Raw genomic sequence first — 72,089 nt, 5'->3', positions numbered from 1 at the left:
TATATTCCCTCCTTGGTCCTGCTAGGTATTTGAGTTTGCAATGCCCAGGGCCATGCTGCTGCTCCATTGTTTTTCCTAGCTTCAGAGAGAAAGCCTTCTGCCATATGGAAAAGACGGGAACAAAGGTGATGAAAATCACAGCTATGTCTCTTACACTCAATTCAGCCTTATTATTCCCCTGGAAGAGGGACTCCCAGAAACTCAAGAGGTTCCAAAAAGAACGTGCTTGTCCTACTCAGCTTGTTCCAGGCTCCTCCATTCCCAATACTATGTACTCGCTTTCTGTACTGTGGTTTTTAAACCACAAAGTCTAACAAGGATGTAATTTAAGACCTTAGAACCTCTAAGAACGGGGAAAAGAGTTTGTTCCTATGACCACTTAACAGGGCTCGCAGGCATAACCAAAGCCTATGCTCTCCATGAGTCTCTGGCTAAGCCTGCCATCATGGATGGACACTTCTAACAGAAGATTAAAATCCACCTGGGTGGCTTGGTCCGTTAAGCGTCTGCCTTCAGCTCAGGTCAGGATCTCAGCTGAGGTCCTGGGATCCAGCCACGCATCGGGCTCACTGCTCAGCGGGGAGTCTGCTTCTCCCTCTCCCTCTGCCCCTGTCCCCCAACTCGTTCTTTCTCCCCTTCAAATAAATAAATGAAATCTTAAAATATATAGGTATAGGCTAGAACGACCAGGCAGTGGAGGTAGCTGAGGCTGAGAATCAGGAAACTTGTTTCATAGTCTTGGTTCTCTTACTATTAGGACACCAGTATGTAGGGTATTATAGTAATACAGACCTGAGGAAATAAACTAGGGCTAGTAGCTAAACTAGGGCTGGTAGTTAGAATGAAGAATACAGGGGGAAATCTGAAATCATCTTGAAGAGAGAAATCCATCTATTCATTCAGGTACTTGACACTTATTTACTTTACTATACATCCACCAAATGTCAGACACATTTTAGGCAACGAGGGCTCAGATTTGAACAAGACAGACAAAAATCCCTGCCATGGGAGAAGTTTACATTTTAGTAGGGAAATATAGACCATTAAAAGAAAAAAAAAAACAAGTAAATATACAGAATGACAGTTGGTGATAAGGATGTGGAAAAATCCAAGCAGGGTAAGGGAGTTAGGGAGCTTTGAGACTGGGAAGGGGGCTACTCAAATAGTGTTAATGGGACGCCTCCAGCAGGAAGATGATATTAGAATACAAACCTGAAGGAAGTAAGGAAGCAATCCATGTAGGTATTTGGAGGAGAGTATTCGGGTAGAGGGGAGAGCAAGTGCAGACCCTGAGGTGGGATGATGCCTTGCATGCCCGACATAGGGCAGAGGCCAGCACAGCTCAGGTGGAGAAGGCAAGGAGGAGATCAGTTGGAAATGGCACGTGACAGGCAATGGGACTTCAGACAGGGGAGGCATTTGCAGGCCACTGTAGACACTTTGATTTTTGTTCAGATCATCATGGGAAGCAGGGAAGCGACATGCTCAGCTTCCACTTAACAAGATTACTCTGAGAGTTCTGTTGAGAATAGCGTGTAGGTGCCAAGGCAGAAGCAGGGAGTTAGGAGGCCATTGCATGGTGGCTGGACTAAGGAGGTACTTGGAAGTGGTGGGTTGTGGTTGTATGGCGCACATTCTGTGGAAGGTAAAGAGAGCAGGATTTGCAGAAAGATCAAAATAGAATCTGAGGGAAGAAAGAGGGAGCTGGGATGGGGGGTGGGTGGGTGTGGAGGAGGAAGATTGGGTTCTAAGATTTTAAGCCTCAGCTACCAGAAGGATGCCATTACCTGCAATGGGGGAGGCTGTGAGAAGAGCAGGTTTGGGTATCAAGACCAGGAGTTCAATTTCGGATGCCTTTGGATGCTTATTATACATTCAAATAGAGACTGTGAATGGGCAATTGGACATGTGTATGCACAATTATAAATGTGGGCATCGTGAACATGTTGATTATATTTAAAACCATAGACTGGATGAGGTCATTAAGGGAGAGAGAGTAATTAGAAAGAGGTCCAGGGATGCCCTGGGCCTTCAAATAGTAAGAAGGACTAAGGTGGAATCAACAAAGGAGACTGAAAAGGAGTATCCAGGAGGGAAGAAGGAAAATCCGAAGAGGGTGGCTTCCCAGAAGCCAAGGGAAAAGAGTATATTAAAGGATGGAGCGATCGACTCAGTCAAACGCTGCTGGGGGGTCTGGCACAACGAGGACTTGGGATGACCACAGACTGCAGTGGTGAGGTGATTATTGGTGATTTCCATACGAACAGTTTTGGCAGTGGCAGACTGTGTGGGAGGGCACGGGAGGGTAGGGTGCCGTGAGATCCTCATGAGACTGAGTTCAATGGAGAATATGGGAGAAGACTGGAGACTGTGAGTATAAACAACTATTGAAAGGAGTTTTGCTGTGTAAAGAAGAGAAATGGGATGGCAGCTGTAGGAGGAAGTGGGGTTAGGGGAGGTTTCTTGTAGGTGTGTGTGTGTGTGTGTGTGTGTGTGTGTGTGTGTGTGGTTGTTTTTAAGATGGTGCCATGTCCGAATGCTCATGGGACAGACCCAGCAGAGAGCGGAAATGTGATGCTTCAGGACAGAGGGGAGAGTTGCTACGGGGTATGTGGGACATTACTCAGACAATGTTGAGTAAATGTGTGGGTTGGGATCTGGTGTGCACATGGAGAAGGTGGCCTTTGCAAGGCGCAGGGCCAGCCCTTCCATGGCGGCGGTATAAAGGCAAGATACAGATAGGTGACAGAAGCGTGTGGCTATAGCTGGCCTTGTCACCATGCTGGAATGTGCAGGAGGGGAAGACCTCAGAAAGTCAGGCCCAAAGGCCCACAGAGAGGTTGGTAAGGGATAGATGTGTTTAATTCCAGGAACTGAATCTGAGAAGACACTGAGCAGAGGCACCTCTAGACCATGAGACAGAGTACGCCTGAGGGTCACAATTAGAAATGAAGACTGTGGGCGCTGCCATCTGAGCTGATGGCCACAAGATGGGATGAACTCACTGAGAAAGAAAAGGGATTTGAAAACGGACCAAGGAGTGAGATTTGCAGGACACCTGCACTTAAGGAGTTGTGTGTGCCTGTGCGTGTGTGTGTGTTGGGGTGGAGGAGGCTGCAAAGACAGGAAAAGAACGTTGCTGGCTTTGTCAGTTCATACCTACTTTCTTGCCCAAGCGAGTGAAGACAACTGAGCATGCCAGAGAGGGTGGAATGAAGAGTATTTCCTGAAGGAGGGAGTCTTTAGCTGGGTGACCAGCCTCAGGGAGGCCCCAAGGCTGAGGAAGGTGGTGGGGAGGATGGCTTAGGAAAGTCACCCGATTTGAGAAGAAGAAGGTCACTGGCTCTCAAGGGAACCGGGGAGGAAGTTAGGGCAGATGCCCAGTCTCAGGGGCTTCAGATGTAATTAAGAAAGAAGTGGAGACAGTAGGTGGGCGTAAGGTTATACATGTTGAAACAGTGTTCCCATGAAATGAACAAACATCTATATGAAAAACCTCATAATGTCTCTAAAAACCAAGCAAAACACTTTACGGGAGATCCGGGATGACATCAGGAAAGGGACCCGTGGACAGGGCCTGAGAACCCGGGACGCGGTGGACTGCCCCCACGGTTCTGAGTGTTTCCGGGTGGGCCTTCCTTGTAGCTTAGCCTGAGGCGCCACAGGGCAGGTGGAAGGATGCAGCCTCCTGGCAAGATTGTACACAACAAGGAAATGGGAAAGCAAAATGTTCTGTGTCTTAAAATCCCCAAATCTGTCTTTCATTGTTTGAAGAAGACAATATGAAGTCCGCTTGTAGGTATTAAGTCTTATGTTGCTTTTCTTCTTTGCTTTCTTAAATACTTTTCCCACATGCCTCTAAGTCTGGCTGCAAGTGTATGTCTCCGAGGGGTGTTCTAACAGGCTTCTAGTCAACATGAGAAGCCCAAGAGTTTATTCTTGGGGACGGACCCTACGACATTTGGGGAATAACAAATATTGTGTTTGGGTCCTAAAACATCTTGCTAGTACCTTCTTAAGAAGGCCTTTATGGATGCTGAGAGCCAAAAATTTCAGCCACAGTAGAATAAAACGTGCTCCCTTGCCTCCTGTTTGCTCTCTTATACTCTTACCTAAGGTCTCATTAAGGCTTTAGGGCTGAAGCATCGGTGAAAATTTTTACTTTGGAAAGAACTTGTGCTTTTCTTATATTTTAAAGATCCACATATTTATTTATTAATACATTAATAAATTTCTTAATAAATACATTCGGGTGCAGAAAATCAAGTTTAAGAAATCACCTCTCCATTTAAGGCAAAAGTCATTTTCATGAAATAAAACAGATATTGCTAAGGACCTGAAATTTGATAGTCACCAGGCCACGTGCTTGACATGTATTACCGGATTTCACCTTCATAACAAGTTGATGAGGTAGGTGTTTACTGTCCCTATCTTCTAGATGCTGAAAGGGAGCCTCAGAGACATTCATGGGCCCAAGACCAAGAGCTGGCAAATGGCAGAGCCAGAGTCCCTTTCCCAGTTGGCTACACTGACCGTGTTTCTAAACCATTGGAATCTCCTGATGGTACTTAGTGAGCCTTTTTTGTACACGCCTGCCTAGCCTTCACAGCTGTGGTGATGAGGGGTTTCCCTGTAGGAGGAAGACATCTGGGAAATCCAATCTATCCCTCTTCCTCCTGCCCCAACGATGCCACACTTCCCAAAGCTTGGAAGACCTTGGCATCCCTCAGCCACACTGAGAACCTCTGTGGGGAGAAGGAAGCTGAGGCAGAAAGGGAGCCTCCTGCCGGTGGAGGGGAAGAGGTACAGACAGCTCAAAGGCTCCCAGGGCAGGCCAGGTCACACTGCCGGCTGGCCGTGGTGGGGGGGTGCTTCTAGAAGTGTGACCTTAGACATGTGACGAGACTCCCTGGGCCTCGGTTTTCTCAGGTGAAAAAAGGAAGTGATCTCACCTTCCTCTCTAGGGAGGTAGAGTGGGGAGCAGAATAGGTTGGGAGGGCGTGCGGAAGGAGCCCTGCCCAAGTCATGGGGACCAGGCTGGCGGAGAGCAGATGATGTGGGGAAAGTAAGGTCCAGGCAATGGGCTGGCTTGGAATTTGCACCCGGGTGAAGGCTGGGGGGATGGGGTCAGGGGTTCAGGCATGTGAGAGATAAGGTTGGTTTCACAGGGATGGGATTTGCCAGGGAAAGTACTTTCCTTTATTTGAAGTGACAAGTGCTCTTGACAGTGCTCTTTAAGGGAAGGAGGAGATGTGGCTTAGGTGGTGTAGTTTCTGGATGACTGTTACTGGAGAGCAGGAGTTTATGTTCCCACGCCTGATGATGCATTCAGCAATGCATGTGGCTGGGTTGTTTCTTCACACACTTTTACTTTTGCTTTCCCGTAAAGAGTTCCAGTGTTATCATTCTGTTTAACAGTTATAAACACTCCCATTTATTAGGAGCTTACTAAGCACCGGCTTTACTTGTATTTGCCTGGGAAATTTGTGCTTATCACCCCCAAGCTGGGCAATGAGTGATCTGTACAAACACTGCTTTATAAGCCTTGGACTGACTTGTTAGTATGCAGCCCTCACTATAATAGGACATGGCTCAGCCTCTCAGTTCCCGATTCCCAACCCCCCTCCACCCCCCGCCACAGGGCAGAGGTCATGACTGCCAGTTAGTGAGCCTGCTTTCAGGTGTGTGGGGAGGTTGGGGAGTTTGTGAGTGCTGCATGGGGCATGCCCCGGTGGAACAAAGATGTTTGCTTCCTTTTACATTCTAGGCTGGCTCCCAGCCCCAGAGAACTCACAAATCAGTGTCATAGCGCTTCTCATATCACACAGTCCTTATCTGTTTCTTTAGTGGTCTCTCCCCCAAGACTGTGAAATTCTCATGAGCAAGATCTAGATGTCTTTCCTATATCTCCTCGTCCCGAACACCGATGTCCCCAACAGGGTCTGGTACAGAGTAGATGGTCAGCGTGTGTTGAGCAAAGGAATGACTTCTTTTCTCAGCTCTGTTTCTGACATGCTTTGTGAGCAGCTCATTTTTGGAAGGACTTTCTTTTCTTTCCGTTTTTTTTTTTAAGATTTTATTTATTTATTTGTCAGAGAGAGAGAGAGAGAGAGCGAGCGCACAAGCAGGGGGAGCAGCAGGCAGAGGGAGAAGCAGGCTCCCCAGTGAGCAGGGAGCCCGGTGCGGGGCTCGATCCCAGGACCCTGGGATCATGACCTGAGCCGAAGGCACAAGCTTAACCGACTGAGCCCCCCAGGTGTCCCAGAAAGACTTTATTTTCCCTCTGTCACAATCTCATCACAAGTCTTTCTCCACAACTATAGGACAGTTGACCCTTGAACAATATGGGTTTGAACTGCACAGCTCCAGATACATGTAGATTTTTTAGGGTACATTCTTATATTCTCTTTCCTGTGGTTTTCTTAACATTTTCTTTTCTCTAGCTTCCCTTATTGTAAGAATACATGCGTGTAATACATTTAACATATAAAATATGTGTAAATCAACTGTAAGGCTCCCAGTCAACAGTAGGTGATGAGTAGCTGAGGTTTGGGGGAGCCAAAAGTTATGCACAAATTTTTTTCTATGCAAGAGGTTGGCATCCCTAACTCCCGAATTGTTCAAAGGTCAACTATACTTTTGTGACTGTGGTGTGTGATTCTGAAGTGTTCTGTTAAGATTATTCATCACAGCTTACGACGTACCACAAAGAGTATTTCACAAATGTTGAGGGGAGAAGCCAATCCTCCCTTCCCATGTGCTAACTTAATTACACAATCCATGTTTGCTGGGATGCTCATCTGAAATTATGTAGGACACACAAAAGTAGTTTCTCCATTATTAAGAAAGATAGCTATGCCATTTATTAGATGAAATATACAACTGACCTCCAACCCAAAGCTTTAGGCTGTTGGCTAATAGAGGAAAGGTTGGAATAGAATAGGGTGGGCACCGAAGAGGTAGATTTGACCCCGAACCAGTTATTTGTCCATTAGACAACTTTCCTCAAATCCCTTTTCTGTGGTAGCACAGGGTTTCTCTTCAGATCACATTATCAATTGTATACTAAAATCCTTTTCTTGTCTTGAAATGTGTTCTAGTATTAAACTACCTGGGCTCACCTTTCTGTGACTCCTAAGATAAAAAAAGAAATTTCTGTGTATTAGATGATTATCTAAATGTTCTGATTAGGGAAAACTGGTAATGGCTTGGAATGCCTTCAATATCCCACCAAACTTTTTGGAGTATCCCCTGGATAGTGCTCAACAGGGAAGAGGGGAAGAGGGCAGGAGGGAGTGAGCCGGTACATGCAGATCAAAAACAATACAGTCCCACAACACACCCACCCCCAAATGCCACCAGGATGATTATGATTAAGTGTCAGACGATCTACACTGAATGCATCAGAGATTTCGAGAGAGGAAAGCACTGAGCCTGTGGGTGGTTAGGAAACACTTCCCAGGAGAACGGGTAACTATGCTGGGCTTTCAAGGGTGGGCGAAAGCTGCTGGAGAGGTGGCTAGGGATCACATTTTACCTTAGGGAATGGCCTGAGCAAAAGGATGGGGAGGCCCTGGCAGGGGGAAGAGTGACATGGTCCATCTGAATGGAGAGAAGGCTTGCACCTGGGAGAAGGAAAAGACACAGCTGGAATGAAATGTTGGGGCCAGACATGGTGGACTCTGAGCACCACACTAAAGAATTTGGATTCTAAACCAAAATATAGCTTTGAAATTAAAAAAAAAAAAAAAAAGCAGCGGGCGGGGTAGAACAGATTTTATTGAGAGGAAACTGAAAGCCAAGATGAAGGAGAAAAGTTAGTAAGAAAATGTCTGATTATTTGTGACATAGAACAGAGACCATCCGACCTTGAAGGGCCCTTCCACATCATCTGGTCCAAATGCCCTATTTCACAGATGGGGAAATTTCAGCTGAAATGAAATCAAAACCTGCCCACGCTCACTCAGCTAGTGAAGGGCAAAGCCAGAGCTAGAAACTAGCGTGGTGTTCTTTTCACCCCCCTTAATAAATTCAAATCTCCAGACTTAGACAAATCGCATCCCAGGTTGCTCAAAGGACTCCCAGAACCATTGTCGATAATCTTTGAAAAAGCATGGAGAATAGGAGAACTGTTAACAGACAAGAGAAGAACAAAGTTGTCCCAATTCTCAAAAAGGGGGAAGGGGGCATATTATAAAAACTATAAGCCAGTCAGCTTGACAATTATCCCTGGCAGAATTCTAGAACAGAATTTTAAAAAGCTATTTACTCCACAAACATTATTATAATAATAGAAACGAAGGGGGAAATAACCCACAATTTCACCACTTTAACCCATCAACTGAACAGATTATTAAGTAGACTCTTTGTAAGTCTTTAGAAAAGCAGAGATCACTCAGAGCCAACCCGAAATCTCAGAAAACAAAACATGTCTTCATTTATTCCTTTTTTGATAGGGATATTAGACTGGTAGAAAGAAGAGGCATCAAAACCATACTTGCTTTCAGCATGGCAGTTGACAAAATCTATCATAATCACCTTGTGGATAAGACATGACCTGGCTGATAGCCAATGGGTACAACCACGGCTGGTGTAAGAATTATACCTAAAGACTGCTGATTAGTGCATATGTCAGCCTGCCGGGAAACCATGGCGGCGAGCCTGGAGGTCTCTCTTTTACACGTCTCTGACAGGATTTTTGTCTGTGTCTTAGAGGGGATGCCTATCAGATTTTCATATGACATGAACAAGGAGAGAGAGCTAATATGAAGGAAGATAGGATAATATTAATTATAATAGCAAACACTGAACACGTGAACACATGAATTGTGTGAAATATACTTCTTCCACAAAACTGTCACATTTAATTTGCACTACTTTCTGAGGCAGGTGACAACGTTATATCTCCATTTCAGAGATGAAAAAACTGATGTTTTAAGAGATCAAGTCATTAGCCTCAGAGGACACAGTTCATGAGGAGGGGAACAAAATTTTGAACCCCGGTATGCCTAGCCCCTGAGTCTGAATTAAATGAGTCTGTGTAATTTTGACAGAGCACAGCCATGAGCTGAAATCTATGCTACATCACAGAGCTAAACATCTGAATTATAATTTTAAAAATGAATTTCATAGACAAGGTTTGGGCTGGTCTGACCCACCATGGACACGTGAGTGACCTGGGAGCTGGCCACAGGCTTCAAAAAGAAAACAGTGGAGAGAGTTCACCATATGTGGGTCCCCTTCCTAGAAACACAGCGTTTGAACCAAGGCAGCTGACAGTTCTGTTGGCTATGTGATCAGAACACGTGTTAAGATAAATCAGAAAAAGGCAACCAAAAATCGATCCAGAACCATGTTATATAAAAAAGGGTTGAAGAAACGGATACTATTTTAGGCTGAGAAGGCTTAAACCATCACATATTTTAAAAGAAGTCATAGAAAAAAGGCCGTTTATTCTGCATTCCTTTAAAAGGAAGAATGTAGATCTATGGGTAGAAGTTATAAAGAGCCACACTTGGGCTCAACCTAAAGGACTCTGTTGGAATTTTCTGGAAATATAACAGGCCACTTCTCTGAGTGGTCAGTTTGCCGTTACTGTAAGAGTTTAAACAGATGGACCGAGCCCTTGTTAATGTGGAAGAGATTAGTGTGGGAGCTGGGAGGAAGACAGAGGCCATATAAGCTCCTTTCTAAATCCAAAATTCTAAGACTCAACTTAGATGTTACCTCATCAGAACTTGGTCAGTGGTTATAGTTCAAATGGTGAATAGTTTATCAAATAGTCCATCAACTAATCCTGAAACAGATCCAAATATGTTAAAACAATACGGCTTGTTGGGAAATGGAAGGGTTTCTACTTTAATCCCTAATTTAATTTGTAGCTACCTGAATTTATGTCAGCGTTATTTAACAGGCAAAGCCCTATCCATATCAGAACAAGAATCTAAAACCTCTCACTTTTGATTATGGTGCACAGTTAAGCCTCCTGACCACCTATCTCTTTTTGACACTATGTAGTTAAGAGATCTATAGTTCTTTATAAATGCCTTTACTCCTAAGTACATATTATACTGCTTGCATTCAGTCTTGACCATTTGGTTGATTTAGGGTAAAGCAGTACAATTAGATTATTGCTACTCCAGACAGCTATTCTGAAATGTGCTTGACAAAAGCTGATCTTGCCCACCCAGAAACAAAGGAATTCTCTGGCTTATTAGAGAGTTTGTGCTCGCCCTTTTTTTTTTTTTTTTTTTTTTGTTTTCAATTAGAGCCCTTCTTGCCTGTGTGCTAGCGCCATCTAGTGAGGAAATAATGAAGTGAGCACATTTTCCAGCCAGGGAGCAAAAACCCAGTTTCAGACAATCTATGAGGGACCACCATTCCTTTCTGCACCCCGGGCTATTTGGATTGGAAGAAATCTCCAGGGGCCAAATATTTAATATCCCTGTATCATCCAGGCAGCTCTTCTCCAAGATCCTACCCAGAGATATTGATTTGTAGTCTAGTCCCAGAGTAAGCATTCATCCAGGAGGGCCCCGGCTGAAAGAAATCCTCCCAGGACAAGTGAAAATGAATGGATCGAATGGTAGAGATCACGGTGATTTTTCTTTTCTATTTCCTTTTAGTCCCTCCGCCCCCCGCCTTTTTTTTTTTTAAGAACTCATGGCAGGTGAAGACATATAAAGGCATGTGACTGGAGACCTGTGGAAATGATCAATATAGCCTCAGGGAGAGGAAACAGACCTGAAATGAAAGCATGAGATAGGAAAATGCACCAGCACCCTGCAATAGAGGGGAAGAACTTAAGATTCTTCAGGGCAGTGATTTTTGAGAAGTGGTTGCCAGGCAAATCTTGTTCAACTCTATGGCAATAATGAGCCTCGTCTTAAAACTACTCCACATTTAGCCCCCCGGACTTTGAAGAAAAGGATATTATATGCATTCCTGTTCCAGTTTTAGGATCATTCAGGATTGTGGATAGTGTTAGGAATATTCTATCAGGTAAAAGTATAAGCACAAGAGAAGCATCATCCCAAATGCTAAATGCTGATGGAGGGATTTGGATTACCTGTTTGCTAAGATTCCTTTTCTACTCTGAGAGTTTCTTATTCTGTGATGTGAGGCCATCCACAAGATCTACAAGGAGTGCTTTTGCATCAGGGGTACTTGTCCCAAAAGGCCCACGGTTTGGCAGAGTAGGAGCCCTCTTGTTTCTTCAGTTGCACAGGTGAGTCAAAGCAAGGTGATCTGGACTGGAGAGCTGATAGTCATTCTCAGCGGCTTCCTGTTCCTTGCATTCTTTGGATGGTTTGTGTATTTACTCTATATCTTTATCAAGTCTTATATCTGGCTCTCTTTTTAGTTTCCTCCAGTAAATGAAAAGTTCCTCAAAGGCAGAGAGTTTATCTTTTGCTTCCTGTGTGTCTGGGCATCATGGTACTGACATCCCTTAGCCCAGTATCTGATTTGTCTCATTATGACACCAAATCATGGACTGTGAGATCTGGCAGCAACATTAGAGATCACCTGGTCCAATTATCTCATCTTTTAGATGTGAAATTGAGGCCCCAAAATGGGATGTGACTTGTTCAGTATCACCCAGCAAGTTAGAACCAGAGCTCGGATCAGCCGCTGAGGCTCCTGACTGTTCTAGACTTTAACATGGCATCTTAAGCTTCTCTCTGATAACGGCAGCAGGCATGTGCCTCCCCATCCTCAGCTGGAAACAGCCAGCCACAAGCAAGAAACTGCTTCAAACAGTGTGTGAATATTGCCTTCTCATGTATGCAAATTTTGCCTTCTACTCCATAATATGTATGTGTTTGTTTCAACATACCCATGTTAGAATTATTTTTTCTAATAAGAAAAATTGGTACTGAAGGTATAATGGGAAAGAGCCATTTATTCCTTGGCATAATGCTGTAAGCCTTGGAGTCAAAACAAAGGTGTAATTTTGGGTTGAGTGCTTGGGGTTTAAGAATGGTAGACATTTTTCTGACTGTGGTTCTGGGCCCCCTGAAACTATGTGAAGGAGGACAGAGGAGGGTTAACAAAGGATGTGAAAGCCAAGGTCCTGTATTTTTTAAAAATGAATTGTTTTAACAGGTTTTTTGAGACATAATTCACATACCATATATAATTCCTCCATTTAAAGTGCGTAATTCAGGGTGCCTGGGTGCCTCAGTCCGTTAAGCATCTGCCTTTGGCTTGGGTCATGATTCTGGGGTCCTGGGATCGAGTCCCATGTTGGGGAGCCTGCTTTTCCCTCTCCCTCTGCTCTCTCTCGCTCTCATGCTCTCTCAAATAAATAAATAAAATCTTAAAAAAATAAAGTACATAATGCAATGGTTTTTAGTACAATAAAGTTGCTGTATCTTGAGAGAACTGAACATAGAAAGCATGAGAATAGCCAGTAATCAGTACGTTACAAACGTACCTCCTCCACACGGTGCCTTTTAAAGTGGAAGAAAAGGCAATATCTAGTTTTTAAATGCAGTGTATGCTCTGTCCTGCCTCCTAGTGATCTGTAGGGCATTGTTAATCTACAGAAGCACCCCAACTCCTCCTCCCACACTGAACGAAAGCTCGATCCATAGACTTGATTTGCTGGGCAAAAGCGATTGACTTCATGGTGAACTTGCAGGAAAGATCAGTCCTTGAGTTGATGGGGGAAGGGAGCAAGGGGTCAGGGAAAAGGATATAGGCAATCAAGGAATGAGCAACGCTGCTTTTTTATAAAGAAGAACGTAAATTTATCCTGGGAGGGTACTTGAATTCCAGTTGCAATTAGGTAATCGGGGCTGATATCAGATATATGTGAGTTAAAACCACATTGAGAAACGGCATAGAGTAGTGATTAGGGGCGCAGGCTCTGCAGCCAGGCACCTACCGAGGTTTGAATGCTTGGTCTTGGGCCACGGTAATTGATCTCTCTGAGCCTTGGTTCCCTTACATATAAAAGGGGTGAGAACACCTACTTTATGGATTTGTTGTGAGCATTATATTTGTTAATATATATAAAGAGCTTATAACAGTGTCAGACACATACTTGGCACCATGTAAGTATTTGCAAATTTTTATACCAGGCCCTGTTCAATCTGCACATCTTCTCTGCTCCCTGCTCACACACACACACTCACACACATACTCCTTAGGAACTTTGCACCCTGTTCCCTCTGTATAGATATCCATCACACTTGCTCCCTTACCTCTTCCAGACTTCCTCAAATGTTACCTTCTCAAGGAGGATCATCCTGATGACTCTCAATATCCCTTACCTTGATCTAGGTTCATTTTTTCTATAGTTCTCATCACCCTATAACATACCACACAATGTACTTATTTATTACATTACATTATCAGTTCCCCCCCAGCCCCAGGCTGAGCCCAGCCCGCCGCCCCCCACCCTTGCATGTAAATTCCCCATGGGCAGGTATTTTTCTCTATTTCGTTCACTGACGTATCCTAAAGGGCTAGAGACAGTGCCTGGGACATGGAGGGTGGTTGGTAAATAGTTGTTGAATGAAGAATTCGAGAGTAATTCATATTAGATAATCTGTTGTAATTTCTTGACCTCCCTGTTCATTAGGAACAGGCATCAGCCCCACATGCCTGGAATGACCTCAGGCAGGCAGGACACCCTCCGGCCGCTCTTTCCACCACCCAAGGCTTTTACTTGCCTCCCTCTCTCCTAATTTTTAAAATTATTTCTTATGGAAGTGTTTTTCTGCTTTCCTCTTTTAACCTCAAAGCTTCTCACACTCTTTTTCTAAGTCATTTCTGTTGCCCCTTTCCGGATCAGTCCTATTAAGTCCTTCTTTACAATGTGATGACCAAAACCCTAATGTGGCATTCCTGGAAGGAAAGCCCACAGCCAGGAATGTCACAGCTCCAGAGCCTTTTCAGACTCTCCATCCTCTAATTAGGATGGCCACACATCTCAGCTACTGCTTTTGACTGTTGCTGTGAGCTGCATGTTGATGCCCATCATTGTGCCTAGATAATTTCCCTGAGCAGCTAAAACTAATAATCAGTGGTATTTTCAATAGAGCCTTGCCATTTAGTGGGTGAGTTATTTAGCACTTCATTTTTTTTCAGTTGAATTTAATTTCTGGTCATGTTTCCTAATTAGGAAGATTTACAGAATTCATTTTGATTTTTTGAAAAATTCCTTCCCAGGAATGCTTATCTCGGCTTCAGCAAACGTTTCATCTGCTTATTTCACCTCTTAATTCCTGCTGGGGTTGTTAACGCGTCAGACTTCAACAGCAGGGCTGATTCTGGGGCTGCCTCATTGTTGGCTCTTTTTCAGACGGAGCCTGGGTCTTTATATTCAAGGCTGATGGGCACAAATGCAGCTTTTTCTCCCTTAGTCCCGGACCCTCTTGTGGCCCCTCAGCTCTCCTTTTGCACCTTCTTCCGGTCTCTGGCTCCTCCTTTCTGTCAAATCCAGCCTGTCTTCCATATGCATTTCTAGGGCTCCCCTATTTCCAGCCCTGAATGTGGCTTTTAAAAATAAAAACAGTTATAGAAAATTTCATTAAAATAATAAGTGATGCCATCTCTTGCATCTCGCCACTTACTTGGTTCTCCTTTCTCCTCCTATTGTCTGTATGTGAGATTGATTTTGTTTGCACAAATTTGCCTTCTGCTCAGTTACTATTTTCGCGCTTTCCAGTGATAGGTCTCTACCGCTCCTTTTCTTCTCCTCGCTCCTTGCCCCTCAGGCATTTCCTCCTCCTCTCCTGGTACTCAAAGAGCTAATAAACTCAGCCAGGTGGAACGGGGGCTGCATTCACTCAGGATCCTTGGGCTGGGGTTAGCCAGGCTCTGGACACCTCCGGCCAGAACACACATAGAAAACACCAAAGATAAAGTAAATTGTCTTCTGTTTGTTTGATCTTCCTGAGAAAGCCAGTGACCGTTTCTACTGTACAGTGACCAGTGTTCATAGTTTCTACTGCCGTGGCTCTTTGCCCAGAGCTGTGATGCAGAGGGGAGCATTCCCAGTGCTGGACTTGGTGTGACAGGGAAAATTTCAGGCATTACAGGCAGAGAGTAATCTATGGAAAGACTATGAGAGGTGGAGCCCCAGAGGTCTGGGAGAATACAGTGGAGTTGTTTTCTATGAGGATATTTTAGAAAGTCCTGGATCCATTGGGTTTCCTCAGCAAAATAAGAAGTCGATTATCAGTACAATTTCAAATACCCAGAGGGTCTCGGTAGGCAATTTAAGGATGAGAAATACTAGCCTGGTAACTCAAGTAACACTGAGAGACCATTCCTAATGGGAAAGGGTCAGCGAGACTTTGGCCAGTTGTTGGCATAGGTGAGAATACCGTGACTAAGGGAAGCTGAAAAGCCACAGGATTTCATGTGAAATTTCCCAGTTTTAAGATGGCAGCCACTTACCAAAAAAATTTCAATAGTCTGTGTGTGCCAAAGCTCATTAGCTATGAGTTTAGGATCCCAGGACTAAATGATCATTAAGGTCCCTTCTCACTCTTACTCTTTCAGTGGGGGGGGGGGTCATAACTCAAGAATGATAAGCAAAAAAATTAATACTAAAATTTGCACAGCTATTTTCAGTTTATGAAATATGTTCCCTTCATATTACTTTGAGACATAGCAGTTTATATTTTAAAATCTGATGTATATTCGGGGCACCAGAGTGGCTCAGTTGGTTAAGCGACTGCCTTTGGCTCAGGTCATGATCCCAGGGTCCCGGGATCGAGCCCCTCATTGGGCTCCCTCCTCCTTGGGGAGTCTGCTTCTCCCTCTCCCTCTCCCTCTGCCTGCCACTCCCCCGCTTGTGCTCTCTCTCTCTGTGTCAAATAAATAAATAAAATCTTTAAAAAAAATAAAATAAAATCTGATGTATATTCAAACCCGTTGTGTTCTCACCATTCCATTCTCTGACCACCAGGCCAAGCAACTCTAAGACGTCAAGAAAATGAAGTATAGGGGCCCCTGGGTGAATCAGTTGTTAAGCGTCTGCCTTTGGCTCAGGTCATGATCCCAGGGTCCTGGGTTTGAGCCCCACGTCGGGCTCCCTGCTCAGCAGGAAGCCTGCTTCTCCCTCTCCCACTCCCCCTGCTTGTGTTCCTTCTCTTGCTGTCTCTCTCTCTGTCAAATAAATAAATAAAATCTTCAAAAAAAAATGAAGTATAGTCCCAACCCTACAAACGTTTGAGGAGTTGGTCCTAATCTTTCCAGTTAAACTTGCTTTGTAAAAATCCCCACCTTTGAAGAAGAGCTAAATAACTTAAACTGCTGCTATTCACTTAACAAAATTTGTTAAACACAGACACAAAAAACGCCAGTAACCATGGACCAATTTCATTAATTATAAATAAATTTTAATCCTAAATAAAAGATTAACAAATTGAATCTGGCAGTGTATTCAAAGAATAATGAATATATGGCAAAGCAGAGTTTATTTCAAGAATGTAAGGGTGGGTTGGACATTAGGAAATCTACTATAGTTCATTATATTAATAAGTCAGAGTAAAAAGTCAATCTGGTAATAGACCTTAAGAGACCGTTAATAAAATTTAATCTCCTTTCCTAATTAAAATCTTATAGTAAATTAGGAATAGGAGAAAACTTCTTCAAAGATGACAGTGTGTTTTTTTAAGATTTTATTTTTAAGTTATCTCTACACCCAATGTGGGGCTCAAACACAAACCCGAGATCAAGAGTCACATGCTCTACCAACTGAGTCAGCCAGGCGCCCCAAGACAACAGTGTATTTAAAGGATATCAAGAATCAACTAGGGGCAAATATTTGTCTTACTACATTATAGACTGAATGCCCATTATCTTGTCCTGTGTTCTCCAAAAGTTTTCTGAGGTTTTGGCCAATCCAACAGGAAGAGAGAAAATGCATTATTTGTAAGTGACATGATTGTTGACATAAAAATTCAGAGAGATCAGCTGGCAAATTATTAGAACTAATAAGACATTTTCAGTGTGTTAGGATAAGAGATAAATAAATAAATAATAAAAACAAAGTTTTCCTAATACACAGTAATGATAAATATCTTATTCACGATAATACCAAAAAAAAAAAAATCTAGGAACAAACTTCCCAAAAATTGTGCAAATCTTTGTGAAAATTTTTTCAAGTCTTTGAAATTTAAAATACCTAAATACACGAAGAGATGTATTCCTGAATTTGAAAATTTTGACTCGCGAATTTGAAAATTTTTAAAAAAGAGAATGAGGAGAGGACTTGTTTTATGAAACAGCAAATATATTACAAAGCTACAATGATTATAAGTGTGACATAGCACAAACCATGAGAGACTCTGGACTCGGGGGAACAAACTGAGGGTTTCAAGAGGGGGGGCGGTGGGAGGATGGGGTGGCCGGGTGACGGGTATCAAGGAGGGCACGTGTTGTGATGAGCCCTGGGTGTTATGTGCAACTAATGAATCGTTGAACACCACGTCAAAAACTAATGACATACTGTATGGTGACTAACATAACATAATAAAAAATTTAAAAAAATAAGTATGACATAGCACAGGAATAAGCAGAGAGCTGACAAAATAGACAAGGGTGTTTAGAAACAGAGACACACACACACACACATTTAGTTCATGATTAATGATGCCACTTCAAAGTAGTGGGGAAAGAATAGGTTATTCGACAGATGATACTGGGGCAACTGGTTAACCATTTGCAAAAAGTAAAGTGGAAAAAAATAAGGCGAAGAAACCTATCTCAATCCATTTACAAGAAGAAATTAGAGATTTCAAAATTTACACATTATTCTTGAGTATAGTTTGGCAAAATGTTTTAAAATTTGAGATTTCTATAATCTCTTATTAAATGATCCCATTAATTTTTTAAAAAATTTTTATTTATTTATTTGAGAGAGAGCACATGTTTGAGCGGGGAAGGGGGACAGGAGCAGAGGGGGAGGGAGAGGGACAAGCCCCAAGTAGGGTTCGATCTCAGGACCTGAGACCATGACCTGTACTGAAACCAAGAGTCACATGCTTAAACAACTAATTCCAATGAGATAAATGGACAAATGTACAGAAACGTCTGTACAAGAATGTTTATTGCTGCACTTTTTAGAATAGTAAAAAATTGAAAACCATTTACATGTCTGTCACAATGGATTATTTCAAAAATGTGTGTGAGAGAGATATACATACAAACCTTGGAATGCCATGAGTCTGCTTCAAAATGACGGAATAGATTTATATATATTGGAATGAAGGCTATCCACATGATATTAAGTGAAAGAATCACGTTCCATATCTGTAGGTCGTCTTTGTTTTTTTTTTTTTATGTGTGGAGCTATGGAACAGCCCAGAAGGATATATGACAAGCTGTTTCTTTTTCCTTTTCCCTGGGTAGATTCTATTTTTTTGCCTAGGAGATTCTCCCCATTTCTTAGAGCTCTTTATCCAGGTAACTTCAATAGTACATCCTTGAGGTCTTAGCTTAAACTCTGTTGGGGGGAGAAGGGAAAGCAGAAACCCTATCCCTAGGTAAGCATGATCTCATCGAACCCTGTACTTGCCACACTACCTACAAACCATACTGCACTTTCTTATTTATCATATTACTTACTTTTTGGGTTTTTTCCCCCTAGACTCTAAGCTCCGTGAGGGCATGGACTGCATATGAGTCTAGGGTTCCAGAGCCTAGCACGGTGTCTGGGAAATAACTGTCGCTTTTTGAGCTCTTACAGCATGCCAAATACTGTGGTTGGCGTTTTAAATGATCTCACTACACCCTTAGGTAGATGCTATTATTCTCTCCATTCTGAAGACGGGGAAATTGAAGGAGGGTGAAGTTTGTCCCAAAAGCCGCTGGCCCCGCTGGGATTAATTCCCAGGCCTGACTCTTGGCCACTACACTCACTATATAGTGATCAATAAATACCGGCCGAACTACAGCCAGCCGCGGCTTGAGGGTCACTTGACGGGGACGTTGCGCTGGAGACATATTACTGAAAAGGTGATCGGAGGAGAAGCCCTTTAAACTCGCTCACAAGTTAGATACTCGCAAGCCCCGCCCACTACGACCCGCCCACCAGCCCGGAAGGGAGTGGCAGGGGCGGGGCGAGCTTCCGGGGGCGGGGCGGGGCCAGCGCTGGTTGGCCGGCTTTGGGCGGAAGTCGGGAGGGTCGGTGGTCCGAAGACGCTGGCTTGTGACAGGGCGGGGTAGAAGGAAGGCCTACATAAAGGTTGCCTCTCCATCCCTTCGCTCCTGGGGACCCTCGGAAAAAACCCAACACCCCGGCCCCGCGGCTAGCCCCTTCCCCCAGGCTCTCTCCGCTCGATTTCGCCACCGTTATGTGGGAAGCGAATCCGGTGAGTAGCCGGGCGGGACGGGGCGGACCCAATGGGCGGGGTTGAGCGGAGAGGGGCGGGAGGGGGTTCCCGGGAACTGCTCCCCCTCACCCGCTTCAGGCTGGGTGTTGAGTTCCGGGGCCCCGAAGATCCTGGCCCTTGCAGCTTCTATAGTTTCTGGCTTTTGAGCGGTGGAGATGGCTCCGTGGGTCCTCCAACGCATTACTACTTTCTGTTACAGTTATTTATGTGACTTGCTGTGCTTTCTCCACCTCCACCTCCCCCTCCCCCCACCGTCTTTTTAAAACTTTGTGTTTTGCTTCCTAATCGGAGTTCCGGGGCTTCGGACCTGTTCCTCTGCCTTTGCCTCAGGTGTACCTGCCAGTCCCATCCGTCTAAAGCGAGGGGATTCGACCCCCGTGTGTTGAATGGGCCTAAGAGGAACCATCAGTGCTCCTTTTTCCCTTCTTGGTGGTCAGTCATTTCAAACTTGGGGGCACCGAGTGTATGTTCGAAGCCTCTAGATGGTGAAGTTCTTAGATTTTTTTTTTCCCAGTGGACAGAACTGATGACCTGGAACTTTTCAACTGCAAGTCTTGTCTCCCTCCTTGTTTCGCTCCGGTATTTGCATTGTGTTTGCGTGTATTTTTGTCTGCTTTGCTTTTATACATTTCTTTAATGTGCAGCTCTCAAAGAGTGGAATCCGTCTGCCCAGAGTATTCCATTCATCTCTTGTTAGAGTTGAAATCGCCTAGTAACATGGCAAATGTACACCTTAGGAGCTGACTCGGGAAATGGCAGAATCCCGTTTCAGCAAATTGTTGGGACTGAATGTGTGAAACTACCCCGTGTGCCGAGATAACTGCCCAAATTTACTTACAACCCCGTTTTCATACTTGGAATACTCTTTTGCTGTAATCAACACTTTTTTTTTTTTTCCATTTCTGGAATATATTTCCAGATGAGTTGGAGTGTTTATCAGTTAATTCTGTTATGTTTTTAAGATTTTATCCAGTAGAAACTAGTCTGTTGGTCTGCATTTGTTGGTTGCACGTTGTGGTTGCATCCCAGTCCTTCATGTTACTGGTCGTCATCTAAGATCTTTTTTTTTTTTTTTTGGTTCATACATATAATCCTGCAGTATCAGGCCACATCACAGGAAAGTAATTGCTGGGATTTGATTTTAGCAAAAATAATTTAGAATTATGAGAATGTGCTCTCTGCTTTTGTATTCAGTTTCACTATCTGTCATCAACAGTCTTCATGTTCTACCATTATACATATGTGTGTGTATGTGTATATGAGCATCTGGCGTCTGTGTCTTCAGTTTTTATTAGCAGTCCTTTTCGTCTTGGTTTCTCCATAACCAATTTTTTAGTCACCTAGGTATATCTTACTTGAAGTCACATGTTTCAAATTCTTCATTATATTGTAAGCTCCCTGTGGGCAGGGATTTTTGTCTGTTTTGTTTATTTCGGTATCTTTAGGCTAGAGAACAGAGCCTGGCACTTAGTAGGCACTCAGTAAATATCTGTTGAATTAGCAAAGGTGACTGGATTAGTACTAGAGGGAGTCCTTTGCTCCTGCTGTTCATTCTCCCTCCTCCATCACGTATACTTCCAGCAATTTGTATGTTTGTAAGGATTATAAAGACATTAGTGAATGTCTTATAAATTTGTTTTTTATATAGCATTATCTCATTTCTTTGTAAGGAACGCTGTTTCTTCTGACATCACCCTAACGATTTTGCTTGATTTCACCAGAGCAGACTGACCTTTGTTAATAGTGGCAAACCTTCCACATATAATCCCACATTCTTCTTTCAACCCTTATCGTGCTACCCTAGTATGTCTTAATGCTAGGGAGTGAGTCTAATGGTTTCTGGAGTATCAGAGTACTGGTTTCCTTCCTATGAACATATGAATTCTGCCAATAAGGACAGTTTAGTTTTTAAAAATACAGTCAGCATTCTATATGTGTGTTTCTCTAGTAATTTGTTAGTTTATAGTAATAGAAGCAGCATCTGGACAGTTTGTCCAGCTATGCTCATGGGATGAAAATTAATTTTTTTTAAAGATTTTTATTTATTTATTTAACAGAGATAGAGAGAGAGCACAAGTAGGCAGAGCGGCAGACAGAGGGAGAGGGAGAAGCAGGCTCTCCGCCGAGCAGGGAGCCTGATGCGGGGCTCAATCCCAGAACCCTGGGATCATGACCTGAGCCGAAGGCAGCCGCTTAACCGACTGAGCCACCCAGGCGCCCCTGAAAGTTAATTTTACTGTTACCCTAAGCCAAACACATTGGAAATTAAAAAAAAAATAGTAACAAAAAACTACAGTGTATCCTAAAGATAAATGCAGATGACTTTTGCATTACCCATCAGTTGAAATTACTATTTGCCATTTCTTACCATTGAATGAGATAATAAATTCTACTTTGTGAAGCAAGGCCACTGTGAACTGCTTTAATTGAGGTCTTCTGCCTAATTTCTCCCTGTATATTTTTGATAGCATCTGTGGCCTTAATATACCACCCATGAGCTGCGGATATACCTCCTATTGCAAATATACCTTCTGTATATTGGCTTTGAGAAAATGTTACACTGATGCTGGCCATGGTAATACTCAGAAGCAGCTGCCCCTTCCAAGTGAAAAGTCTCTATGACATGGTTTGAGTGTGGAAAATCAGCACTGAGCTTATAACATTTCCTTGGGGGAGAAACCTAAAACAGAATAACCAAGGAGTTATAAGCTTTTGTCTCAGTACAAAATTTTATTTTATCTTTCAAGACAGTCGTGAGGTCAGTGATATCTACTCAAGCCTTTCACTGACAGGCACCTTGAGGTAAGCATTATGTCCCTGCCAAGGCAGATCTGATTGACAGAAGTAGCAGGCGCACTCAGTTCTGGTATGAGCTCTTGGCAGTTCGCCATCCACCTGGGGGAGGTAGCCCTTGACTAATGTCCCCCAGTTTAGAAAAATGGCAAAGTCTGTAGAAAAGGAATTGAAGGGGTTGCCATCACTGCTTTGACTCTGTGTGCCTTGACTTTATCCTGCCTTTCTCTGCCCTCTGTGTCATTGTCTTTCTTATTCCTCTTGGCTGTGAGTAAGTAATCACTGTTACATATGAGGGAGTTTCAGTTTCCTTTTCTCGCACTGATGAAGGAAACTGAAAAATGACAAACATCTGTAAGATTACACACCCATGTATTACAGTATTAAGACCTTGCTTTCAGTGATAAAGTCTTCCATAATTCCTTCCCACATATGAATTCATATTATTCAAAGAATCTGATGATTAGCTAAGGGAGGGGGAAGTGATTTTCTCAGGACCATGCAGGTGAGTATGCAGCAGAATTATATGAGTACCCGCGTCCTGTTGCTGGGCGACAGCAGTGATAACCTTGTGTATTGGTGCGGTGCTTTACCTGCTGAGCCATCTTTTTCTCTGTTATTTTATATTCACAGCTGCTCCCAGACTCACTTGGCACTATGATTCTTATCTCTCCTTTTTCTGTCACGCTTCTTGAAAGAATAGTCTTATACTTTTTGTCATTCTTATTCATACCTCTACTCCTCCAGCCTCACCTCTGCCCCTAACACCTCACTTGCTAGGAGGTCACCAAGGACTTTTGAATCAACACATCGGTAGTGACTTTTATGCCTCCAACCTCTTCTGTCTTTCTGCAACATTAGTGCACTAGAGGTGTTTTTTAGGACTCTTTTTTATTTTCCTGGGTCTCTACTGCTTTGGATTTCTTCTTTTTATGATTTATCTTTGAATCATAATCTTAACTGCACTTCCTTCTGTCCCTGAAATGTTCTACTGTTAACCTTTGTTTTTTCTCAGCACATCCTTTTTTTGGTGAGCTCCAAGGCTTCAGATACTACTGTAGTGAATATGCCTGCCAAATGTACCTTTTCAGTCCTGACCCTATTCCTGAGCCAGGTGATGGACACTTCTACTGGTTGTCTCTCTGACAGTTCCAAGTTGGTATGTCAAAACTGGACTACCAGAGAACCCAATCATTGATTCATTATTTCACCCACTCAACAAATTTTTACTAAGTATCTACCACATATAAAACGTTCTAGGCACTAGGGAGGGGCATTACAAATATGGATCAAGTCAGAGTCTGCCCCTCAGGGGTCTGGCAACATAGTTTGGGGAGTGGAAGTGCTACCAGAGGATATTGGGGGACTAGGAAGGTTCACTAACATAAGTTACATTTGAGCTAGGTGTCGAAGTTATAGAGGTGGTTCTTTGGGAAGGGCAAAGGAGCAAAATGACCACAGACCCCAAAGGTGAAAGATGGGCAAGTACAGTTTGGATTAAGGAGTGAAATGGAAAAAGTGCATGTCTGATGAGTCAAGTCTCAGGATGGGCATTTTCAGAGAATGAGGATGGAGGGGTTGTGGGTGGTGGTATCTAACATGAGTGTAATATCTCTTCTGAGTCAGGCAGCGTCCCTCAGGCTTGGGGGAGGATGGAGGTAGGATTCATTTCTGGAAATGAAAGTTCTACAGCGAACATAGTGTCTGTGAAGATGTGTTCGTAGATCCACGTACAGTCATGGGTTCATATGATACCTGTGTCTTGGCATTCTTTCTAATTGTGCCAGTAGTGGATTGAATTAAGCTTTGAGTAGTGTGATGTGCCAGGGTTTGGTGGCTGAGGCGGCACTCAACAAGGCATGCCCACCCTGAGGTTATCTGATACCTGTGTGAGGTAGGAATTAATAAATGATTAGCCTCCCCTTTTCAAGGATGATACTAGGTCTCAAAGTTTGGTGACCTTTCGGAATAAGGATAGAGCCGGGTTGTAAATCTAGGACTTTCTGGCTCCAGACCACATACTCTTTCCAGTCTGCCTTAACATACAAGACTTAAAAGTGAGTGGAGAAGGACCTGTGAGGAAAGACACGGAGTCAGAGAATAAGAATGAGCTGCAGAAAATCACGCCCTTTGTGTGACACCAACTCCCATGATGTTAGAACTTTTTTCTAGGGGTGCAGCACATGAACAGCAGTAGGGAAACGCTGCGGCCTCCCCAGGATGGCTACAGCAGATGCAGCACAAGGCCGAGGGAGTGAGTCTAATGGTTTCTGGAGTATCAGAGTTTGTGATACAGGCTGGAGGCAGACTTTTGTTAACAGGTTTGAAGGATGGAGTGAGGTGAAATGCTGAGTATGACCCACCTGGTCTGAAATACGCAAAACGTTGAGGTCTGTGGCTTATACAACTCACCCTCTAAGAGTCGGATCTGCTTTTGAAATAGTATCTGATGGCACTCATCTATATATTGAGCACCTATGATAAGCCAGTCCGTTCTAAGCCTCAGCGTTTACAATGGTGAATGAAACAGACCAGGTCCCAGCCCTTAGGAGCTTGCAGTCTAGTGCAGGGAGGCAGACATTAAGCCAATAATTATACAAATAACATTTAACTGCAATTGCAGCAAAAGCTCTAAAAGAAAATAAGAACAATGACAATGTATAATAGGGGGAGTTAATATTAGACTGGGACATAGGTTAAGTCCACTCTCTGAAAGCCACTTTTACAGCAATCTGAAGGATTGAGCAAGAGTTAGCCAGGTAAAGGTTGGATGGGGGGCAAGGAGGGCTATTTAGACAGCAGAAACAGTGTGGGCGGAGATCCTGAGGCAGAAAGGAGCTTGGTGTTTGAGGCAGAGAGAAGCTGTGTGTGGCTGGAACCCAGTGAACCAGCACATGAGGCCAGGAGGTAGGCAGGAACTAGCCAAGCACGGCTCTGTGGCACATGTTTAGGATTTTGAACATCATCCTTAGAGGAGTGGGAGGCCATCAGAGGATTTTATATAGGAAGGGGAAGGAACATATCTGTGTTTTTAAAAAGATCATTCTGGCTGCTGTGTGGAAAATGAGTTATGTATTAGGAGGCGCAGAATAATGGCCTCCCAAAGATACCCACATCCTAATTCTCGGACACTGTGAATATGTTAGGTTACATAGCAAAGGGGAATTAAGATCCTAATCAGCTGACGTTGTGATTGGGAGATTGATGACTTTGGATTATCCAGGTTGGCCCAGTGTAACCACAAGCATCCTTAAAAGCGGAAGAAGGAGACAAAAGAAGTGAGTCAGAGAAAGGTGTTATTATGGAAGAATAGTTGACATTGCTGGCTTTGGAGATTAAGTAAGGGGGCAACAAGGCAAGAAATGTGGGTAGCTTTTAAAAGCTGGAAAGGCCAACAAAACAGATTCCCCGTTACAGCCTCCAGAAGGGAATCAAGCCCATGGTGATTTTAGCCTAGTGAGTTTCATGTCAGACTTCAACAGAGGTGTAAGATAATAAATTTGTGTTGCTTTAAGCCACTAAGTTTGTGGTAATTTGTTCCAGCAGCAATCGAAAACTAATATCGAGGGCCATCGGAAAGGCCATTGTAAGACCACTTAGGGAGCTATAGTGTAGTCCATGGGGTGGATGAAGGTGATCTGGACTGAATTGGTGATAGCAGGGAGAGAGACACATAGGTGGATCCATTCAGGCTGCGCTTTGGATGGAGAGTGCTAGGTTTCTGGCACAGGCAGCTGGAGGAATGAAATATTTTCACTAAGATGGGGAAATGGGGAGAGGGGAAGATATGGCCGAGACCAAGAGTTTGGCTTTGGGCCTCTTATAGGTTTAATGCGCCTATGAAGCATTCAAGCAATAAAGCCAAAGAGGCAATTGGTAGGTGGGTCTGGAGAGTAGGTTAGAAGTGGCAATTTTGGTCTTAGTCTGTGTGGATGGCTTTTAAAATCATGACAGTAAGTGAGACCCCTAGGACAGTGTTTCTCAAACTTTTAGTACTGTTGCAGATCACCAATCTTAAAGAAGATAGTAGTATTTAAAAAAATTAATGTTTTCATTATAGAAAAAAGATAGTTTTGCAGCCTCTTACAAAGTATGTATCTAACTTACTTATTTTCTTTTACTTTATTTTATTATGTTAGGTCACCATACAGTACATCATTAGTTTTTGATTTAACTTGTTGAAAGATAGCTCGAGATGTAGGTTAGATCCAGACACTGATTTTTTTTTTTTTAAGATTATATATTTATTTATTTGACAGAAAGCGAGAGAGCACAACCAGGGGGAGCGGCAGGCAGAGGGAGAGGGAGAAGCAGGCTCCCCGCTAAGCAAGGAGCCTGATGTGGGGCTTGATCCCAGAACCCCGGGATCATGACCTGAGCTGAAGGCAGACGCTTAACTGACTGAGCCACCCAGGCGTCCCTGACTTTTTTTTTTTTTATCCTGTATTTGTACTAAATTAGGAAATTCCATGTTACAATTATAGATTGTCAAGATTTGCAACTGGTGTTTGCTGGCTCTGTCAGATGTTTTAGAATGCCAAGATCAAACACATATTGGGAAAGTATGAGAAGATTTCTCCCAGAAGACTATTCCTAGTGTCCAATCAGTTGCCAAATTGACACACTTAAAAGATTAAGTAACTGTAGGAGCAAATGTTTCAACCAGCCTGAACATTTGGAAGATAGAAGCAAATGTATTCTTAGTCATTCTTTGATTACTTCAGTCTCTGGAAAGTATCTGTTGGAGTTATGTTGTGACATTTGGATGTGTTCTTTATATATCCACAATAATAAAATCAGTCTCACTCTCTGATGAGTGAAGAAAGCCATCAGAATCTGGGAAGGAATCACACCCTAGCAATTGAACCATTTGTAGCATAGTTTCGTGACTGAAAAATCTGGTATCTTGTTCTCCTCATTAAAAATTGGGAATTTTGGCCTTGAAATAGTAGGCTTAGGTTATTTCAGATGCTGAGTGTATTTTAGCTGTATACTTAAGTAGGCCTCTCGGAATCAAATATGGCTATTAGTGTTAACAGCATCATAAAGAAATATTTTTATCTCATCTGTCCTTTTGGAAACTCTTGTCAGCACTTTTTTTCCTTGATACCCTTTAAACTCAAGTAGAAGGATGATTTTGTAAACACTGCCATTTCCACACATTCGAGAGCACATACTGAGTTGTCAAGATTTGCTGATAGTTAATTTTCATTGTTTTCTTCAACACTCAGTTACAATCAGGAGGCATATTGTTTACGTCTTTCTAATTGTTCCATGTGTTTAAAACGCCTTTTAGTGATGCAGCAATACCTTTTCTTGCTGTTTGTATAGCTCATGGTCTGTCAGTTTTGGTGGGTTGCACCTTTTCCAGCCCATGTCACAGCTCACAGAAGCATCATCATCTAAATGAAAACTGTCTTTGTGCTGTGAGTTTTCACTGATAAGCAGAACAAAAAGTTGTTGAGTACTTCTACCTCATTACAGAGTATATATGCTATAAGAACTGATTTATGTTTTCTCTACAAGTAGTTTGTTCAATTTTAAAACAAAGTATATGCTGAAACACTCATGTGATAATAATTGCTCTCTCATTAACATGTGCCATTGATACTCTGTGACTTCCAATAGAGTCATTTAATAAAGAAATTTTGTCAATAGCTTGTTTCTTTTCACAATTTGGTTGGGCATTAAATTTGGACTGTTTCTCAACGATATCAAGACCTTTACCTGTTTTAGCTGAGGAATGCCTCTCTAGTCTTAGTCTCTTCTCTACCCTATCAACAAAGTAAATTGATTTGAGGCTTTGTTTTAAAATGATGTGACAGTTTACTTGGTTTTACACCACCATATTTGCTGAATGCTAGCTGATATGAACTGATCAGCATAGACTAAACATAATGACATAGTTGGTAACTTTAAAGAAATTAAAGTTTTCATGAAAATCATTATTACTCTTATATTTCAACTTTACAAATATATATGAACAAATTTCTTTAATTTCTCCTCTGAAAATGCCTGTGAACTACTTCATAATTCTTGACCGTGTTTCGAAGATGCTGAGAAAGACAAGAAAAGGGGCTAGGACTGAGCCCACAGAGCCTAAAAGTTACAGGCTGCATAGAAATTAAGGTACAAAGGAGACCAAGAACTTGTGGCCAAAAATTCAAGACAATCTAGAGAGTATGATTTCATGGAAATCAAGAAAAGAGTTATATAGGACAGAGGGTAAACTGTGGAATGTTACTGAGCAGTCAAGTAAGATGAGAACTGATAAAAGAGCATAGGATTTAGCAACATTGAAGCTCATTGGAAGTCCTAGCAAGTGCTGTTTCTTGTTTGTTTGCTTGTTTGTGATGGTGGTGGAAGATATTGGGCCAGAAGCTAGAAAAGCTAAATTAGAGTGGGTTTTAGAGTGAATGGAAAGTGAGGCAATGAAAATGGTGTCTGTAGACAAAGATTTATAGTTAATCCACCAAAGGAGATAAATTGGAATCCTAAAATTACTCAGTCTAAAAGAAGATTGAAAAAGATGAAAAGGGGAACCGAAGAACAGATGGAACAAAAGCAAATAACAAGATGATAAACTTAAACCTAACTATATCAATAATCATACCAAAGTAAATGCTGCAAACATGTCAATTGGAACGCAGATTGTCAGATTAGAGTAAAAAGTTAAGAACTGACTCTTAAGTTGTCTACAAGAAACACACTTTGAATATAAAGACACAAACAGGATAAAACTAAATGGAAAGAGAGCTATGGTGCTGACATCAGTCAAGAGAAAGCTTGAGTGGTATATTAGATTTCAGATTGATATTATCAGGGATAAAGAATGTCATTTCCTATGATAAAGAGTTCAGTTAATCAGTGACAATCCTAAACATTTATATACCTGATAATAGAGCTTCAAAATACATGAAGCAAAATTAATGGAACTGTAAGGGGAAATAGACAAATCAATCCCATTCTAGTTGGAGATTTTAATACTCCTCTCAATAATTGCTAGAATAAGTAGGTACACATGAGCAAGGATACAGAGAACTCAAACAGCACTATCAACCAACTTGACCTAATTCACATTTATAGACCATTACACTTAACAGTTGAGTACAATTTTTTTTTCAACTACAAGGGGAACATTTCATGTGATAGACCATATTCTGGGCTGTAAAACAAGTCTTAGTACATTTAAAAGAATTCAAATCATGTACAGTATGCTATCTGATCAAAATGGAATTAAATTAGAATTCAGTAAAAGAAAGATCTGTAAAACCTGTAAGCATTTGGTAAATAAATATCACTTTAACCCGTTAGTCAAAGAGAGAAAATGTGAAGACAACATATCAAATTTGTGGTATGTTGCTATAACAGTACTTAGAGGGAAAGTTATGGCTACTTTGATGCCTATATTGGAAATGAAATGTCACAAATAGTGGCTACAGCTTCCTCCTTAAGAAACTAGAAAAAGAAGAGCAAGTTAAACTCAAGCAGGGGCAAGGAAATAAAATTTAGAATGGAAATCACTGAAATGAAGACCAAAAAATTAATGAAAGCAGAAGCTGTTTTTTTGTTTGTTTTGAGGAACATCAGTAGAATTGATAAACCTCCAGCCAGACAGATCAGGAGAAAAAGAATACAAATTATTACTGACAATGAGAGAGGTAACATCACTACAGACATTAAAGGGTAATAAGGGAATGTTATGAACAATTTAATGTCAATCAGTATGGCCACTTAGATGAAACGGGCATATCCTAAGACGCAGACTACCAAAGTTCCCTCAAGAAGAAATAACACGAATCATCCCAAATCTGTTAAAGAGTTTAAATTTATGGAAAAGGCCTACCCACAAAGAAAACGCCAGTCACAGATGGTTTCCCTGTAAATTCTAACAATATTTAAGGAAGAAACAATACTAATTCTGCACAAGCTTTCAGAAAATTGAAGAGAAGGTTATACTTCACAACTCATTCTATGAAGCCATCATTACCCTGATACCAAAACCAAAGACATTACAAGGAACTATAGACGAATATCCCTAATGAACATAGATACAAACATTTTAAGCGAAATTTTAGCGAATTGAGTCTAACATATAAGAAGGTTAATTCGTAATTACCAAATGGTGTTTATCCTAAAAATGCAAGGTTGGTTTAATATTTGAACAGCAACAAAGTAATTTACCATATAAACAAACTAAAATGAAAAACCATACGATCATTTCAGTGTATGCAGGAAAGCATTTGACAAAATCTAGTATCCCTGATAAAAACTCTCAGCAACCTAGGAATAGAAGGGAACTTGCTCAGCCTGATAAGGGGTATGCAGAAAAGGGCTAACTCAGCAGGCCTAGAGTGCTCAAACCATGTACATTTTCAAGAAAGGCCTGTTTCCATGACTGTCCTTTCCCTAGCTCCAGAGAACTGAGCTCTTAGAATGGTTTGTCTAATGAGTGTATTTGCATACCTGAGCTATGCTATACCAGTTTATCCAGATAGTTTACACTGGCAGTGTGATTTATGGTGAACACCTGCTTTCTCTCTGGAGGTCTAGAATGTCAGCAGCTGAGGTCAGTCACGTAGGGTGCTATATACTTGTATGACTAACTCCTAGTAAAAAACCCTGGACACCTAGGCTCAGGTGAGCATCCCTGGTTGGCAACATTTTGCATTGGTCACATATGGTTGCTGGGAGAATTAAGTGTGTCCTCTGTGACTCCACTGGGAGGGAACACTTGGAAGCTTATGCGTCGTTTCCTCTGGACGTCACTCCATGCGCTTTTCCCTTTTGCTTATTTCGCTGTGTATGTTTTTACTATAATAAACTGTAATCGTGAGTAGAACAACTTCCGAGTCCTGTGAGTCCTCCTATGAGCCCAAGGGTGATTTTGGAGACCCCTAACATAAGGGGCATCTACAAAATACTTATATCTAATATCAGACTTAAGAGTGAAAGACTGAATACTTTCTCACTAAGACCAGGAAAAATAAATTATGTCCATTCTTTACTTGACATTGTACTTGAGATGATAATCAGTGCAATAAGGCAAGAAAAAGAAGGCATGAAAAAGAAATAACAGGCATCTATATGCTAAAAGAAAGCGAGGCTATCTATATCTATCTATAAAATGCCTATTTTATAGATAGATATATGCCTAGAAAATCTGATGGAATGTCCAAAAATCTAGAACAAATAAGAGGGTTTAGTAAGGTTGCTGAATACTGGATCCATGTACAAAAAATAATGTATCTCTAAATACAAGCAACATTCAATCAGAAATTGAAATTTACATGTAATTCCATTTACAATAATAACAGAAATATGGAATACTTAGGCATGAATCTTGCATAAATGATGTACAAGATCTATACACTGAAAACCAGAAAACGTTACTGAAAAAAGTTAAGACCTAAATAAGTCAAGAGATATGCCTCATTTGTGGGTTGGAATACTCAATATTGTTGAGATGGCAGTGATCTCCAAATAGATCACTATGCCATCCCAATCAAAATTGAAAGGACCTAGTATAGCCAAGCAATTCTGAAAAAGAACAAATTTGGAGCACTAACACTACCTGATTTAAAGATTCAGTGTGAATCTACAGTCATCAAAACAGTGTAGTATTGGCAGCAAGATAGAGAAAATGATTATTAGAACAGAACAGATTCCAGAAATAGACCCACAAACATATGGATAACTGATTTATTTTTATTTTTTTTAATAAAAGTAAGGTTTAGTGGAGAAAGGACAGTTATTCACTGTTTGGTCAGAGGCTGTGTTTAAGCCCCTTGTGCCAGTGAGACTTCCACCCTGTGTTGATCCATCCATGTGCAGCTTAGGAAATGTTTTCAAGTTTGTCCCATGACCTGCTCTGATCATTCCTGGGTGAATACAACCTAGTGCTTGTACACAGCCTTCCTGACTCTCATGGTTAATTGTAATTTCAGGAGGGCTTTTCTTGGTTATCCCTGGTTCTCTGTATTAGATTTCTGTATTCTCTACCATTTGGCTTGTATTAGGGCTTTGGGCTTCTTGGTTGTTTTTCCTCAAGATAACCATTTTTTTTTTTTCAATAATGTTCTTAGGTATGAGGTTCTCTATTTTCTGTTCCAAATAAAGTCAATCCCTTCAGAGAGAGATGTGGAGCTCTTTGTCCTTATGGTGTGCCTTTTCCCTTCAGTAGAACCCCTGTGCCAATACACCTGGGGCTGGAGGTGGGAGCTGACTTTTCCCTCAGGGATACCTGCATTTTGGTTGGAGGGGTATTGGCAGCCCTGGTCTTCAACTAGGTTGGTAGCAATCAGGACTCAGTATTCTTAACCTACTGGGCCTGGAGTAGAGTTTCCACCAAATGAACTGGGACTGGGTGGAGGAGCAAGGAGGTCAGTCTCCTCTGTTGCCTGCTCAGAATAGACCTATACCTCTAGGCTGAAGAAGATGAGAAACACTGGCAGTCTGCCCCTTCCAGGATGAAACTAGCCCAGGACTAGGAGCTGGAGGGAAAGGAAGCTCCTGTCTTCTTTTCTGCACATGACTGAGGTAGATCTTCTGTAACATAGCATTGGTGGAATGGGGGTAATGGACTGTATCTTAGTCAAATGCCAGACTCTTGCCTGTTCTGAGATTTAGTAGATTTTCTTGATTAAATGTTTCTCCATTTGCTGTATGCCCTTAGGACAATTTCTAAAGACTTTATATGTTTTTTGTTTGTTTTTGTTTTTTTAAAATAATGTTCACCAATTAGAATGTGGTTTTGCTGGGGAGAAGGTCCACTGAGCTCCTTACTCTGTCATTCCAAAAGTTCCACCCTGCTTTCAAGCTTTTAATAGCAAGCTTTGGATCTTCTTTCTATAGAGACAAGGAAGTTTTCATTACCAAATATGATTTTCTCAAGATGTTAGATTATACTAACATAATATATTTTGTTAACTACAATAAACTTATTAGAAAGCTTTTAACCAGTCTGGAAGTTGGTTTATTTTTCTCCTATAGACTGGGATTTTGACTTTAAACTCATTTTCCACATAGTCTTTCTACTTGATGATCCAGATTAATTGTTCCCAGGCCCCATAAATACTGTCTTTGGAATAGATGGCATTATAGACAAATACCACCAACATACCCACTGCACTTGAAATTTTACAAAATGCTTTTTCACTTTATACTACCTTTTTTCTTCATAACCTGGTGTGCAGGAAGTATCACTCCTGCCAATTAAAAACTGAAAATTGGCATGGTGTCTAAACTAATTCATTCAGCTAGCATTTATTAATTGTCTACTCCATAATAGACAACTTGCACACATTCCTTTCATTGCCTATAAAAATGTTCTGATCTAGATCCATTGTATTTTAAAGTTACTAATTTAAACTTGACTTACTCTTTGAGCTTAATTACACAGAATAGCCCTTCCTTTGGAGGGGAAACTTATTGTAGAAAACCTAAGACTTAGTCTTATGAACTAAATCTTTGCAAAAAGCCGTAGTATCTCGGAAGCAAAGTAACCAAATTAAGCTTTGGCAACAGGAGAGAAGGAGCAACTGTCCATATGTGAAAATGAGGCCATGGGGGTTGGCAGTTTAATGAAGAAGTGATGCTCAAGAGGCCTTGGGTGTTTCTTTAATCTTTGTACTGCTAACTCTATGATTCTATTTTTTGTTTTGTTTCAAGTTTTTATTTAAATTCTAGTTAGTTAACGTATAGTGTAATATTAGTTTCAGGAGTAAAATTTAGTGATTCATCATTTACATGTAATACCCAGGGCTCATCACAACAAGTGCCTGTTAATACCCATTACCCATTTGTCACATCCCCCCACCCACCTCCCCTCCAGCAACCCTCAGTTTGGTCTCTATAGTTAAGAGTCTGTTTTATGGTTTGCCTCTTTTTTCTGCCTATGTTCATCTGTTTAGTTTCTTAAATTACACATCTGAGTGAAATTACATGGTATTTGTCTTTCTCTGACTGAATTATTTTGCTTATTATAGTACACTCTACCTCCATCCATGTCATTGCAAATGACAAGATTTCATTCTTTTTATGGCTGAATAATATTCCATTGTGCATATATATATATATATATATAATGGACATATGCATGATGATATATATATATATCATCAGTTGATGGACATTTGGGATCCTTCTATAATTTGGCTATTGTTGATAATGCTGCTATAAACATTGGGGTACAGGTGTCTGTCCCTTCAAATCAGTATTTTTGTGTCCTTTGGGTAAATACCTAGTAGTGCAATTGCTGAGTCGTAGGGTGGTTCTATTTTTAACTTTTTGAGGAACCTCCATACTGTTCTCCAGAGTGGCTGCACCCATTTGCATTCCCACTAACAGTGTGAGAGGTTTCCCCTTTCTTCGAATCCTCACCAACATCTGTGTTTCCTGTGTTGTTAATTTTAGCCATTCTAACGGGTGTGAGGTAGTGTTTTATCGTGGTTTTGATTTGTATTTCCCTGCTGATGAGTTATGTTGGGCATCTTTTCATGTGCTGTTAGCCATCTGTATGTCTTTGGAAAAATGTCTATTCATGTTTTCTGCCATTTCTTTTTTTTTTTAAGGTTTTATTTATTTATTTGACAGAGAGAGACACAGCGAGAGAGGGAACACAAGCAGGGGGAGTGGAAGAGGAAGAAGCAGGCTTCCTGCGGAGTAGGGAGCCCGATGCGGGGCTTGATCCCAGGACCCTGGGATCTTGACCCGAGCCGAAGGCAGACGCTTAATGACTGAGCCACCCAGGCGCCCCTCTTCTGCCATTTCCTAACTGATTATTTGTTTTTTTGGGTGTTGAGTTTGATAAATTCTTTATAGATTTTTGGATACTAACCCTTTATCAGATATGTCATTTGCAAATATCTTCTCCCATTCCATAGGTTGCCTTTTAGTTTTGTTGATTATTTCCTTTGCTGTGCAGAAGATGTTTATCTTGATGAAGTCCCAATAGTTCATTTTTGCTTTTGTTTCCCTTGCCTCTGAGGACATGTGTAGTTGAATTTATTTTTGTGTATGGTTTAAGAAAGTGGTCCACTTTCATTCTTCTGAATGTGGCTGTCCAGTTTTCCCAACACTCATTTGTTGAAGAGACTGTCTTTTTTCATTGGATATTCTTTCTTGCTTTGTCAAAGATTAGTTGACCATAGAATTGAGGGTCCATTTGTGGGTTTTCTGTTCTGTTCCATTGATCTATGTGTCTGTTTTTGTGCCAGTACCATACTGTCTTGATGACTAGTTTTGTAATATAACTTGAAGTCCAGAATTGTGATGCCTCCAGTTTTGCTTTTCTTTTTCAAGATAGCTATGGCTATTCAGGGTCTTTGTGGTTCCATACAGATTTTAGAATTAATTGTTCTAGCCCTATGAAAACAGCTGGTGATTTTTTTTTATGATAATATTACACATTTGATTTTATTTGGTATTATTTCTTTTTTTTAATTTTATTTTATTATGTTATGTTAGTCACCATACAATACATCATTAGTTTTTGATGTGGTGATCCACAATTCATTGTTTTCGTATAACACCCAGTGCTCCATGCAGTACGTGCCCTCCTTAATACCCAGCACTGGGCTAACCCATCCCCCCACCCCCCTCTCCTCTAAAACCCTCAGTTTATTTCTCAGAGTCCATAGTCTCTCATGGTTCATCTCTCCCCCCGATTTCCCCCCCTTCATTTTTCCCTTCCTTCCCCTAATGACCTCCATGGTATTCCTTATGTTCCATGAATAAGTGAAACCATATGGTAATTGACTTTCTCTGCTTGACTTATTTTACTTAGCATAATCTCCTCCAGTCCCATCCATGTTGATGCAAAAGTTGGGTATTCATCTTTTCTGATGGCTGAGTAATATTCCATTGTATATATGGACCACATCTTCTTTATCCATTCATCTGTTGAAGGGCATCTCAGCTCTTTCCCACAGTTTGACTATTGCGGACATTGCTGCTGTGAACATTGGGATGCATATGGCTCTTCTTTTCACTACATCTGTGTCTTTGGGGTAAATACCCAGCAGTGCAATTGCTGGATCATAGGGTAGCTCTATTTTCAATTTTTTGAGGAACCTCTACACTGTTTTCCAAAGTGGCTGTACCAACTTGCATTCCCATCAACAGTGTAAGAGGGTTCCCCTTTCTTCACAACCTCTCCAACATTTGTTGTTTCTTGCCCTGTCAATTTTTGCCAGGTGTAAGGTGATATCTCAATGTGGTTTTAATTTGAATTTCCCTGATGGCTAATGATGATGAACATTTTTTCCTGTGTCTGTTAGCCATTTGTATGTCTTCTTCGGAGAAGTGTCTGTTCATGTCTTCTGCCCATTTTTTGACTTGATTCTTTGTTTTTTGGGTGTTGAGTTTGAGAAGTTCTTTATAGATCTTGGATACCAGCCCTTTATCTGTAGTGTCATTTGCAAATGTCTTCTCCCATTCTGTGGATTCCCTCCTTGTTTTGTTGACTGTTGGATCGGAAGAATAAACATTGTTAAAATGTCTATGTTACCCAGAGCAATCTATACCTTCAGTGCCATCCCGATCAAAATTCCAATGACATTTTTCAAAGTGCTGGAACAAACAATCCTAAAATTTGTATGGAATCAGAAAAGACCCCGAATCGCCCAGGAAATGTTGAAAAAGAAAAACAAAGCTGGGGGCATCACAATGCCCGATTTCAAGCTATATTACAAAGCAGTGATCACCAAGACAGCATGGTACTGGCACAAAAACAGACATATAGACCAATGGAAAAGAATAGAGAGACCAGATATGGACCCTCAAATCTATGGTCAAATAATCTTCGACAAAGCAGGAAAAAATATGCAGTGGAAAAAAAAACACACTTCTCTTCAATAAATGGTGCTGGGAAAATTGGACAGCCACATGCAGAAGAATGAAACTCGACCATTCTCTAACACCACACACAAAGATAAACTCAAAATGGATGAAAGACCTCAATGTGAGACAGGAGTCCATCAAAATCCTAGAGGACAACATAGGCCATAACCTCTTTGACATCAGCCACAGCAACTTCTTTCAAGATACATCTCTAAAAGCTACTGAAACAAAAGCAAAAATGAACTTTGGGACTTCATCAAGATAAAAAGCTTCTGCACAGCTGGTGGTACTTTGATAGGGATTGCATTAAATGTGTAGATTGCTTTGTAGCGTAGACATTTTAACACTCCATTTGTTCTTCCCATCCATGAGTATGGAATGTTTTTCTTTTTCTTTGTGTCATCCTCAATGCCTTTTGTAAGTGTTCTATAGTTTTCAGAGTACAGATCTTTCACTCCTTTGGTTAGATTTATTCCTAGGTATCTTATAGTATTTGGTGTAGTTGTAAATGGGATTAATTCCTTGATTTCTTTTTCAACTGCTTCATTATTAATGTATAAAAATTTAACAGATTTCTGTATATTGATTTTGTGTCCTGCGACTTTACTGAATTCGTGTATCTGTTCTAGCAGTTTTTGGTGGGGTCTTTTGGGTTTTCTACATAGAGTATGTTGTCTGTGAATAGTGAAAATTTGACTTCTTCCTTGCTGATTTGGATACCTTTTATTTCTTTTTGTTGTCTGCTCAAGCTAGGACTTACGGTATTATGTTAAATTAACAGTGTTGAGAGTGGACATCCTTGTCTTGTTCCTGATCATAGAGAAAAAGTTCTCAGTTTTTCCCCATTGAGGATGATATAGCTGTGGGTCTTTCATATATGGCCTTTAGGATTTTGAGGTATGTTCCCTCTATTCCTACTTTGTTGAGGGTTTTTATCAAGAATGGATGCTGTACTGTGTCAAATGCTTTTTCTGCATCTATTGAAAGGATCATAATGTTCCTGTCCTTTATTTTATTAATGTGGTGTATCACATTGATTGATTTGTGAATATTGAACCACACTTGCAGCCCAGGAATAAATCCTACTTGATCGTGGTGAATGATTCTTTTAATATACTGTTGGATTTGATTTGCTAGTATTGTATTGAGAATTTTTGTGTCCATGTTCATCAAGGATATTGGCTTGTAATTCTCTTTCTTAGTGTGGTCTTCATCTGGTTTTGGAATCAAGGTAATGCTGGTCTCATAAGAATGAGTTTGGAAGTTTTCCTTCCATTTCCAGTTTTTGGAACAGTTTGAGAAGAATAGGTATTAACTCTTCTTTAAGTGTTTGGTAGAATTCCTCTGGGAGCCATCTGGCCCTGGACTTTTGTTTGTTGGGAGATTTTTGATTAATGATTCAATTTCTTTGCTGGCTATTGGTCGGTTCAAATTTTCTATTTCTTCCTGTTTTGGTTTTGGTAGTTTGTAAGTTTCTAGGAACTTATTTTATTTATTTATTTTTAAAGATTTTATTTATTTGAGGTAGAGTGAGAGTGAAAGAGAGAGAGGGAGAGAAAGAGAGAGCACAAGCAGGGGGAGCAGCAGGCAGAGGGAGAAGCAGGCTCTCCACTGAGCAGGGAGCCTGATGTGGGGCTCGATCCCAGTCTGGGATTATGACCTGAGCCGAAGGCAGACGCTTAACCATATGAGCCACTCAGGTGCCCCTCTAGGAATTTATCCATTTCTTCCAGATTGCCCAGTTTGTTGGCATATAGTTTTTCATAATATTCTCTTATTATCATTTGTATTTCTGTGGTGTTGGTTGGTATCTCTCTTCTCATTCATGATTTTATTTATTTGGGTCCTTTCTCTTTTCCTTTTGATAAGTCCGGCTAGGGGTATATCAATTTTATTGATTCTTTCAAAGAATAGGCTCCTGGTTTCATTGATCTGTTCTACTGGTTTTTGTTTGTTTGTTTGTTTCTATATCATTTATTTTTGCTCAAATCTTTATTATATCCCTTCTCCTAGCTTTAAGCTTTATTTGCTGTTCCTTTTCTAGCTCCTTTGGGTATAAGGTTACGTTGTGTATTTGAGACTTTTCCTGCTTCTTGAGAAAGTCTGTATTGCTACATACTTCCCTCTTATGACCACTTTTGCCACATTCCAAAGGTTTTGGACTGTTGTGTTCTCATTTTCATTTGTTTCCAGGTATTTTTTAAATTTCTTCTTTAATTTCCTGGTTGACCCATTCATTCTTTAGTAGCATGTTATTTAACCTCCATGTATTTGGGGTCTTTCCAAATTTTTTCTTCTGGTTGACTTCAAGTTTCATAGCATTGTGGTCAGAAAATACGCATGGTATGATCTCAATCTTATAGTACTTGTTGAGGCCTGATTTGTGACCCAGTATGTGATCTATTCTGGAGACTATCCCATGTGCACTTGAAAAGAATGTGTATTCTGCTGCTTTAGGATGAAATGTTCTGAATATGTCTATTAAGTCCATCTGGTCAGTTGTTTCCTTATAGATTTTCTGCTTAGATCATCTGTCCATTGCTGTAAGCGGGGTGTTAAAGTCTCCTATTATTATTTTATTATAACTAATGAGTTACTTTATGTTTGTTATTGTTTTATGTATTAGGGGGCTCCCAAGTTGGAGGCATAAATATTTATAATTGTTAGATTTTCTTGCTGGATAGACCCCTTTGTTATGATATAGTGCCCTTCTTCATCTCTTATTACAGTCTTTGGTTTAAAATCTAGTTTGTCTTATGTAAGTATGGCTACTCCAGCCTTCTTTTGATGACCATTAGCATGATAAATGGTTCTCCATCCGCTCACTTTCAATGTACAGGTGTCTTTAAATCTAAAATGAGTCTCTTGTAGGCAGCATATAGATGGATCTTGTTTTTTTATCCATTTCAAACCCTATGTCTTTTTATTGGAGCAGTCCATTTACAATTAGAGTGATTATTGAAAGATATGAATTTAGTACCATTGTGTTACCTGTAAAGTTGTTGTTTCTGGTGATGTTCTCTGTTCCTTTCTAGTCTTTGTTGCTTTTGGTCTTTTTATTCCCCACTTGAAGAGTCCCCTTTAATATTTCTTGCAGGGCTGGTTTAGTGGTCGCAGACTCCTTTAGTTTTTGTTTGTCTGAGAAACTCTTTATCTCTCCTTCTATTCTGAATGATAGCCTTGCCGGATAGAATATTCTTAGCTGCATATTTTTCCTCAGCACATTGAATAAATCATGCTACTCTCTTCTGTCCTGCTAAGTTTCTGTGGAGAAGTCTGCTGCTAACCTTATTTGTTTTCCCTTGTAAGTTAGGGATTTCTTTTCTCTTGCTGCAGGATTTTTTTCCTTATCTCTGTATTTTGCAAGTTTTACGATATGTCTTGGTGTTGGCCTGCTTTTGTTGATTTTGATGGGAGTTCTCTGTGCCTCCTGGATTTGGATGTCCATTTCTTTCCCCAGATTAGGGACGTTTTCAGCTATAACTTGCTCAAGTAAAACTTCTGCCCCTTTTTCTCTCTCTTCTTCTGGGATTCCTATGATACAAATGTTACTATGCTTTATGGAGTCATTGAGTTCCCTAAGTCTACATTTGTGATCCGATACTTACCTTTTCCTCTTCTTTTTGGCTTCATTATTTTCCATAATTTTATGTTCTATATCATTTACTCATTCCTTTGCTTCTTCCATCCTTGTGGTCATTACATCCAGTCAGTTTCGCATCTCAGTTGTAGCATTTTTTTTTTTTTTCAGCCTAACTAGTGTTTAGGTCTTTTATCTCTGCAGTAAGGACTCCCTGGTGTCTTCTGTGCTTTTCTCAAGCCCATCTAGTATCCATCCTTAGGATTGTTGTTTTCAATTCTGGATCAGGCATATTACTTATATCTGCTTCAATTAGATCACTGGCCATGACCTTTTCTTGTTCTTTCCTTTGGTATGAATTCCTCCATCTTGGCATTTTGTCTAGGTCTGTCTTCTTCTGTATGTTACAAAAGCCTGTTATGTTTCCTGTTCCTGAGAGTAATGGCTTTATGAAGAAGAGGTCATATAGTGTCCAGGGCCTGGTGCTTCAGGGAGTGTCTCTGGTGTGTGCTGCATGCACTCTGCTGCTATGTTTTGGCTGTTCTGTCCTTCAGGCCAGTCGTCTGCAGAGGCTCTCCTTGCCTGCAGTGGGCAGTGTTTGGACCTTGGCCAGAGTGTGGCAAGTTTTAACTAGGTATGCTCTGGTTGGCTTGTTAAAAGAAACCAGATCCTATTTCCACCAGAGCTGGAGCTTTGCAGCACTCTATGGTCAGGAGACTTGGTGGCTGTGGGGTTTGTGCTGGTCTTTCTAGGGGAGGAGCCTGCTGCTCCGGCTCTCAAGCACACTCGCCCTAGTGAAGCAGCACCTGCAGAGTGCAGGGGAGCAGGGCTTGCTGTAAGCAGTTTAAGCTGCCACTGTTGGCACTGTGCTGCTTACTGAGGTTACTTTATGCTGAGGGGTGGGGGAGGGAAATTGTGTCAGCCCTCTCCCTTGCCCCAGGGGAGAGGAATTTGTGCCCACAGCTGTCTGGGCAGCCCTCCCAGAAGAGCCTACAATCTCCCCTCCTGTGTCCCAGGCGTCCTTCAGATCCCTGCCTTCACCCTGTCTGTGTCCGGTCCATCTGCCCGCCCGGCAGCACAGTGCACCTGTCTTCTATCTCAGGCAGGCCAGCTGAGTTTTAAAACTCTTAGCTCCCTGGCTAACTCTATGATTGTAGAAAAAATAATTGCATTTTCTCTGCTTCATTTCCCCCCTAACTTTAATTGGAGGATAGTGACTTATCCTGCACATGGGGCTATGGAAGACAAAAAATTCTGTAGAATTTGAAGTGCTTTAGGAATGTTCTATATGGTGGCACCTTCCTATAGTGCTACCTTCTCCAAAATAGGGAAAAAGATGAGTCTGTCCTAGATCCGACCCAAAGCTATTTATGACAGGAAGTTCTGGAAGGACTTTGGTAAAACACACTTGTAACCTGGCTTAAAGTGTGATCTTAGGGACAGTGTGACATAGCAAAGCACACATGATACGTGTATACTGTATAAAGGGTATTTTCTACTTCTTATTTCTTGTTTTCATTTCCCTTTTCTAGTAGAGAAAAGATAGAATGCATAAGCCAAATGTTTATCTTAACTATTACCTTTAAACTCATCCTTCCACATTTGAGGAGTTTTTTTCAGAAGAAAAAATAAATTTAGGTTTTTCTTGCTTTCTTTCTCACAGTAAAATGGCCAAACAATGTGAACAGTAATAGAAGGAAGAGCAGGAGTTGTGAATAGTTAACCTGGACAATTGATCTTAAATTTCAAATCATTGCCTTTATTTTCTGATTAAAAGGTATAAGGCAAATAGTGGGTCCTATACCTGAAGCTCTTGACCCTAGAGTGTTCTATTTTTCATTTCTTAGCAACCAGTCAACTGTAAAACATGAAGGAAAAATCCAGAAAATAATCATAAAGCATACCTTGGAGAAGTTTCCAAACATGAATAAAAAATAACAAGCCCCCTTCATTGAGCTCAGGTACTGTACTTGGCACTTTACTGCATTATCTCACTCATTACTAACAATGGCCCAATGAGGAAGGAACCTTTAATCTCTATTTTGTGAAGAGGAAACTGCCCTAGACAAGGTAATTAGAAGCTTACGCCAGGTTACATAGCTTCTGGAAACAGGATGGACCATTTTAAGTAATGAAATTTAAAGCAAATATTTTCTAAATTACCCAAGTAGTGTGTATTCTTTGTAAAAAAAAAAAAAATCAAAGATGTAGGAAATAAAAATTTTAGCAAATCACCAATAACCATATATGTGTGTATGTGTGTATATGATTACACACACACACAAAGATTGGAAAGATACAGAATAAGTGATAGTGTTGGTTAACCCTGGAGAAGGAAGGTGAGAAGATACCAGAAATGGAAGGGATGGTCAAAAACATGTTTAGCTTTATCTAGAATGTTCTGACTTTTTGCACAGGGACTGTTTTCATATATCAGTTATGCAAATTTAATTTATTTAAAAACCCTCAAGGAATGAGGATACATTCCAGATAAAGTTAATCATCTTTAACTAACCTCATCACCCCTTTTCTGGTGACCCTCTCTTCATCACAATCTCTACTCAAGAATGTTTAAACCTTTTCAAAGATAGTGTGAACATAAGTTACTTGATAAGGGAAGATTGTAGAATCGTTGATAATGAAGTATAAGGCAGTATACTATGGCGGTTATGTGCACAGACCCTGGATCCAGACTGCCTGGGTTTGGATCCTGGCTGCCCTATTGTATGATCTCTCTGTGCTCCAGTTTCCTCCTTTATAAATTTGGGATAATAATACCTATCTTACCAGGTTGTCATGAATCCTAAATGAGTTATTATCTGTACAGTACTTAGCACCTGGCACATTGTAAGAGCCAGGTAAGGGTTACTATAGTCATTATTGTTATCCTGACACTTAGAAAAAGCTATGATAAATTGTTGTATAGGCTTTTTCAGGCTTTTTATCTGTATGTGTGTACATACACACATACAGACAGGTACATACGCATATATTCATATGAGTAAATATGGGTGAATTTTTTATGAAAATTGGATCATACTATTTCTATTTATTATAACCTTTTTTTGTACTCAACACTATAGATTATAAACATCTTTCCATGCCATGGAATAATGAATGTTTAAAACAAATCTCAGGTGTATTTGGTCTTAGCTAGTTGCGATAGCATGGATTCTTTTTGACCAAATGTGTGAACATATGATAAGACAGAAATTGCTTGGCACTATATTGAAAATCTGGAGTGCTTATAGATATTGACACAGCTTACTTAAATGGTTGAATGGGCATTGATATATCTTACCTGAGTGTATTATTATTTGTCATATTTGTTAAGCAGTGATATTCAGCCTTTGTAAATGTCTATCTTCAGAGTCAATATGCCAGAGAGAATGGTATTTTTAAAGGGTCACTGTGGGAAGGACACTTGGAATATAGTTCTTTGTAGTAAGAAAAATGATGTAGAAAAAGTACATTGGTTATTAAGAAAAGTATTTCTTCTTCTTCCTCTTTCTGGCTTCTCAGGAGATGTTTCACAAGGCGGAAGAATTCTTACCCAAGAGGACAGATAGTGAAATGGATGAGATGGACACATCGGACACCCAATGGGGCTGGTTTTACCTGGCGGAGTGCGGGAAGTGGCACATGTTTCAGGTACTTCCTTTCCAGAACCTACCAGAAGGGCTTCAGGTCCACTTAGCGCCACCTGGCTGCCGCACAGTGTGCCAGTGCAGACCCTGAAGGACATTCAACCTTAAGGACATCAGATAGCTTGACTAAAAGAAAAAAGAGGAATCCTTCTAGTCCTTTTCCTTTTCGTTTCCCCAGGTTTTCTCAATCATGTATTTAGAAGAAGCAGTGCGCGTTCACTGCGTGTACAGAGAGCGAGTGTGACTGAGTTGTGTAGTGTCAGTACGGCCGAGCAACTCCAAGTTCCGTTTGGTGGACAAGGAGAAGGGGAAGAGAGCAAGCCCATATTAAGCACCTTGTGTCCGCCAGGTATTATGTTAGATGCCACAGGTATCTTTTCTCCTTTAGCCTCCCAGCAGCTCTGAAGCAGATGCTTATACTCTGTCTCACAGGCCAAGAGAGTGAAACTCAGAAAAGGTCACAGAATCCGTCCAGAGTCACATACAGCTAGGGAATTTGAACCCATACTCAAAAGCTTGTGCTCTTCTTTTACTTCCAAGCCTACTTAAAGGAGATTTGAGCCAGTGAGGAAGTTGTAATTATTGTAATAATTTGTAAAAATCGTAACAATTTGGAAAGAGGGGTTCTAAGCAGTTGCTGGAATTTCTTTGCTGGAAATCCTGACACCGTTTTGCACACGCTGGCTTAGCTGTGATTCACCCTGTGTGTGGGAACTAGAACAGGAGATCAGTGAGTTCCCTGTGTTGCTCCATTCTCTGTCTCTTGTGACCACAGAACCGCCTCTGTGGCCAAGCCATTGATGTGAACAGCTGGTAAATGAAACTTTCTGGTTTGTCTTAAAGCCGGATACCAACATTCAGTGTTCAGTTAGCAGTGAAGATATCGAAAAAAGCTTCAAAACAAACCCTTGTGGCTCCATTTCTTTTACTACTTCCAAATTCAGCTACAAGATAGACTTTGCAGGTATGTTTTTTTTTTCCCTAATAGTTGTGTGTTTTTAGTATATCGATATGGTAAAATCTACAGTACTGTAGATGAGAATTAGTTGATGTATTTGTAAACAGTGAAGTAAATCCTTTTTGTCACACACAGAAATCTCTCTATAAAAATTCAAGATTTAAAATCTTGAGCAACATTACCTTTTATAAAGGAATATTTGTATGCTTATTGATACTAATGTATATGGAGATTGTCGTATATTTTGAGCTTATGTAACACTTCTCTTCTAAGGAACACAAAACACTTTTTAGCTGTTTTCTTCATCATCCCTTCAGCCTTTTGAAATAGCTGGGAATCTTTATTTTAAGGATCAATCTGAGAGGTTACTAACCTCTAGTTAGTATCACTAGCTGGTGATAATTTGAAGACCAAAGTTCAGCTGAACGACCCATCTCCTAGTGTCTTTGCCAGAAAACTATTTCTTTTGTGGACATTGCCTTCTACCATTTTCTGATTTCATTGGCTCTTTCACAGAATAGCCCGCTAATCTGGAAGTCGGCCCCACTTTGGATTTCGTCTGTGATATATGGGCATGGTTTTAGGTATCCCATGAAAAACCTGTTGGATTCAACTCTTTCAGGTTCAAGCTGTTAGTTTCAGCTGTTTATTGCACAGAGACATACAAGAACTGGATGGGGAGGATTTTTTTTTTTTTAAGATTTTATTTTTAAAGTAATCTCTACAACCACCATGGGGCTCGAACTTATAACCCCGAGGTCAAGAGTCATGTGCTCTACTGACTGAACCAGCCAGACCCCCAGGGAGGCTTTCTTAATAAAGCATATTTTGGCTGCTGCATGGCTCAGTCCTCTAGCTGGTGCATCCCAGCTTCTATGAGTAGTATCTTTATGACAGAGTTAGGAGTATGTTGTGGTGCAGTATGGTGGTGAAACCTTAGGAAATCCCCCTGAATGAGCTGAGGCCCAGAAATGGTGAAGGGGGTTTGTCCAGTAAGAGGTTGATGCAACCAAATCTCTAATGATTATTGTTTCCCCCAAAGCTTGTTTTATTAGCAAGAGTTATATTATATTATAATATATTCTTACTACTCCTGACTAGCCATCACTTTTTTAATGAAATTAGGCAAATAGACTGCCTTTAAGGGACCCCGATTATTTGTCTTTTGGCCTCAGTTTAGACAGAAGGTGTCCACTAGATCTCTTAGACATCTTGTGTACAAGTGCCTATTTGAAGCAATACTGAGACTTCATGATATGCACACACACCAGGCTTCATGACAAGGATGAAGTTTATCAAAGCAGTTGGTAGATAATTCAGCAAGCCACATGTTTCTGAAAGAATATTTTCTATTAAACTGTATTTTGGGGAGAGCTTTCTCTCAAACAATGCAGTTTATTTAAAAAATGTCTTTATCAAAGAATAAGAGTCACATATAATGATTCTATTTCACCAACCCTCTATATAATGATATCAGCATTTTGCATGTACTATTTGCAACATTAGCCCCAACCATTTGGCCACAAGCCAACTCAGGTGCTCTTGATAAAAATGGTGAAACAGAAACTCAGAATGAGCTGCTCTAAGTAGACACCACAGGCTTTGCTCCCTTTGCTGAGATGATCTTGCTTTTTCCTGCACAGTGGTGATGCCATCGTGGGCAGAACCTAAGAGAATCCAGAAAGGGCAGAACATACTTTATACCTTATAGCATTTGCCTAGATGGGCGAACCTCTTTATTTTGGAATGGGATGATGCCATTTAGATAAGACAGAGGGACTAGCATCTCACATTAAGCCTCAGTACTTAGCTTTGTGGGCCTGAAGTAATGGACCTGGTGATATCGCCACAGTTAAGGCACAGAAGAGAGAATTAACTGGTCTTTTATCACTAGAATCTCTTTAAAAAGGATGTATTGTGTCTAGTGGGTTTTCTGTTTTTTGGTTTGGGTATACAATTTACAGAGAAGGCGAGAAATGTACCAATTTTTGAAATTCTGTGAATTGTGTTAAGTTTTATAGCAGTAACATATCTTTTTACCATTCTCAACATTTTTGGAGAAATCAAAGTAAGTATACTTTCCACTTAATAAACCAACTGGAAGATTTGGTTCTATAATTTCATTCTCTTCCAAGTACTCTTCATTTTCCTAAGTTTGGAACTCTTGCACTGTAGCATCTGTTTACTGTCAGTGGGATACAGAAAGGAGCGGGCCCTGCCTATAGAGCAGCATGAGCTGAGCATCCTGTGCGTGAGCGTAGGTCACGCGATGAAGCCCTGCTCCCTGAATAGCATTTTTTTTTTTAAAAGATTTTATTTATTCATTTGACAGAGGGAGAGAGAGCACAAGCAGGGGGGAGAGGCGGAGGGAGAGGGAGAAGCAGACTCCCCGCTGAGCAGGGAGCCCAATGTGGGGCTCCATCCCAGGAGCCTGGGATCATGACCTGAGCGGAAGGCAGACGCTTAACCGACTGAGCCCCACCAGGTGCCTCCTGAATAACACTTTTGTGTTGTGATAAGTAGATGTATGGTGAGGTGTCCTTGATAGACTGTGCTTGTCAGCTCCTCCCTAAGCCCCAAGGTTCCCCATCACCGGATACTTTGGCTACACATCTTCGTGACTATTTACAGCACAGTATGTTCCTACCACTTATCTAATATCTTTGTCTTTGTATACAGAAATGAAGCAAATGAATCTCATCACTGGAAAACAGCGCTTAATAAAAAGAGCCCCCTTTTCTATCAGTGCTTTCAGGTATTGTAAAGAGACTCGGGGTAGAAAGAGTGGGCTTTTCTCCTCTTTCTTAATATTTGACAGAGGAACAAGTAGACTGAAAATGTTTGGGTAGGTTATTTCATGATCTTGATATTGCTCTTTTTGTTACTGAATTTCACAATAGTTGATGAACTAACAGTATGATTATTTTCTGCCCTTGTTTCCTTTCCTATTGTCCTCTTCATTTCCTCTTATATGTTTACATGTTTTCGTTTCTTTAGGACAGTTACAGAATGCCACATGGTCTCTGCTGTAAGTCCTTGAAATAGCTTACTGAATGAAGTAGGTTTGAATTAACTTGCAAATACTCTGACAGAACCACCCAGTTATGTGGACCATAAATCCTAGGCAATTGCCCATTTTGTCTCTGCCTCCACTTATCCCCATTGGGTGACTCCTGGGAGTGATTTCAAATCTGTCGTGACCAAAGGAGGCCTACAGGAGGTGGGAGAGCGGTGGGCCAACAGCATGGCTCTCTGCTCCTGGGGCTGGTTGCACATTTTCCTTTTTGCTCTCTCTGGCTATTCACAGTCTGAAAAGAGAGGCATAGATGCCAAAAGAGAATACATATTTATTATTAATGTGAATGAAAGTGAAGGGGAAAACCTTAGAGCATACCTCCCACTTTCTGCCCAAGTGAATGAATATTGAAATTCCTGCTGTTGAAAGAATGTAGAATTAATCAGGAAAAAAAAAATGCCAGCATGTGAATTAGTATCTTTGCTCTTCCCAAAGAGATACTTTGAAAGAATTAGAGTAAGGAAAGAAATGCTTTAAGTTTCTTTCTTTTTTTTCTTTATTGATCTTTATTGACCTAATGTCACCTTTGTTACTAGGTATTTTTTTTTTTATGCTTTAAGTTTCTATCAGTTTGTTTCTTAAGACCTTTGGCTTATATTTTAGCATCATGATTTAGAAGTTATTCAAGTCCTTATATAATGAATGCCCTAGTACTTCTATGGAATGTGGAGAATATATTATTTTCTTATCAGCCACATCATATCTTTATTATTGAGTACAAGGAATGTAATAAAGAAATTACTTAGCTTGCAAGAGTGTGCAGTCTGGGAGAAAAATGAGATACAATCATGGAAAATGTGAATGTAATTGTATGTTATTATTGCTGGTGTACTTTGGTGGGGAGAAGCAGCACATTGTGGGGTCGAGCACTTTGTTCTGTCACAGACTATCGAGACCATAGAGCAAAGACAGGAGAGGTAGAGAATTATCAGAATGGAAGACAAGCAAGATAATGACAGAGGAGGAACAGTTATGTAGGCTACAGCAGAGTGAGGCCAGTAAGTGAGCACTGACAGGGATATATTTATTTATGGCAGGGATATATCGAGCATGTATTACATGCAAGGTGAATGGTTAACATTTCCTACTGGCAAGGAAGTTACAATTAATTAAGGCTACGGGCTCCTTAAAAATTAGGAAAAAAAAAATTTTCCGAGGGTAAAAGTAAAAATTTGCCTGAAGTATCTTTTGTTTTAACAAAACAAAACAAAACCCCCCAAAACAAACAAGAAAAACAACAAGAAGAACAAAACAAAAACAAAAACAAACACTGGGAAAAGTACTGGTGCTCTTATCATCAAAGGCTTATCTCTGTAATATCTGAATCTCTAAGTAGAAGACCCACAACCCATTAGAAACATATGATAATATGAGAACTACATAATAAGAGAACTACAAATTATACCAGACCATTTTTTACTATCAAACTGTCAGAAATTCAAAAGTTTGAATTTTAATAAGAGAACTAAAAATTATACCAGACTATTTTTTACTATCAAACTGTCAGAAATTCAAAAGTTTGATAACACGCCATTTTGGAGAGATTGTTGGGAAATGGGAATTCTCTCCATTTCTGGTGGTACTATTAACGAGTACAACCTTCAAAGAGGGCATTTGGGCAGTATCTGTCAGAATCCGAAATAAATATGTTCTTTGACCCAGGAATCCCATTTCAAGGATGTTATCCTACAGATACACTAGCAGGTGTGTAAAATGGAAAAAGGATAACCTTGTTGTTGTGCAGCATTCTTAACAGTAGCAAAAAGCCAAAAACAAGCTAAATATCATCAACAAGGGACTTGTTACATAAATGATGGTATATCTGCACCATAGAATTCTATGCACCTGCAAAATAGATTGCACTCATTCATTTAACCACTATGTATGGAGTGTTTACCATGGGCCAGATTCTGTGGTAGGTACTTCTGTATCAGTACTTTCTGTAGTACTGGAAAATGTCTGGAAAACTACCCCAAAGTCTAAAAAGCCTGATCACTTGGAGTTGGGGCAAGAGGTGACAAATGAAGAGGGAAGGAAACTGTTCCCTGTCTGCTTCTTTATATGTATTCATTTTTAAAACATATGATTGTAGGATCTTTTCAGAAATTATAATGAGCTTTAAAAAGGAAGCTAAAGACAAGCTGGAAATTTATGGCTTTCTTCCAGTAACCTCCAGTCTCCAGAGGATTAGCATGTCCTTCTCAGCCTTTTGCCATGAAGCCCTCCAACTTAGTATCTTTTTCTGTGTTCATATCCAGTGGCTTCAACGCAGTGGGCAGGTTTTCAAAGTTTCATTGGCCGCACTAGGTGAATTACCACAGGCTGTGTATGGGGAATAGAGGGCAGTAAACAGAGAAGAGTTTCGGTTTGAGTTAGAGCTTGAAGGACATTGAACATATGGCTGAGGGTTTGGATTTTATTTGATAGCAGTATCTATTAAAGAAGATTGTTTTTTTTTTTTTATCAAGAATTTGGTTTTCTTCTTGGAAATTCCTTTCCTTTATCTAAAATCCTCCTTACATTTTAAAAAATTTCTGGCAATTTTAAGAAAGACATGATGGAATTAAACAACCGTTTTTTAAATGTTGATGTTATTCGAGATTGTCTGTTTTCCATCAAAGTTGTCAGTTCAGCACCCAAAAAGCAGCACACAGGAGACACTGAGTAAATATTTGAAAATAAAGAACTGAGGGCTTCAGTTAATTGCGTTTGTCACAATATCCCAAACATGAAAATTGAGCTTTGGAGAAAAGGCGAAATTAAATCATCGACCATAATTATCATCAGTTTCTAATACTGTGTTGTGTCTTTTGCCATTTAAAGTTACATCTGTGAAAATGAGGCCATCCCCATGCCCCCACACTGGGAGAATGTGAACACCGACGTGCCCTATCAGGTAAGAGCAGGGCTGGCCAGCCGCCCTGTGCATGAGCGGAAGGGGCCCCAGTAAAACTATGCAAACTTCTTTTTCCAGCTGGTTCCTTTGCACAGTCAAACACACGAGTATAACGAAGTTGCCAGTCTCTTTGGGAAAACAATGGACCGCGGCAGAATTAAAAGAATTCAGAGAATTCAAAACCTGGACTTGTGGGAGTTCTTTTGCAGGTGAGGCGGCGTCTGACCCGAGCCCTCTCTGTAGCCTCTAAGGCTTCTGGAGTCTTGGAGAAGGCGAAGCATGGATGTTGACCCATGTTGTCTTTTGGCTTTGTCGTGCCAATTGTGTGTCCCAGCGCTTCACCTCAGCGTGCTCTCCGGGGGCCGGGGTGAGGGCTGGTGACAGCCACCCTGGAGGTTAAGGCCATCCTGGCTTATAGCACTGTGGCTTTTGAGGTGCAGAGCTATGCGTCGTGGCTACAGATGGCAATAGGAGGGAGTCGAGGAAACTGTTTAGCTTTGTTGGCATGGCTTTGGTGGCACAGCCCTATATGTGGAATTAGAAGTCTCTGGAAACAATTGTTGAATTTTCTGAAAAAGTGATTCCACCATCTTGCCTGTAGTCATTTGCTTGTTTTGTTTTGGAGGACATTGTGAAACACACCTTCAAATGTCCTGCTAGGCCCAGTGTATGTAGTAGATTTAAAATCTCAGTTGACTACTTAATTTAGGTTGGAAACCACCTGTTGGATTGCTCAGTATGCATTTACTCTAAAAATAAATCTCGTTACAAAAAACATAAAGGTATTGTCCAAATTAACCTTTTGTGCTGTATTTTTTAATAACAAATATTACTTAAAATAATGGCTTCCTGAAGCATTTTTATTAAATTTATGATGATATGTAATTTCTAATTTTTTAAAATATAGCAGACCTTTTTAAAAAATGTATTTATCTTAGAGACAGAGAGAGCACGTGCCCACACATACCCACAAGTCGCGGGGGAGAGGCAGAGGGAGGAAATCTTCAAGCAGATTCCCGGCTGAACATGGAGCCCCATGTGGGGCTCTGTCTCAGGACCCATGAGATCATGACCTGAGCCTAAATCATCAGTAGGTTGCTTACCTGTCTGAGCTACCCAGGCGCCCCTAAATATGAGCAGACTTTTAATATTTACTCAGGAAAATGGGCGCCTGGGTGGCTCAGCCAGTTAAGCGACTGCCTTCAGCTCAGGTCATGATCCCAGGGTCCTGGAATCGAGCCCTGCATCGGGATCAAGCCCCGTCTCGGGCTCCAGCCCCGCATCAGGCTCCCTGCTCGGCAGGAAGCCTGCTTCTCCCTCTCCCACTTGTGTTCCCTCTCTCGCTGTGTCTCTCTCTGTCAATTAAATAAAGAAAATCTTGAAGAAAAAGAAGAAAAGAAAATTTCAAATAACAGAGTCTAATATAATGAATATAATGCAGAATATAATGTATCCATCATCCTGACTTAACATGTTAGGATTTACCTCACATTATATATCCTCTTTATTTCTATTACTGTTGGTTGCTGAAGTATTTCAAAGCCGTAACTCATTTCATTCCCATATACTTGAAAATTGGGCCGACTTTTGTTTGGTAATGATATGTGGAATTCTTTCATGCTTCTGATAAGTAGTAATACGGCCTGAGTATATTCCTGGTTTTATTGTCATAATAGTTTATGGTAAGATAAGGGGTTTTCAGTGTGTATTCTTTTCAGTCTTGAGCCTTTGAACCAAGCCAACTTTTATTTCTGACAATATGAGTTTAACTGAATTTAGAAGGCTTATTGGGTTCTTGTTAGATGATTCTTTTGTTGAGGAGGATTGAGGCTTCTCTTCCCTTTAACTTTATTCTCTCAGTGAATAAAGTGAGATTTTCTAAAATGGTCTGATGAAAACTTAATTCATTATTCTTAATCAGGCCTCTGAAGTGGAGTTCAATTATATTTGAACTCATAATTTGAGTTGTCTCTGTTCAATTCTAGTGGTAAAATGTACCATTGAATCCCCATGTTTACAATTGTATACAAAGGATTTTACTGGAAATGGTTTCACTCTGTCAGTGCCCTTCATGATTTTATGTACTGTTGGTCTATAGAAATCTGTGATGGCAAATGAACCTGTCCCCTGCTCTGACAGTAGAAAATATGGGGTCTCATTGTAAGGACAGCCTGTTATTTTGACATCTCCACGAAGAACTACAATCCTAGTCATTCTTATCATCATGTAACCTTTGACTCACTGTACAGGCGGTGAGGCCCACGGGAGTCCCTCAGGCATCCGTTTCCATTTTGCCCAGGCCTTTTTTACTTCTCTCCCTTCTTCCAAGAAATATGTTGTAGCACCTGCTTCGTGACAGGCACTATTCTAGGCACACTTGGGACCTAACAGTGTATAGGACCATAACTTGAGCAAGGAGCCAGGCAATTGCACCACAAAATGAAAATAAAAATTAAGATGAATGACTAGAGAAGAAGGTAGAAAGGTAGTGAAGCGGTTGAGCATGCAGGAGTTTGTAGTAGAACCATTGGAATGGTTGTGTGATTTTCTTCAGTAGCCTTACTTGAGCTGGATTGATTTGGAGTTGAGGTCAGAGAGTTAGCAGGAGCAGGCCATGCAGGGCCTTATAAATCAAACTGAAGGGTTTGGATTTTTTTCCTGGACAGTGGCAATCCGTTATAGAACTTGAAGCAAGAGAATGCTCAATCCAATTTACATTTTAGAAAAATAATGTTATCAGGCTATACTGTGGAGAAGGTGTTTAAATCAGTGGTTCTCGATTAGGAGTGATTTTACCCACCAGGGGATATTTGGCAATGACTGGAGATGATTTTTAATTGTCATGTGGTTGGATGGGGGAATTAAGACTGGTATCAACTGGGTAGAAGTCGGGTGCAAAACGTCCTACAGTGTATAAGACAACCTCTCACAACAGTTAGTTAGCCCAAAATGGCAATAGTGTGAAGGTTGAGAAACATTGGTTTAAAGGAGTCACATTTAGAAGCAGGGAGACCAGTTTAGGAGATTGTTTCAGTAATTAAACTGAGACATATTGGGTGGCCTGAACCAAAGTGGCATCTGCTGTGTCGGAATGAAGAGGATGGGTTTGAGATATTAAGGATGTAGAATGATGATTTAATGTGTTCAGTGGTGTGAGTAAGGAGACGGGAAAGATACCTCCAGAGTTTCTGACTCATTTCGGTTGACTAAGGGAATATGGGCAGGAACAGATTTTGGTCTTTGTCTTTAGGGAGGATGGGGAGGAAGTAATAGTTGATACATGTGTCATGACTCAGGAGAGTGGTGTAGATTAGAAATAAAGGTTTTGGAATTATCAGAAAATGTGAAGTAGTAGAAGCCATAGAATTGAAAAGATGACCAGGGAGTGTAGGTAGATTAAAAAGAGGACCAAGGACTGAACTCTGCAAGGGATGGATAGAGAAAAACTCAAGGCAGAAACTGAGAAGTAACAACCACAGAAAGTGGAAGAAAACCAAAAGAAGACAGAGTCACAGAAACCAAAGGAAGAAAGTGGTTTAAGCATGTAGGTGTTGTATGTGACCCTGATCCTCAGGGTCATATACAAAAGAGATGCCAAGTAAGATGATATTGAATATGTCCTTCGGGTTTTGTGACAAGAAGGTCGTTGGTACCCTTGATGAGAGCCATGTTGGTGGATGCTATATTGTATATACAGCAAATGTTGGCAGCTCTTCCGAGAAGCTTGGCAGTAAAGAGGAAGAGGGAATGTGAGAAGATGGGTACTGTGGAGTTGGGAAGGGTGTCTTTGTTTTGTTTTGTTACAATTTTTGAATTTGAAGATGGGAGGGACCTGAGCATGTGTAAATTGCAGTAGGAAAGAACCCAGGGAGGGAGAGTTTAAAGTACAAGAGAAAGGGAAAGGGTAATTGATGCATTAAGACTTCTAAAGAGGTGTGATAGGGTGGAATTCAGAGAATATATTACAATATACAGAAGGAGCTAGACAAGGGTGGTCCAGTCATATTTATAGGTAAGTAGAGGTAGGGGATGAAGAGGGGTTACGTTATGGAGTTCCTTCCTGAAACTTTACGTGTCTTTGGTGAAATAAGAAGTGAAGCAGCCTACAGAGAGTGAAGGGTTAGGGAGGTGTAGATAAGAGGGAGAGAGGGGGAAAGTGGAGATTTGGAATGTCCAATGTGGAAAATGGGAGAGAAAGAACTAACTTGGGAACCATAGGATTTCCATCAGTGTTGAGGGCTTAGCTGATGTCGGAATATGTGAATTTGGAGTGGAAACCTGGGGATGTTCTATGACTTATTTCAGCAGTCCATATTTAATAGCAGAGAGTGGGGGTGGTTGGATTGACCCAGGGTTGGGAAGGATGAGGCAGTAAGGAATTAAGAGCAGGGAAAGCTGCTATCTCATAAAGAATGTGGATTTAGATGACAGGTTCTCAGCCCTGGCCACCTATCAGAATCACCTGCAGAGCTCTTTAACTCATGGCAATGTCTATCACCCATCCCAGGTCTACTGAATCAGAACTTCTGCATTCTGATACCTTTATCTTTAACAAGTTCTGCAAGTGATTCTGATGCTCAGCCAGGATGAACAACCACTGGTCTGAACCTAGGCGAATTTACTGGAGCACAAAGTTACTCCTGTTGCAATTTAGGGCAAGTGGCAACTTAGTCCTTTTGGCACCCTAGTCCCTGAGAGTGTGGGTAATTTTAAGATATCTTTGAGAAGAGGGTGCTGGAGTATTTTCCAGAAGTTCAGAAATGACTGTGGGGTTGGACCAAGGTGGGCAGGGTCATGAAGAATTTAGTGTAGTTTGAATCCTGTGATGTTCCCCAAAGGTTTAGCTGCAGCCCAAGAGGTCTTGGAGCTCAATGTTAGCCTTTCTGGAACCCCAAGCTCACAGTATGTCACGAATCTCCACATTTCATGGGTACTTTAGTACTTGGCACTAGAATAAACTATAATGTGGAGATGCAAAGCTTTGCCTACCCCATCCCACTCTGCCTTCAACTGGGAGATATGGCACGTCCAATCCAGTGACTGAGCAGATTTTCAGTGCCCACACTACGAGAGATTCAGGTGAATTTTCAAACCAGAAATTATCCTAATCTGTGCCTAAGAAGTATAATGAGTGAATATGCTGATTTTAGAGTGGATTCTAGTCATTACAGACAGTGAAGCTTGACCTTAGGAAGATGTATACTAAAATATTTACTTAGGAAAAAACAGTATGGATTCACTAATGCCCAGCTAAATAAGAGGATTACCATAGTGGTAGATGACCAAGACCCTGGACAGTATAACTTGGTTTCTACAAAGTTCTAACTCGTACTGGAGGCAAGATAGAGAAATGTATGCCGGGTGATAGTTCAAAGAGAAAAATTAATACCCAGTTAAAAGTCTTGGGCTGAGAGCAACTTGAGTGGCATGCTTGCTTTCTTCTTGAGCCCTTCAACATTTTTATCAGTAATTTGGATGAAAATGTTGAGGGCTTGCTTATCACACTTGTGAAAGATTTAACATGCGACGGGGTAGCTTATTTGTCATGTGAATGAATCACGAGTTAGAAAGACCTTGGAAGATTGAAACAGTCAAAACAAATTTGATTATCTCTTTTTTTTTTAAAGATTTTTTTCCCTTCCTTGGAACAGCAACATATGTGCATTGTAAATAAATAAATAAATGAATAGATAAATAATCAGACTGTACCTAAAGGTCTAAAAAAGAAAGTCAGCAAATTTGTTCTTAGTGAAAACATGCTGGATTTTTCTGAAGAACGTATTCGTTTAATGCACACCCTTCTAACCTCATGCTTAATGGTCCGAAAGACTGTCACCAGTAGACCAAAGCATATATGTTTAAGTTTATTTGTTTTTTTTAAGATTTTATTTAATTATTTGACAGAGACAGCGAGAGAGAGAACACAAGCAGGGGGAGTGGGAGAGGGAGAAGCAGGCTTCCCATGGAGCAGGGAGCCTGATGCAAGGCTCGATCCCAGGACCCTGGGATCACAACCTGAGCTGAAGGCAGACGCTTAACCACTGAGCCACCCAGGCACCCCATGTTTAAGTTTTGGTACATATTGCCAAATGACTTTTGGGAAAGACCATTTCCATTTCTCTCATTTAAATGCAGCTGTCATTCCTCCACAAAGTCACTAAGCTGCATGTTGTTTATAAATGATGCATTTTTTAAAAATTGCTTTTCAAGATAAAGTGTAATTGAAATCAATCTACTACATTAGGTCTATACATCAGTTGTACAAATACAGCCAGCCAAAAAGAGGTCTGTTTGAGAAAGTCTTGGGGGTTTGGAGTGACTACGAAGTGATGCTGCTGGTGAGCCAGGAGAGCCAGTGCTGGCTGATGATATCTGGACTCTGCTTCTGTTTCTTACTGACATTTATAAATTAGAAGATACCCAGCAGATTCTTGTCAACTAAAGGCTGTCCGGGAAAGAAAAAGGCCTGGAATCTATGCTATATGAAGCTGTTTTCAGTTTGTTTTTTACGGTTACGATCAGTCCTGCATTGAATATCTTTTTATGGGTAAGAAGAGATTTGTCCATTGGGAAGTGGGTTGAAGTGGATGGCTTAATGTTCCTCTCAGCTCTAAGATACAAAATTCAGTTCAATCCAACCAACATTTTCTAGTCTCTGGAGATAAAAAGATTAGGGCATGGTCCCTGCTGAAGGAGTTCACTATTTAAAATGGAATGGGAAGAAATCAGAGAGGGAGACAAACCATGAGACTCTCGACTCCGGGAAACAAATTGAGGGTTGTGGAAAGGGAGATGGGTGGGGGATGGGGTAACTGGGTGATGGGCATTGAAGAGGGCACGTGATATGATGAGCACCGGGTGCTATACTCAACTAATGAATCATTGAACGTTATATCAAAAACTAATGATGTACTATACCTTGTTGAATTGAATTTAAAATTGAATTTAAATTGAATTTAAATTGAATTGAATTTAAAAAAAAGGAAAGAGAAAAAATAAAGACTGTGAACTTTATATTATTTGTTTTTAGTGTCATTTTTAGGCATCTGTAAAGCTTGGCTGGTTTAGGCAATCAGTTACCTTTACTATGATGGGGCGTCATCTGGGATAGCTATAGTTTTTGGTATAATTTTCAACCTTAAGTCTCAGTTGTAACTAATAATTTTTGGTAAGATGATTATGTGTCCAAGAGCCTTTGAGATTATTTCTTTTCCAGAACTGCTTGGTCCACTTAAAGTGGATTAAGTTAAAGAAGTATTTTCTCTTTCACCCTTTCTATTGAACTTAGGTCTTCTGAAAACTAATAAATGCCACTAATGGTCTGTTTCTCTTTGTGTTTTGTGCCTATGTGTATTGTGTTTTTAGGAAAAAGGCTCAGCTCAAGAAAAAAAGAGGCGTGCCTCAGATTAATGAACAAATGCTCTTTCATGGTACCAGCAGTGAATTTGTGGAAGCAATTTGCATTCATAACTTTGACTGGAGAATAAATGGTATACATGGTGCTCTCTTTGGGAAAGGTAATTATCAGAATTCCAGGTCTTGTTTGAGTCCTAGGAGAGAATCTCCTCTCTAGAGATAATTGTTTTATAATTCAGGAGTTTGATAGTCATTAAGTTAAAAGTTACTGTACTAGGTTCCTCACACACCCTCAGAATTTCTGAGCCACAGAAAAGCCACTTCCTGCAGGTACAGGGCAGAAGTAAGACTTTGACACCTCTACCAGATTAAATAGCTCCCCAAGTCCCAGTCATTCAAAAGGGACATCATGTCCAGATTAGCTGATTTTTGCATTATATTTAATTTCCATGTATAAATCCCTTCCTTGGATAAGCCTCTATAATAAACTGCTTTATGTCAAATATACAGAGAACTATAAAATGAATTGGTTACATTGTGGACAGGTCTAGGTATTAGTATTTTTTGTTCTGATTTTTAGAAAATGGTAAGCAAGAATATTAATGAGCAATAAGGAATATGGGGGAATTCCTCATCTTTTTTCTAATGTTGTGAAAGTCCAAGCTCTCCATTTTATGCCCATTATTCAAGGAAATTATGGTGAGAGATGAGGAGAAAAGATAGGAATAGGTGTTTATTTTTCTGATCTTTATTTCTTACCTTATCTCCAGCAAGAGAGCTGGCTACTACTTAGGATCAAGACATGCTACATCTTCATAAAGTAGATTAATTTTTAAAATAATTACTGAAAAGGCCATCCCATTGATTTAACTGTATGGGGATGGGAAAATTGTTACCATAAATTCTGTCAGTATGGCATAATCTGAGACTTTGCGATTCATTTCCCAAATTTTTCAGAGTAAATATTGCCCTCACAATGTCAGTCTCCTAGGCCTACCCTTTTGGAAGAGTTGATGCTTTATTGAGTTTTCAGATTTTGGTGATGAACCTGTGTGAAGTTGTTCTTCCGGAGTGCTCAGATATGAACAGCATGCACTCTTCGGAAGACTTTTCGTGGTTATGGGGTTCTATTATCTCCCAAAATATTCTTGACTTGTTACCCTGTAGCAGAGAAATGTGGTTTCTTGGGTTTTGAAGTAATCTCTGCAGACCAGTCGTTCTCACTGGGCTCAGCAGAGAGCCGGTGGATGCTGGATGAGGGCCGCGGGCTGGGGAAGGCAGTGGAGGCAAATAGAAATGAGAGGGAGGCCCATGCAGCTAGAACTCAGCTCTCACCATGTTTGGTCACAGAAACAGTTTTTCTCTGCCGTACATACTGGATTTCTTTGTAAGCTTCCTTTAGGAAACGGAAGTCTGGTCACTTCATTTTGGCGGGAATAGGGGAGGGTGTTGGTGGTGGGGAATGGGTTGTATAAACAATTTATCCATGGCTTTCTGTTCTTTCTCAGAGATCTATAGACGAGGAAATACCACATCTGTTTTCCTCAGACGATTCCATGTGCCCATTCCCCTAACAATTAGAGTGTTTTGCTTGGTTTCATATGTTCTTCAGAGTAATCCTGGCTTTTTTTTTTTTTTTTTTTTGTCCTTTTTGTTTAAGGAACCTATTTTGCTAGAGATGCTATTTACTCCAGTCGCTTCTGCAAAGACGACATAAAACATGGAAACACATTCCAAATTCATGGCGTCAGCTTGCAACAGCGGCATCTGTTTAGAACGTATAAATCTATGTTTCTCGCTCGAGTGCTAATTGGAGATTACATAAACGGAGACTCCAAATACATGCGACCTCCTTCCAAAGACGGGAGCTATGTGAATTTATATGACAGCTGTGTGGATGATACCTGGGACCCAAAGATCTTTGTGGTGTTTGATGCCAACCAGATCTATCCTGAGTACTTAATAGACTTTTATTGATTTCACTTCCAAATCTCAGTGGTCAAGGAAGTTCTGTGCTTTTTTTGCAGGAAGATTTGCTCTTCTGTCATCTAGCCACTAAATGTTCACTATCTGATACTTTTGAAACAGATATGAAAAAAAAAGTGGCCTCCATATAAAAAGACATACTGACTTTAAGGTTGGTTTTTTGTTGTTTTGTTTTTGTCCGTTGCTCGTAGTCTTGTTTGTTAAAGATTGATACGATACCATTGCCATTTTAACACAGAGGCAAAAGGTAGCACTCAAAACTGAATCAGCTAAATCTCAATTAACATGATCATTCAGTCTGTAAAGTTTACGTGTGTTATATTTATTCATATATATATGTCCAAAAAATAAAAAAACAGACATAACTGTGTCCCTTCAGAGGAATTGATCCTTTGTAAATTGAATCCTGACATTATTATCCACCAATCAATATGTTACCTTGTTGGTCTTCCAAAGTGGGGATTTAAAACCTCGAAGCAGGCTGAGTACCGTGGGAGAAATCAGAAATAAAAATGTTATTTACAGAGCTGCCAGACCAGCCAAAGGAGAGAGTCAAGGTAGAGTGTCCTGCTTCTGATTGCTCAGGGGAGCAGGCTGCCGTCTCAGACCGCTCATGTCATTCTCTTATCTCCTACATCAGAATTGACACGGGCTACAGACTGTAGTTAGCCTGCAGTTCACCCACCAGGGCTCTTGAATTCTTGTACCATGACTTGCACACACTGTTTCTTGCCTCTTTAGAGTGAAACATTTATTTCTTTTCCAAAACATGTATTTTTCCCTTTGCTTTGGGGTCCCTACAATAATTACTTGTAAGATTTCTTATCTGCTCCCTATCACACACAGCTATTCAACAGCAGTTCATAATATTCACATTTTTAAGTTGGATCTCCCCATTTTGAATCACTGCAGAAGGCATGGGGTGCTTGGAACAAATCTGGTTTAGTCTTCTGAGTAGTAAATCAACAATCTGATAACACTTGAAAAGTTAGATCTAGTTCATAATCACGTGTAATGGAAGTTTGTTTACCCGTTCCATCTCTTTTGCTATTATTCTATTCTAAAGAAGAGTAAGTAATGTTGGAACAGCTTCCTGCCCCTAGAGGTATTCTGGCAGAGGCTAGACAACAACTTGGCAGAAATGTCATACAAGAGTTCAGGTGTCAGATGGAGGAATTAGCCATATGATGGTTGAGTGTTTCTCCACCTTGATTTTCCATGATTCTACCTGAAAAAAAAACAAAAAAACACCTGTGTCAAGCCTTGCCAGAAAACCTTTTCCTAACTCAATCTAATACTGAATTGTCTCTCCATTATCCTCATTCAGTTTTGACTGAGAAGTTGTGAACATAATTTAACTTTTCAGGGAAAAACCAGTAAATGTCCATGCCTGTGTTGTTCATTTCAATCATTTGCACTGGGAAAGCATCTAGAAATCATAAAAATGAAGAGTATGGACCAAGATTAGGCATGGTAATTCTTCAACTGCCATCTATCTCCAGATTTTTACTGTAGTCCAGAATACATGTAACTGTACAGTTGAAAGTAAGTAGTACACAGGAAACTGTTATGTACAATACTTTGAAACCAAGCAGCAACAAAAATTTCCTGACTCAGATGTGCACACTAACATCCGTTTACATGAAATGCTGTGAATATTTAGGAAGAGCCCATTTTAGAAACCTACAGAGATTATCATGGAAATAATTGGAAGAAAAGTCACCAGGCTACCTTGTGAGAGGTAGCAAACTATTGCTCTAGTTTCATTCACAAAAGAACAATATTAGAGACATTTGGAATTCAGATTTTGAAAATCTTTTTATTCTATTTGTTATTTACACACCAAAAAAATGTTACAGTAATCCCCACTTCAACATGGCTGTCCTTTTTTTTCAATTTAACACAATTGCCCTTCCCATCACTGGAATGGAGTAACTGTTGTAGCATTTGGGAGTTATTCTTGTAGATGTGCAGATCTTATCTAGACCAAGAGCCCAGAGTTGAGGTTTGCAAGGCAGTCGGTATGAACTCTGAACTTAACTAGTTGGCTCAGATGTAGTAAATAGAGTGCATTGCAATAGACATTGTAAGAAAGAATTCTGTTCTTGTCTGACAATGTACTGCCAATTCTCCTTTTATAAGGAAGAACTAATTTTGATAAATTTTTCAATGTGATAGTGTAGCATTAATTGATATTAAAATTCTGTTCGTTTTGGTCAATAGAGTGGGTTGAGAAATCCTAATTAATATATAATAGACTAGACGCAACCATCTGTCCCCTTTTCCTCTTGTCCACACATAGTACGCGTGAGGAGAGTTAAGAGGACGTATTCCAGATTAATGAGTGAATGATTTTTAAAATTCTACATTGAACAAATTCTAGCTGATAGTGACTTTTGTTTTTCACTTTGATGTCAGCCTCAGGGTAAAAAAAAATGTGTTTATAAGAAACAGTTTCATAAATCTTGTGGTTATGAACAGGAAGGTTTTTATATTAGTGCAACTTTCATTTCTAGACTGTTTATGGTGATGATAAAGCATTTGGAGCCATTTTTGATATGTGAATATATTGTTTTTACATGTGGTGATTAAAGCTTTCCATAGCGGGGCTTGGTTGTCTGTGTATGCCATATATTTGTTTCTGTGATTTCTGCGTCTCATCTCCACCTTGCATTACTTAAGCCTACATTTGCAGCTCAAACTTAATGGGCCCTCGAGAAGTCTGTTGCCTCTAACTCTTATATAACCTACTTACAGATGGGGGGAAGTCACTTGTTCTTGGTTTAAGTCTTCGTGAGCAACAGCTAATCAAATGATCTGTGGGAAAATCATTTGCTCTGCTTTTGAAACTTCCAAAACAGTTCAAGGCCAAGCGCCTACAGACAGTGTCCTTTATTCTTGGTGCTCCCCCAGCTCAGAGGAGCAATTCTGGGGGGTATATCTACATGCACCTGAGGAGCATACTTCCCGCAGTTCATCCAGCCTCCAGCCACTCCTAGTACGTCCACAGTAAGTTTTTGAAGCAAATCAGACATTTCATTTGATCTTTAAGCTTTTGTTGCCAAAAACAGGAGCTATCCGAAGATGTCTTAATTTTACAGGTGAGAGACACGAGAGACGGAATGATCAAGGCTTACCTGTGGAGGAGGGAGACAAGGTGGCAGAAGAGTAGGGGACTTGTTTCATCTGGTCCCTTGAATTTTAGCTAGATATCTATCAAATCATTCTGAACACCTATGAATTCAACCTGAGATGTAAGAAAAAGAACTGCTGGAATTCTACAAATAGAAAAGCGACCACTTTTTGCAAGGTAGGAAGTGCAGAGAAGTGAATCTGAGGGGATATATTGGAAGATAAATGGAGAGGGGTGGGGAAGCCTCTGTAAGCCAGCTACCAGAAAGTGATATAGCCCCGGAGCGTGAAATTGGAACCTTTAGAAATCTGCTCCAGTGAAAGACATCGCTGCCTGAAAGGTGCTCAGGTGGCAAAGTGGGGCAGAATCCTAGGTGAGACAGTATGGTCTCAGGATCCCTGGGGTCACAGAAAGAACAGGGGGTGCCTGAGCCAGTAGAGTTCCCAACGATTGGGAGTGGGGAAACCAGCTATGGTCAATGAGCCCAGGAGGGGGCTCTCAGTTGGTTTGCCATAAACCCTAAACCATGGCATGATCCGGCGGCCACTGTCCCTGAGGGGACCCTGCAAATGGCGGGACCCTGCAAAGGGCAGAACCGTGGCAACCCTCCTCCTTCCCCCAGGAGGATTGGCGTGGGTGTGAACTGCAGGAGTCTGCAGAGTTTGGTGCACACAAGTGAAGACTGCTTTTACCTGAGGGTTTACTGAAGAGAGGGGGCTGCGATCTTTCAGCTCCGGGGCTGGAGAGCAGGGCACCACCATTTTTATTTTCATCCTCTAAAGGGGCATGGAAAGCCGTTAGGGAACAAAAGCCACATAGAGCAACCCAAAACAGCCTACACGGAGCCCAGCCCCATGTAGGGGCAGTGCAACTCCACCCAGGTGAAGATACCTGAGAATCAGCACAGAAGGCCCCTCCCCCAGAAGACCAGCTGGAACGTCAGGTGAATACCAAGTTTACGGAGCACACAGAACTGCAAAACTCCAGCACTAGGGGAAAATAGTATATAGAATTTGAGATTCTTTTTCCTCATGATTCTTTTATTTTTCAGTTTAAATTTTTCCTTTTTTTTTCCTTTTCAACTGGTTTCTTATTTTATCAACTCTTTGTTTGTAAGTCCTTTTTTAAACTTTCATTTTTACATTTACATTTTATAGATATATTCTTCATTTTGGCTTCCTTTCACTGTATTCCATTTTATTTTTGTATATGTATAAGTTTTGCTTTCTTTAAAATTTGGGATTTAGGGCAGTGGGTGGCTCAGTTGGTTAAGCAACAGCCTTCGGCTCAGGTCGTGATCCTGGAGTCCTGGGATTGAGTCCCGCATCGGGCTCCCTGCTCGGCGGGGAGTCTGCTTCTCCCTCTGACCCTCCCCCTTTCATGTGCTCTCTCTCTCTCAAATAAAAAAAAAAAAATTTGGGATTTAGTGTCTTCTAACAAACAGACCGAAATACACCCGAGACCAAGTGGATCACCCTATTTTGTCCACCTGGGAGATTATATTCTCTCCTTTTCCCCTTTTTTTTCTTTTTCTTTTCTCTTTTGGTTTCTGACCTCTTCGGATTTTTCTAGTGTATATTTCACTTGGGTCGTGGTTGATATTTTTTTTTGTGTTCTCTCATTCATTGTTCTCTGGGAAAAATGACTAGAAGGAGGAATTCACAACAAAAGAAAGAACCAGAAGTAATACTCTCTGACACAGATCTAATCGATACGGATATAAGTAAAATGTCAGAGCTGGAATTCAGAATAACAATTATAAAGTTACTAGCTGGGCTTTAAAAAAGCATAAAAGACATTAGAAAAATCTCTTAGTGCAGAAATAAAATCTAATCAGGCTGAAATTAAAAACGTTTTAACTGAGATGCAGTCTTAAATGGATGCTCTAACAGCTAGGGTAAATGAGGCAGAAGAGAGTGTCAGTGACACAGAAGACAAGATGATGGAAAGGAAGTTGAGGAAAAGAGAGAAAAACAACTAATGGACTATGAGGGGAGGCTTTGAGAAATCAGCGATTCCATAAAGTGAAACAATATTAGAATTATTGGGATCCCAGAGGAAAAAGAAAGAGAGAGAGGGACAGAAGGTATATTTGAGCAAATCATAGCTGAGGACTTCCCTCATCTGGGGAAGGAAACAAGCATTCAAGTCCAAGAGGTAGAGAGAACCCCCTCAAAATCAATAAAAATAGATCAACACCCCGACATATAATAGTGAAGCTTGCAAATTTCAGAGATAAAGAGAAAATTCTGAAAGCATTTCAAGATAAGAGATCCTTAATCTGCAATGGTAGAAACATGGACTGGCAGAAGACCTATCCACAGAGACTTGGCAGGCCAGAAAGGGCTGTATGATATATTCAGGGTACTAAGTGAGAAAAACATGCAGCCGAGAATACTTTATCCAGCAAGGCTGTCATTCAGAATGGAAGGAGAGATAAAGAACTTCCAGGACAAACAGAAACTAAAAGAATTTGGGATCACTAAACCAACCCTGCAAGAAATATTAAAGGGGATCTTGTAAGTGAAGAGAGAGCCCAAAAGTAACATAGACCAGAAAGAAACAGAGACAATCTACAGAAACAGGGACTTTACAGGTAATACAATGTCACTAAATTCATGTCTTTCAATAGTTACTTTGAATGTAAATGAGCTAAATGCTCCAATTAAAAAAAACACAGGGTATCAGATTGATAAAAAAGCAAGACCCATCCATATGCTGTCTACCAGAGACTCATTTTAGACCTAAAGACACATCCAGATTGAAAGTGAGGGAGTGAAGAACAATTTATCATGATAATGGACATCAAAAGAAACCTGGGGTAGCAATCCTCATATCAGACAAATTAGATTTTAAACCAAAGTCTGTAATAAGGAATGAAGAGGGACACTATATCATACTTAAAGGGTCTATCCAACAAGAAGCTCTAACAATTATAAATATTTATGCTCCTAATTTGGGAGCAGCCAATTATGTAAACCAATTAATAACAAAATTAAAGAAATACATTGATAATACAATAATAGTAGGGGACTTCAACACCCCACTCATAGCAATGGACAGATCTAAGCAGAAGATCAACAAGGAAACAAGGGCTTTGAAAGACACACTGGACCAGATGGACTTCACAGATATATACAGAGCATTCCATCCTAAAGCAACAGAATACACATTCTTCTTGAGTGCACATGGAACAGTCTCCAAAATAGATCACATACTGGGTCACAAATCAGGTCTCAATCGGTACCAAAAGATTGGGATTATTCCCTGCATATTCTCAGACCACAATGCTTTGAAATTGAACTCAATCACAAGAGGAAATTTGCAAGGAACTCAAACACTTGGAGATTAAAGAGCATCCCACTAAAGAATGAATGGGTCAACCAGAAAATTAAAGAAGAATTTAAAAAGTTTATGGAAACAAATGAAAATGAAAACACCTGTTCAAAACCTTTGGGATACAGAAAAGGTGGTACTAAGAGGGAAGTACATAGCAATACAAACCTTTCTCAAAAATTAGAAAAATCTCAAATACACAAGCTAACCTTACACCTAAAGGAGCTGGAGAAAGAACAGCAAAAAAAGCCTAAACCAAGCAGGAGAAGAGAAATAATAAAGATTAGAGCAGAAATCAATGAAATAGAAACCAAAAGAACAGTAGAACAGATCACTGAAACTAGACGCTGGTCCTTTGAAAGAATTAATAAGATCAAACCCATAGCTAGACTTACCAAAAGAAAAGAGAAAGGACCCAAATTAATAAAATCATGAATGAAAGAGGAGAGATCACAACCAACACCAAGGAAATACAATTTTAAGAACATATGAGCAACTATGTGCCAACAAATTAGACAATCTGGAAGAAATGGATGCATTTCTGGAAACCTATAAACTACCAAAACTGAAACAGGAAGAAATAGAAAACTGGAACAGACCCATAACCAGCAAAGAAATTGACAGTAATCAAAAATCTCCCAACAAGAGTCCAGGGCTAGATGACTTCCCAGGGGAATTCTACCAAACATTTAAGAAGAACTAATACCTATTCTTCTGAAGCTGTTTCAAAAAATAGAAATGGAAGGAAAACTTCTAAAGTTGTCCTATGAGGCCAGCATTACCTTGATCCCCAAACTAGACAAGGACCCCATCAGAAAGGAGAATTACAGACCAATATTCCTGATGAACATGGATGCCAAAATTCTCACCAAGTTACTAGCCAATAGGATCCAACAGTACATTAAAAAGATTATTCACCACGACCAAGTGGGATTTATTCCTGGGCTGCAAGGGTGGTTCAACATTCACAAGTCAATCAATGTGATACATTCCATTAATAAAAGAAAGGACAAGAACCATATGAACCTCTCAGTTGATGAAGAAAAAGCATTTGACAAAATACAGCATCCTTTCTTGATTAAAACTCTCCACAGTGTAGGAATAGAGGGAACATACCTCAATATCATAAAAGCCATATATGAAAAGCCCACAGTGAATATCATTCTCAATGGGGAAAAACTGAGAGCTTTTTCCCTAAGGTCAGGAACACGACAGGGATGCCCACTCTCACCACTGTTGTTCAACATAGTACTAGAAGTCCTAGCCTCAGCAATCAGACAACAAAAAGAAATAAAAGGCATTCAAATTGGCAAAGAAGTCAAACTCACTCTTTGCAGATGACATGATACTTCATGTGGAAAACCCAAAAGACTCCACCCCAAATTACTAGAACTCATACAGCAATTCAGCAACGTGGTAGGGTATAAAATCAATGCACAGAAATCAGTTACATTTCTATACACTAACAATGAGACAGAAGAAAGAGAAATTAAGGAATCAATTTCATTTACAACTGCACCAAAAACCATAAGATACCTAGCACTAAACCTAACCAAAGAGGTAAAAGATCTGTACTCTAAAAACTACAGATTACTTATGAAAGAAATTGAGGAAGACACACAGAAATGGAAAAACATCCCATGCTCACGGAATGAAAGAATAAATGTTGTTAAAATGTCTGAGCTACCCAGAGCAATCTACACATTCAATGCACTCCCTACCAAAATACTATCAACATTTTTCACAGCTGGAACAAATAATCCTAAAATTTGTATGGAACCAGAAAAGACCTGAATAGCCAGAGGAATGTTGAAAAAGAAAACCAAAGCTGGTGGCATCACAATACCAGACTTCAGGCTATATTACAAAGCTATAATCATCAAGACAGCATGGAATTGGCACAAAAACAGACACATAGAGCAATGGAACAGAATGGAGAAGCCAGAAATGGACCCTCAACTCTATGGTCAACCAATCTTCGACAAAGCAGGAAAGAATATCCAATGGATAAAGGATGGTTTCTTTAATAAATGGTGCTGGGAAAATTGGACAGCCACATGTAGAAGAATGAAACTGGACCATTTTCTTACACCATGCACAAAGATAAACTCAAGTGGATGAAAGACCTAACTGTGAGACAGGAATCCATCAAAATCATAGAGGAGAACACAGGCAGCAACCTCTTCGACCTCAGCTGCAGCAACTTCTTGCTAGACATGTCTCCAAAGGCAAGGGAAACAAAAGCAAAAATGAACTATTGGGAGTTCATCCAGATAAAAAGCTTCTGCACAGCAAAGGAAACAGTCAACAAAACTAAAAGGCAACCTATAGAATGGGAGAAGATATTTGCAAATGACATATAAGATTTAGGGCTAGTATCCAAGATCTATAAAGATCTTATCAAACTCAAGACCCGAAAACCAAATAATCCAGTCAAGAAAGGGGCAGAAGACATGAACAGACATTTCTCCAAAGAAGACATACAAATGGCTAACAGACACATGAAAAAGTGCTCCAACATTACTTAGTATCAGGGAAATACAAATCAAAACCACAATGAGATACCATCTTGTTAAAATTAACAAGACAGGAAACAACAAATGTTGGTGAGGATGAGGAGAAAGGGGAACCGTCTTACACTGTTGGTGGGAATGCAAGCTAGTACAGCCACTCTGGAAAACAGTATGGAGGTTCCTGAAGAAGTTAAAAATAGAGCTACCCTAGACCCAGCAATTGCACTACTGGGTATTTTCCCCAAAGATACAAATGTAGTGATCCAAAGGGGCACCTGCACCCCAATGTTTATAGCAGCAATGTCCACAATAGCCAAACGTGGAAAGAGCCCAGATGTCCATCGACAGATGAATAGACCAAGAAGATGTGGTATATATATATACAATGGAATACTCAGTCTCAGAAAGGATGAATACTTACTATTTATATCCATGTGGATGGAACTGGAGGGTATTATGCTGAGCGAAATAAGTCAATCAGAGAAAAACAGTTATCACATGGTTTCATGCATATGTGGAATATAAGAAACAGCACAGAGGAACATAGGGGAAGGGAGGGAAAACTGAGTCGGAAGTCACCAGGGAGGGAGAAAAACCATAAGAGACTCTTAAGCATAGGAAACAGACTGAGGGTTGCTGGAGGGGAAGGGGGTTATAGGGTAACTGGGTGATGAGTATTAAGGAGGGCCCATATGATGAGCACTGGGTGTTATACACAACTGATGAATTACTGAACTCTACATCTGAAACTAATAATGTACTATAAATTGGCTGATTGAATCTAAATTAAAAAAAAAAAAGGCTTACCTGTGGAAACAAATCAAGTTTTCTGTTCACTACAATCATGTCCCAGTCTGTATAAATGTTGGCCTATTGGTAAGGCTCAGTGTGATGAAATGCACCTCTCATGGTATGAAAATGTGACGTCTTTACAAGTTCTGTTCCTAGGCCATCCCAGATTTGAGGCCGCCTGTCAGGTCACCAAGGAATAGCAGTGGGAACAGTCTGACAGCGGCCCTAGTTGTGCTGTAGCCCCACATTGTCCATTCTCCTTGGGGAAGGATGTTCTGTTTGTTTTTAAATAAACATTGTATTTTGTTTAAAATGAAGAGTCTACTTCTAGATGAAATTACACATTCTGTACTTGTAAAAAAAGGAAAAATAAAAGGTAATGGAAAAGAGCAAGGAAAGGAAAGACAGACAAAGCCTTGTCAAAAATTAGTTTTTATTAGAAACTTTAGCACAAGAGTTGACTTATTTTTACCCCATTTGCACTATATGCAGGAAGAGGTTTGGTGAAAACAAGTTGCCCTGCCTCATTTCCTATGAATAATTTTTTCATGTCACTTGGGGCAACACTGATAGAAGAGATGAACATTTCAAAGAAATTGTGTATTGTGAAATACACAATTATTGGGGGCTGCCTGGTTTTTGTGAGTAATACATACAGGAGATGTGAGGCCTACATAGCCAGGAAAGATGTTCTAAATTCATCCATGAAAGCTTCACTTTTTTGCAGAGGTGGTTCACTTCCCATGTTCCAGAGACTGCAGGCTGGAAGGTGGTGGAGAGCTTCTGCTGTCTCTTTCCCCTGTCCCCTTCCTGTACTGAGCTGCACCTGACCCACCACAGGTAAAAAGATGTCTTGGTTATTCTTAACACTGAGACAGTAAATTCCTTGCTATTACTGAGTTAAGTCACCGGCTGCAAGATTATGTAATCCATTTTCTCAGCTCTAATTGCTTGGCTTTCATTCTTTAGCACTGCAGGCTGAGAATTTGGCTTTCATTTGAACTTTCTCACTGTGTGGCAATGTCGCTAAGAATTTAACATTGGTTTTATTCATTTTTAAATGGCTTCTCATGAGTTTGGAACACAGGGTAATGCCAAAGACACTTGTTTTTCTGCAGCTTTTTAGCCTTGCTGTACCCTCTACCAAGAGGTTATATAGTAAGCTGATTCTGACTCTGGCTTATGCTAACCTCACTATGGTAAAGCAGCTTAGGAGAATCACAATCCAGGATTTAATCCAAATCATTTTTGCAATATTAATTATAGATTCAGATTGTACTTCTTGGGTTTTCTTGTTCCTTAAAAAAAAAAAATCCCTTTTCTTGAAGGGCTAATTATGCTTTAATGTCTCCTGGCTAACACATGGAAGCTGCAGGCATTATAAGCTCACATTTGATTAACATTCTTAGAGAATTCAGTGTTCAAGCCCAGTTCCTCCTCTTTATTCCTTTAAGAAGGAGATCAAGCACCATCTTGGGAGTTGCTGATCTGAGTTTTATTTCTAGCTTTGATGTTTGACTCAGTGTGACCTTGGATAAATCAGCAGAGGGGAAGGTTCACTTTTCAGAAGGTGGGGTTTATGAAAGACTCTTGATAAAAGTAAAAGAGCTGACAGAGTATGGTTAGATTCCACTAGGCAGCATCTGACCTGACTGAGGATGGTTTTTGAGTTGGGGTCAAGAAAGTACAGTAGCAGGGATCGTGATGCATTATGAAGCAAGAGTTTGGAATAGGAAAGGAAGGGAATTGCCCTGCTTCTCCCTGAACCTCTCCTGCCATTCCATCCCCCTTTCCTTTCAAGTTCTGCACTCAGAGGTCCTGCGGTGT

The 72,089-nt window shown here is 40.5% G+C and overlaps 1 protein-coding gene across 5 annotated transcripts; it reads left to right on the top strand.

The window, feature by feature from the left end:
• The first annotated feature begins 19,127 nt into the window (after nt 1–19,127).
• Nucleotides 19,128–60,868, top strand: PARP11 (poly(ADP-ribose) polymerase family member 11). 5 transcript variants are annotated; one of them, XM_025851730.2, is made up of 9 exons: nt 19,129–19,334; nt 42,417–42,530; nt 44,092–44,220; nt 45,060–45,180; nt 47,854–47,929; nt 51,074–51,146; nt 51,225–51,355; nt 58,512–58,663; nt 60,163–60,868. In XM_025851730.2, exons 3-9 carry the CDS (start codon nt 44,095–44,097, stop codon nt 60,477–60,479), a joined length of 996 nt encoding a protein of 331 aa, XP_025707515.1. In that variant the 5' UTR covers nt 19,129–19,334; nt 42,417–42,530; nt 44,092–44,094; the 3' UTR covers nt 60,480–60,868. The 5 variants fall into 5 exon arrangements, with proteins under 5 accessions (XP_025707516.1, XP_073743083.1, XP_025707515.1 ...); XM_073886981.1 differs by having other exon boundaries at nt 19,129–19,338; nt 42,424–42,530; XM_025851731.2 differs by lacking the exon at nt 45,060–45,180 and having other exon boundaries at nt 19,128–19,334.
• Nucleotides 60,869–72,089: the final 11,221 nt, after the last annotated feature.

This window comes from Callorhinus ursinus, unplaced genomic scaffold, assembly GCF_003265705.2.
Source record: "Callorhinus ursinus isolate GAN/ISIS: 27379988/994484 unplaced genomic scaffold, GSC_fseal_2.0 scaffold74, whole genome shotgun sequence".
Lineage (NCBI taxonomy): Eukaryota > Metazoa > Chordata > Mammalia > Carnivora > Otariidae > Callorhinus > Callorhinus ursinus.
Note: the sequence above shows the minus strand (reverse complement) of the source record. Positions and strands in the feature narration are given on the sequence as shown.

Bases quoted from the DNA above. Each gene is read 5' to 3' on its own strand.
- PARP11 (XM_025851729.2), top strand. The intron at 44,221-45,059 runs GTACTTCCTTTC...TTTGTCTTAAAG, and splicing joins GGAAGTGGCACATGTTTCAG to CCGGATACCAACATTCAGTG. The intron at 47,930-51,073 runs GTATTGTAAAGA...TGCCATTTAAAG, and splicing joins TTTTCTATCAGTGCTTTCAG to TTACATCTGTGAAAATGAGG.